General features: G+C 38.9%; 1 protein-coding gene across 1 annotated transcript; it reads left to right on the top strand.

Annotated features, from left to right (window-relative positions):
- The first annotated feature begins 43,633 nt into the window (after positions 1-43,633).
- On the top strand, positions 43,634-47,038 carry GPBAR1 (G protein-coupled bile acid receptor 1). The gene has a single exon (XM_053689805.1). It carries the CDS (start codon positions 43,766-43,768, stop codon positions 44,771-44,773), a length of 1,008 nt encoding a protein of 335 aa, XP_053545780.1. The 5' UTR covers positions 43,634-43,765; the 3' UTR covers positions 44,774-47,038.
- The last annotated feature ends 25,051 nt before the right edge of the window (positions 47,039-72,089 follow it).

Here is a 72,089-nt window from a genome sequence, read left to right as displayed (position 1 = left end):
ACAAGATCACCAAGCTCTTTGTGCAAGATTATGGGGAGGAGCTGTGCAAGTTTTCTTTAGTATAAGTGCCATATTGCCTGTTGGCCATAAAAAATTACCTTACTAGGAACTATGGTACTCACAGCTTCATAAATGTGTTCCTACATTTCTAATACAAATGTATATATCTCTATGTATTTGTTTCCAGGGGCGGACTGACAAGTCCGGCAATTTGGCTTCTTGTTCGAGGGCTGTCCACCGGTGCAGACAGTTGGCAGATGCAGCACTAATTAAGTTTATATATATATATATATATATATATATATATATATATATATAACATCTTTTTATATTATGCTTGACCAGTAACTTTCTGAAGTGGCAGAGGGGGGGGGGGGGTAGGGTTTGATAAGCGCGCATGTTTGTGAAGTGTGGACAGTGGAAGGAGATAAGTCCTGACCAGGCACCTGATACAGCTAGGGTTGCCACCTCAGCCATGTTTTCTTGGACACTTATTATTTATACATGCTGCAGGGTGTGCAGGGAGGAACATGAACAGGGTTGTTCAGTGTAACTATTTGTGTGCTGTCCAGGGTGGAAATTCATGTTTCTACCTGCACACCCAGGAGTATGTATAACTCATAAGTGTCCAGGAAAACATGGCTGAGGTGGCAACCCTAGATACAGCGCAGCGCAGCCCCTGCAATATGTGGACCGGGTGTGGGACTCTGGTTCACATATTAATCACCAGCTCCACCCACCCAAGCGCAGTGCGTGGCATTTCAATTTTGACTGGGATCACTGTGCAGTTCTCTATAATCGGAGGCATGTGGCAGCCAGCAGTATAGTGTGTTGTGGCGTGGTGAAGGCGAGGCAAAGCAGCAGCATCTGATGAAATTACCTATGTTCATTTTTTTGTTTGTAATTTCCAGCAAAACGTAGATGTCACTTGTAGACTACAGGGAGTGCAGAATTATTAGGCAAGTTGTATTTTTGAGGATTAATTTTATTATTGAACAACAACCATGTTCTCAATGAACCCAAAAAACTCATTAATATCAAAGCTGAATAGTTTTGGAAGTAGTTTTTAGTTTGTTTTTAGTTATAGCTATTTTAGGGGGCTATCTGTGTGTGCAGGTGACTATTACTGTGCATAATTATTAGGCAACTTAACAAAAAACAAATATATACCCATTTCAATTATTTATTTTTACCAGTGAAACCAATATAACATCTCAACATTCACAAATATACATTTCTGACATTCAAAAACAAAACAAAAACAAATCAGTGACCAATATAGCCACCTTTCTTTGCAAGGACACTCAAAAGCCTGCCATCCATGGATTCTGTCAGTGTTTTGATCTGTTCACCATCAACATTGCGTGCAGCAGCAACCACAGCCTCCCAGACACTGTTCAGAGAGGTGTACTGTTTTCCCTCCTTGTAAATCTCACATTTGATGATGGACCACAGGTTCTCAATGGGGTTCAGATCAGGTGAACAAGGAGGCCATGTCATTAGATTTTCTTCTTTTATACCCTTTCTTGCCAGCCACGCTGTGGAGTACTTGGACGCGTGTGATGGAGCATTGTCCTGCATGAAAATCATGTTTTTCTTGAAGGATGCAGACTTCTTCCTGTACCACTGCTTGAAGAAGGTGTCTTCCAGAAACTGGCAGTAGGACTGGGAGTTGAGCTTGACTCCATGGGCCCCACAAGCTCATCTTTGATGATACCAGCCCAAACCAGTACTCCACCTCCACCTTGCTGGCGTCTGAGTCGGACTGGAGCTCTCTGCCCTTTACCAATCCAGCCACGGGCCCATCCATCTGGCCCATCAAGACTCACTCTCATTTCATCAGCCCATAAAACCTTAGAAAAATCAGTCTTGAGATATTTCTTGGCCCAGTCTTGACGTTTCAGCTTGTGGGTCTTGTTCAGTGGTGGTCGTCTTTCAGCCTTTCTTACCTTGGCCATGTCTCTGAGTATTGCACACCTTGTGCTTTTGGGCACTCCAGTGATGTTGCAGCTCTGAAATATGGCCAAACTGGTGGCAAGTGGCATCTTGGCAGCTGCACGCTTGACTTTTCTCAGTTCATGGGCAGTTATTTTGCGCCTTGGTTTTTCCACACGCTTCTTGCGACCCTGTTGACTATTTTGAATGAAACGCTTGATTGTTAGATGATCAAGCTTCAGATCTTTGCAATTTTAAGAGTGCTGCATCCCTCTGCAAGATATCTCACTATTTTTGACTTTTCTGAGCCTGTCAAGTCCTTCTTTTGACCCATTTTGCCAAAGGAAAGGAAGTTGCCTAATAATTATGCACACCTGATATAGGGTGTTGATGTCATTAGACCACACCCCTTCTCATTACAGAGATGCACATCACCTAATATGCTTAATTGGTAGTAGGCTTTCGAGCCTATACAGCTTGGAGTAAGACAACATGCATAAAGAGGATGATGTGGTCAAAATACTCATTTGCCTACTAATTCTGCACTCCCTGTATGACATCTCTACCTAAGCGGACTAACCTGTTCATGAATCTAAACCATGCTTAACGTTTATTTGCTGAATGTATGTTTATTTGACATTAATAAAGCTTTTTTGAAAAAAACAAACAAACAAAAAAAAACCGTAGATGTCACCATGGTATGTAAATTTCGAGCCATAACAAATACCTCAGCTGAGGGCTATTATACTTTATTTCAGGTTAGTGTTTTTAATTCTTCAGCTGTTAAAAGTATTCTATTAACACTGATGCGTGTGCAACAATTTATATTACTTTGTCTTTGTGACTTTTTCGCACATAATTTCTATTTCTTATTTTTACTTGAGCTTTGCTTGCCCTTACCTCTGAAATGACATGACACAAATGTTGTCAAATTACATTGGGCATAGTAGCCAACTGTTATGTACTCTTGTGCAGCGGTATAATTGTCACAGAAGTCTGACCAAGAATGTGTTGACGTAGTAGTATGATTGGCAAACTATGGGAATCAGATGTGATGTCTGTTGCTGTTCTGTATATATTTGTTTGAATTTTTTGGCATCTGAGTATCCTAAACTTTATTTCAGAAACCCTGAACAAGAGAATATTTAATATTTTGTGCATACTCTGTGCAATTTACATTGGGTTTTGAGATGGCACACAGTGGATAGAGCACGCAATTAACCTGTTTATATTTAAATTAAATCTCAGTCCTTAGGATTCACTACACAATATTTAATGGGATATTAAATATAGTAGAACCACTATCAATAATTAGAATAAAAATAAATAAAGGCTCTGTGCAGCAACCTTTTCCTGGTTGCTAAATGTAAATGTAAGCATCAGCTGGGGATACTGCTGCTGAAGCAAATAATGTGAATAGACATAAAAAAAAACAACACAGTAAGACCATGGGCATTGGCCCATTAACAGGCCTTTCTCAAGCCATAATTAAAATGAACTAACACTACTAACAAAGCAATGGGATATTTGAATAATGCACCAGCTAATCCATGTTGATTTGTTACGCCTCTTACACACCTCATCCAAAAGCTCAACCAATAGATCTATAAAGTTATTTCACTGTCTTAACACGACACATTTGAATTAGCTTTTTTGTTATGCAGGACTAAACAAGTACATTTTCACATTTTGTGACCTGGTTTAACCCCTTGGCGACCGAGGACGTGTCAGGCACCTCCTACAAAGGGTGTCTGTTTATGACCAAGGACGTGTCTGGCACGTCCTCTGGGGTTTCAAGCTCTGGAAGCGATCCTGAGGCGGGTGGGCGGCCCATCGCTAAAGATTAGTTTTATCTTTATATTTAGTATAGACACATTCTTATATGCACATGCATCTCGTAATTTAAAGGGACATTCCAGTCAAAACTGAAAAGCACATGGGTACATTCCACTTTTGAATAGAATTATTTTTGCAATACACATGTATTAGCAAAAATGCTTGTAATAAAAGTTATTTCTGTTTGCTCCATGCATCCGCATTTTAAACACAGCACTTGCTCAGACAGCCTAAAGTGCTTGTATCATCTGGTAATTACTCAATATGTTAATTGCTGACAAGATACGGCTCCTACTGGAGATTGGAGCAGCTGCAGTATTTAAAATGCTGGTGCACTGAGAATAGCTATGCTTCACATGCACATGCAGAGAAAAATGTTAACATTAAAATAGAGTTAACTTTCACTAGACCCATTTTTGCTAATATATGTATATTGTAAATATGTTTCTGTCCAAAGATGTAGTTTATCTATATGAAATTAAATTTTGACTGGAATATCCCTTTAAAGGAAATATATTATCTTTAAAATGAGAGAAAGTGCCCAGTTAGATAATATCAGACACGTGATACATAAAGGGACCGTAAAATCAAAATGAAACTTTTTATGATACAGAGCGCCGCAATGTCATACAAATTCCCAATTTACTTCTAATATAGATTTTTGCTTTTCCCCATTGATATCTTTAAAATTATACCCAGGAAGGCTCAGGAGCATCAATACATTACTGAGAGCTAGCTGGCAATTAGTGGATACATATATATGACTCTTGTCATTGGCTCACCCAATATGTTCAGCTAGCTCACAGTAGTGCATTGCTTCACCTGAGCCTACCATGGGTTACTATTCAACAAAAGAATACTAACAAAATTAACATATAGGCGCTGATTTACCAATGGCCGAATGTCCCCTAATCACCCTGTTTCTGCACGTCGTCGGAAACAGGAGTTAGCCTCTTAACTCATACGCCTCCTCTGAGGCTGTGGGCATCAATCCGCCCGATCGTATACGATCGGGTTGATTGACACCCCCTGCAAGTGGCCAATTGGCCACAAATCTGCAGGGGGCGGTATTGCACAAGCAGCTCACCAGAACTGCTTGTGCAATGTTAAATGCCGACAGCATATGCTGTCAGCATTCAGCGATGTCTGGCAGACATTGATGAATCTGTCCCATTGTGTAAAATGACATGCACTATCTGTAATATGATAGTTTTCACTTTCCATCCCTTTAAAAGACCATATAACTCCCTTATTTAAAATTTTCTTTTCAACTAAGCTTTACATGCCCAAGGCTAAGTTAAAGGTGCTTTTTATTTTTATCCTCAAAACCAGACTCCAGCTGTCCTCCACCAATATAATGGACAATCTGTGATGGGCACAATGATAGTTGTCCCACACAATGACCCACCTAACAGCACTACCTTAGCCCCAATGTTAATCCCATGATGTATATTTTTGTAGCCGCAAAGTTAATCCCATGATGTATATTTTTGTAGCCCCAATGTTAATCCCATGATGTATATTTTTGTAGCCCCTATGTTAATCCCATGATGTATATTTTTTATAACTAATCAGTAATTTTACCATGACTTCCACAGTAACATACAAATGAATGATTAATGATGGGAGTGGCAAGGGAGGTGGGAGGGGCAAGGGAGGGGGTAGAGGCAATATGGTAGAGGAAGGGCGCAGAAGAGGTAGGTAGGTGGAGCAAAGAGGAGGTGGGGGCCCTGCCACACATTTGCCCGGGGGCCCTGATTGGTCTCAGTCCACCCCTGTTTGTTTCATGCCTTTGTTATCTGCAGCCCCATTCACCTGCCTCTCTTAATAAAGGACTTAATAAAGTGTCTCATTGACAGAAAGTGCACTGTATGTGACCTTTCTAAACAGGTGACCACTATAAGCTTTTTGTCTAAAAATACGAAATTTGGGAAACTTTTAGCTTCAAGTATTTGGCCCAGAATTCCCACAAATTATTGAAATCCTAGGCATTTGAGTGTTCCCAAAATCAGGACAAATAAATGAATTTATTTTGATGTATTTTTCTTTAGCTGCCTAGTTGTTTACAAAATAAAATATAAGCCAACCATGTTTTCCTATTTTTTTCATACTAAGTAAGGTGTTAAAGGGACACTCAAGTCATAATTAAACTTTCATGATTTAGCAATTTTAAACAACTTTCAAATTTACTTCTATTGACAAAATTTGCTCAGTTTTTTATATTTACACTTTTTGAGTCACCAGCTCCTACTGAGCATGTGCAAGATGTCACAGAATAAACGTATATGCATTTGTGATTGGCTGTCACGTGATGCAGGACTCAGGAGGAATGGAAATAGATATAAATATCTACTACTCATTTGAAGTTCAGACTAAGTGCTATTGTAATGTCATGTTATTATCCAAATTTGCTGTATTTAAACATATAAAATATATATATATAAAGCGAAAGGACAGTCAAGTCCAAAAAAAACTTGCATGATTTAAATAGGGCATGTAATTTTAAACAATTTTCCAATTTACTTTTATCACCAATTTTGCTTTGTTCTCTTGGTATTCTTAGTTGAAAGGTAATTCTAGGAGGTTCATATGCTAATTTCTTAAACCTTGAAGACTGCCTCTAATCTGAATGCATTTTGACCACTAGAGGGCATTAGTTCATGTGTTTCATATAGATAACATTGCGCTCATACACGTGAAGTTACCCTGGAATGAGCACTGATTGGCTAAAATGCAAGTGTGTCAAAAGAACTGAAATAAGGGGGCAGTTTGCAGAGGCTTAGATACAAAGTAATTACAGAGGTAAAAAGTGTATTTCTATAACAGTGTTGGTTATGCAAAACTGGGGAATGGGTAATAAAGGGATTATCTTTCTTTTTAAACAACAAAAATTCTGGTGTTGACTGTCCCTTTAAGCTCTGTGGAATAAGTTGGTGCTGTATAAATAATTGTAATTGTAAATTTAATTTGAATTAACACTTCAGTATTAATTGTACTTGCTGCTAACGCTTACTGGCTAAGAAGGACAACTCTGTAGCTCTGGGTTAAGAACAAATGCTGAGCCTTCTGATGCTTTAGTAGCCGTATCCGATATTCCCTCACAATGTTCTGAGGTAGGGATGAGGGATTTGCTGTCTGAGGGAGAGATTTCTGTCCCTCAGACAGATTCAGATATGATGGCATTTAAATTTAAGCTAGAGCACCTCCATTTATTGCTCAGGGAGGTTTTAGCTATTCTGGATGATTGTGACCCTATTGTCGTTCCAGAGAAATTGTGTAAAATGGACAAATATTTAGAGGTTCCTGTTTACACTGATGTTTTTCCGGTCCCTAAGAGGATTTCGGACATTGTTACTAAGGAGTGGGATAGACCAGGTATTCCGTTCGCTCCCCCTCCTGTTTTTAAGAAAATGTTCCCCATTTCTGACACCATAAAGGACTCATGGCAGACGGTCCCTAAGGTGGAGGGAGCTATTTCTACTCTGGCTAAGCGTACAACTATACCTATTGAAGACAGTTGTGCTTTCATTGATCCTATGGATAAAAAGTTAGAGGGTCTCCTAAAGAAAATTTTTGTTCATCAGGGTTTTCTTCTTCAACCTATAGCGTGCATTGTTCCGGTAACCACTGCAGCTGCTTTTGGTTTGAGGCTCTAGAAGAGGCTCTTCAGATGGAGACCCCACTAGATGATTTTTTGGACAGAATTAAGGCCCTTAAGTAGGCTAATTCTTTTATTACAGACGCCGCTTTTCATCTTGCTAAGTTAGCGGCAAAGAATTCAGGTTTTGCTATTTTAGCACGAAGAGCGTTATGGCTTAAGTCCTGGTCAGCTGATATGTCATCTAAATCTAAGCTTTTGACCATCCCTTTCAAAGGTAAGACCCTATTCGGAAAGTTGGGGTTTTCTCACAGCGCCTTCTCTATATCCTACTGGCTCCCCAGGAAAACAAGACACCTAGTATATCTTGGAAGTATTTACAAATGGAAAGAGGGTCTAGGGAGCGCCTCAGAGTGGGCAGAGGATAAAATATTTCAGTTGTGTGATGGTTATTTAACAAATTTATTAACACACAGAAAATAGAGGATCTTATAATGACCAATTAATATTGGTATGTAGTTGTCGCATAAAATATCACACTAAAAATATCATATAGAAAAGTCATAAAAATGTCCTAAAAAATCACATAAAAATCACATAAAAATATACTCATGGATCCATGTTACATAAAATCAGTATATAACTATAATCAACAAAATGGGCTATACCCCGGTTAGGGGGGATAGTTAGCATACAGATAATAGTATTAAAATACAATCCTAAGTGATCCTGTTTAGCCAATCTAAAATAGAATCTGAAAAGTCTGATGGAATAGCTTTGATTTAGCTAGTGGTTAGTTCACAAAGAGTAAGTGATGTTCCAATTCTTCAAGGTTAAAGTAAAAGTCTCTTCTGTGAATAAAAAAGGTGATGTGACAGTGTCCAAAAAGATTATGTCCCAACGGTGATACAAAAAATAGTGGAGAAAACAATGCGCTAAGTTGAAAAATAATGCAAAATAAAATACCAAAAAAGAAAAAAAGAGAAAAAAGTGAAAAAATAGTGAAAAATATATATTAATCCAATTCTGTTAGTTCAATATACAATGCAAAAAGGAAATTTAAAAAGGAAAATATATATTGCTTTTGTCAATATTCAGCCATATCAATATTCAGCCAGTATCACCGTTGGGACATAATTTTTTTGGACACTGTCACATAACCGGGGTATAGCACATTTTGTTGATTATAGTTATATACTGATTTTAATTCTAATTTTTATGTAACATGGATCCATGAGTATATTTTTATGTGATTTTTTTAGGACACTTTTATGACTTTTCTATATGATATTTTTAGTGTGATATTTTATGCGACAACTACATACCAATATTAATTGGTCATTATAAGATCCTCTATTTTCTGTGTGTTAATAAATTTGTTAAATAACCATCACACAACTGAAATATTTTATCCTCTGCCCACTCTGAGGCGCTCCCTAGACCCTCTTTCCATTTGTAAGACCCTATTCGGGCCTGCACTGAAAGAGATCATTTCAGACATCACTGGAAGGAAGGGTCATGCCCTCCCTCAAGATAAGTCAAATAAGACAAGGACCAAACAAAATAATTTTCATTCCTTTCGAAACTTCAAGGGTGGTCCCGCTTCCTCTTCCCCTGCTGCAAAGCAAGAGGGGAACTTTGCTCAATCCAAGCCAGCCTGGAGACCTAACCAGGCTTGGAACAAGGGTAAACAGGCCAAAAAAGCCTGCTGCTGCCACTAAGACAGCATGAAGGGGTAGCCCCCGATCCAGGACCGGATCAAGTAGGGGGCAGACTTTCTCTCTTTGCTCAGGCCTGGGCAAGAGATGTTCAGGACTCTTGCGGGCCGTAGAAATTGTAACCCAGGGGTATCTCCTAGATTTCAAAGATTCTCCTTCAAGGGGGAGGTTCCATCTTTCTCAATTGTCTGTAAACCAGACAAAAAGAGAGGCGTTCTTACGCTCTGTAGAAGACTTTTTTACCATGGGAGTGATCTGCCCATTTCCAAAAACAGAACAGGGGCAAGGTTTCTACTCCAATCTGTTTGTGGTTCCCAAAAAAGAGGGAACCTTCAGACCAATTCTAGATCTCAAGATCCTAAACCAATTCCTAAGAGTTCCATCCTTCTAGATGGAGACCATTCAGACTATTTTACCAAAGATCCAGGAGGGTCAATATATGACTACCGTGGATCTAAAGGATGCGTATCTACACATTTCTATCCACAAAGATCATCACCAGTTCCTCAGGTTTGCCTTTCTGGACAGGCATTACCAGTTTGTGGCTCTTCCCTTCGGGTTGGCCACGGCGCCAAGAATCTTCACAAAGGTGCTAGGGTCCCTTCTGGCGGTCCTAGGCCGAGGGGCATAGCAGTGGCGCCTTATCTAGACGACATCTTAATTCAAGCGTCGACTTTCCAACTTGCCAAGTCTCACACGGACTTAGTGTTGGCCTTTCTAAGATCTCATGGGTGGAAGGTGAACGTGAAAAAGAGTTCTCTTATTCCTCTCACAAGAGTTCCATTCCTGGGAACTCTGATAGATTCGGTGGACATGAAAATATTTCTGACGGAGGTCAGGAAATCAAAGATTTTAACCACCTGCCAAGCTCTTCATTCCATTCCTTGGCCATCAGTGGCTCAGTGTATGGAGGTAATCGGACTTATGGTAGCGGCAATGGACATAGTTCCGTTTGCTCGCTTGCATCTCAGACCACTGCAACCATGCATGCTCAAACAGTGGAATGGGGATTATGCAGATTTATCTTCTCAGATAAATCTGGATCAAGAGACCAGAGACTCTCTTCTTTGGTGGTTGTCACAGGATCACCTGTCCAGGGGAATGTGTTTCCGCAGGCCAGCGTGGGTTATTGTGACGATGGACGCCAGCCTACTTGGCTGGGGTGCAGTCTGGAATTCCCTGAAAGCACAGGGTTTGTGGACTCAGGAGGAGGCCCTCCTACCGATAAATATTCTGGAATTAAGAGTGATATTCAATTTTCTTCAGGCATGGCCTCAGCTGGCTTCGGCCGGATTCATCAGGTTTCAGTCGGACAACATCACGACTGTAGCTTATATCAATCATCAGGGGGGGAACAAGGAGTTCCTTGGCGATGATATAAGTTTCCAGTATAATCCGATGGGCAGAGACTCACTCTTGCCATCTATCAGCGATCTAAGTCGTCAGACTTTTCATCCGGGGGAGTGGGAGCTCCATCCGGTGGTGTTTGCTCAACTGGTTCAGCTATGGGGCACACCAGAATTGGATCTGATGGCGTCTCGTCAGAACGCCAAACTTCCTCGTTACGGATCCAGGTCAAGGGATCCTCAGGCAGTACTGATAGATGCTCTAGCAGTACCCTGGTCGTTCAACCTGGCTTATGTGTTTCCACCATTCCCTCTCCTTCTGTGTCTGATTGCCAGAATCAAACAGGAGAGAGCTTTGGTGATTTTGATAGCACCTGCATGGCCACGCAGGACTTGGTATGCAGACCTGGTGGACATGTCATCTCTGCCACCATGGATTCTGCCACTGAGATGGAACCTTTTGATTCAAGGTCCATTCAAGCATCCAAATCTAATTTCTCTGCAACTGACTGCTTGGAGATTGAACGCTTGATTTTATCAAAGCAGGGTTTCTCTGAGTCGGTCATAGATACCTTGATTCAGGTTCGAAAGCCTGTCACAGGAAGATCTATCATAAGATGTGGCGTAAATATCTTTTTTGGTGTGAATCCAAAGGCTACTCATGGAGTAAGATCAGGATTCCTAGGATTTTGTCTTTTCTCCAAGAAGGATTGGAGAAAGGATTGTCCACTAGTTCCTTAACGGGACAGATATCTGCTTTGTTTATTCTGTTGCACAAGCGTCTGGCAGATGTCCCAAATGTTCGGGCTTTTTGTCAGGCTTTAGTTAGAATTAAGCCTGTGTTTAAACCTGTTGCTCCACCATGGAGTCTCAATTTAGTTCTTAAAGTTCTTCAGGGGGTTAAGTTTGAACCCATGCATTCCATAGATATTAAGCTTCTATCTTGGAAAGTTCTGTTTCTAGTTGCTATCTCTTCAGCTTGAAGAGTTTCTGAACTATCTGCATTACAATGTGACTCGCCTTATCTTGTTTTCCATGCTGATAAGGTGGTTTTGCGTACCAAACCTGGGTTCCTCCCTAAGGTTGTTTCTAACAGGAATATCAATCAAGAAATTGTTGTTCCTTCTCTGTGTCCTAATCCTTCTTCTAAGAAGGACCGTCTGTTGCACAACTTGGACGTGGTTCATGCCTTGAAGTTTTACTTGCAGGCAACTAAAGATTTTCGCCAATCATCTTCTTTGTTTGTTGTCTATGCGGGAAAGCATAGAGGTCAAAAGCCTACAGCTACCTCTCTTTGCTTTTGGCTGAAAAGCATCATCCATTTGGCTTATGAGACTGCTGGACAGCAGCCTCCTGAAAGAATTACAGCTCACTCCACTAGAGCGGTGGCTTCCACATGGGCTTTTAAAAATGATGCTTCTGTTGAACAGATTTGTAAGGCTGCGACTTGGTCTTCGCTTCATACCTTTTCCAAATTTTACAAATTTGATACTTTTGCTTCTTCGGAGGCTATTTTTGGGAGAAAGGTTTTGCAAGCAGTGGTGCCTTCCGTTTAGGTTCCTGTCTTGTCCCTCCCTTCATCCGTGTCCTAAAGCTTTGGTATTGGTATCCCACAAGTTAGGATGAATCCGTGGACATCTTGCAAAAGAAAACAGAATTCATGCTTACCTGATAAATTTCTTTCTTTTGCGATGTACAGAGTCCACGGCCCACCCTGTCTATTCAAGACAGATAGTATTTTTTATGTAAACTTCAGTCACCTCTGCACCTTATAGTTTATCCTTTTCTTCCTTGGCCTTCGGTCGAATGACTGGGGGGTGGAGTTAAGGGGGGAGCTATATAGACAGCTCTGCTGTGGTGCTCTCTTTGCTACTTCCTGTCAGAAAGGACAATATCCCACAAGTTAGGATGAATCCGTGGACTCGGTACATCGCAAAAGAAAGAAATTTATCAGGTAAGCATAAATTCTGTTTTTGATATCTAGACTTTTTTATGGTCATGCTGCAACAATATCTTAAGAAAGACCAACAGAGATTTTCACAAACCCAGATAGATTCCAATGAAGCAAGATGTGCTAATTCAAGAGGAGTTAAGAGCCCAAAGCTTGAGTACTTTAATTGAGGAGGAGCTGGACACTGAAAGCAGCTCTGAACCTACAAGGCCTTCACGATTTAGAATGTGGTAGATCAGAGTAAGAGCCTGCATCTTTTGATGTTCAGTTTGACACCACCAAAACTCCATTTAGTCTTTCTTCTACATTTTCCATTACAGAAAAAAATGCATTTGTGGAAATGCATCCAATCCAATCAAGCAGTACAGATTGTGAAGACCTTCCCTTTAAAGACACAGATTTTTATGTTCGTAGAAATCCAAATGGAGACCTTTTTAAGCGCTCCTGACTTAGTAAATAATAGAAAGCTTGAAGCATTTTTTTGCAGTACATGCATTGCATTTTCTAACTCTACTTCATCATTCATTAGTGGCTGTACTAATTTTAGGCATTGCTTTCAGGCTACTAACAAACATAAGACATCAAAAACTCAGTGTGAAGCTGTTAACACATATTTAACTATAAAAAAGAACAGATATATTGATACAAGAGATACTTCAAAATATAGAAGTAATGAAATGCATCTTTGATGTTGTAAAAAGGCTAGCTATACAAGGATTACCTTTTGTGCCCATGGAACTAATGAATCATTATATAATTTGAACAATTGTGAAATTAACCATGGGGACTTTCTAGAAATGGTTTTATGCCTTTCAAATTATGATGTTCCACTTAATATTCAGAAATGTATTTCTGAAAGTGAAAAAAAGGAAAAAACAGCGAAGACTCATGGGAAAACAGACAGCTGGCCGTGGATTGCTTGTGACATTTTTGTCATATAACACAATAAAGAAAGTAATTATGGCAATAGTCCAGACCATAAAGGCATCAATAGGCCGGACAGATAGCTCATTTTGCTAATGCACTGTTGCAGAGATCTGTGGCAACCCGAGGGTTGCAGGTTTGATCCCGGCGAGGTCCACTTTCATCCTTCCGAGGTCAGTAAAAGGAGTACCGTTGGGTAATAATAACACCTGTTATCAGCGCCGCAAATCAGTTAAGTCTGAGGTTGTGCACTATACAAGTATTTATTATTAGTGTCTGAAAGTAGTGAAAAGAGATTTAGCATCCAAGTAAATTCTACACAAAATGTTGGAGTAGTTGACCAAGCTACTGTGGTAGTTAAATATGTAAAAGAGGAATCTGTTAAGGAATGTATCATCTCTGTCTTACCAGTAAAAGATGCATCTGGAAGAGGACTCAATGAACTGTTAATGTCGAGTTTTCAAGTTCTTGTATTAGATTACAAGAAAATAGCAGGAGAGTCATTTGATGGAGTAGCAAACATGAAAAGTGCTTATGTGGGATTGCATGCTCAGATTGCAAAGGAAGTGTCTAATGCTATCTACATTTGGTGCTATAGTCACATCTTAAACCTGTGTATCTCTGAATGCTGTGATGTTTTAGAGGGAAAACATTTGGGGACGCTCACAAGAGAATGAATGTCAGCTTGAAAAGAGATATAGGCATGAAAAACTGCTGAGGTTGCAAAAAATTGGAGAGACTTGATGGTGAGCTAAAGATAAAACCCTCAACTGGCTTTTTGGACACTTTAGACGTTTTGTGGTTGATTTCACAGTTTACAGAGTCTGATTCAAGGACTGCATCTGAGGCTTCTTCTCTGTCAGAAAACCTTTTTCTGAAGACCATTTTCACCGCACACCTATTTATGTCTAATTTTTATGTTATTGGCCCAGTTTCAAGATATCTTCAAACAAGTGGTATTGACTATGGTGGCATGGAAAATGGTGGAAAGTACAGTTGATCAGCTAAAAAAAATTGAGTTTTCCATTATATAGAAGAAAAGGGCCTTGATTTCCTGGAAATCCAAGCGTGAAGAATTGGGAGAAAAAAGCGTATGCCTGGAGAATCAGAAACCCAACGTTTTCGAGTTGATGTTTTCAGGCCAATTCTAGACTAGATCATAGAAAGTCTGACTGAGCGATTTTCTGAAAACAAACAACTAGTTCTGGACTTCCATTTCTTATATCCTCGTTCCTTTGACACAATCCAAAAAATGTAGTTACTGAGTTTTGCCAACTTGTTTTTACATCTTACAGAAGATGAGAGCAGCAAGGAAGACATAGTATCTATTAGTTCTGAGGAAGATGATGATGTCCAGGATGATAATCAGGTTAATACAGATGTTGCTGCTGATTATAACTGGAGGTCCTATAAAGATGATAGTGTAGAACAAAAAACAAAATGCAAGTCATGTAACAAATGTTTTCTTTGCTGTCACAGATTTCTTTTAACGTATAATCTTTTCTCAACTGCTTATGAAAAGCTCTCTGTTGTGTATGAATACCTGCTACCTCTATCGTTTGCTCAAGTGGCATGTGAAAGAGCGTTGATGCACGTCCTTTTAATTTATGTTTGCTTCTATATATCAGATTAAAGAGTTCTATAATTAATTATTTTAAACAGTCTTAAAATGTGATTTATTGTTTCATTTTCTTTCCCATCTTTGTTTTTATTTACATGGGGGCAGGAAAGAGGTGGGCGGAAGCGGGAAGGAGGGGTGCAGGGGGTCAAGTTGCTGCCCCACGGGCCTCTGGCTTGTACTTGCCCCCTTGGCCAAAAGTTGCCAGTCAGCCCCTGGTTTAGTCCCGCAAGAGTTTAAATAACTAGTCAAAGTTGTTATTGTGTTGCACTCCAGATGAGGGTAAAATAAGAAGCTTTCATACACCGCTGGCCCACATGTTACGAATAAACGGATGTGCTCGAGCACAAACAAAATCAACAGATTAGCGGGCCAGAAGACCTAGCGTAAAGTGTAAGGGTTAAAAAAAATGTTGCACCAAACACAACATAAATACATTAAAATAAAATATATGGCAAGGTATTTGACTGGAAAGGGCTGTAATGCATATATATATATGTTACGGGTAAAGTCCGAAATCCGGGTAATCCTAGGATTACACAGGATTACCTGGGTAAAGCTGACATTACCCAATCGGCTCTGGGTAAAACCCGAAGTAATGTAATTCCCCATCTACACTAATTTTTATTTTTGCCTCTGCCTAGGGAGTTGAAGGAAGGCACCCCGCCGATCCTCTGGCATCCACCCCAGAGGGTCGGTGGGGCACCTTCCTTTAACTCCCTAGACAGAGGCAAATAAAATAAATAGTGTAGATGGAGGAATTACATTACTTCAGGCTTTACCCAGAGCCGCTTGGGTAATATCACATTTACCTGGGTAATCCTAGGATTATCCGGATTTCGGACTTTACCCATAATATATATATATATATATATACATATATATGTGTGTGTGTTAATATATACATATGTACATATGTACATATATATATGTATATACATGTGTATTTATGTGTTTATATGTGTTCATATGTATACACATACATATATACACATGTAAACACACAGACACACACACACACACATATATATATGTGTTTGTGTATATATATATATATGTGTTAATATATACATATGTACATATATATATATATATATATATATATATATATATATATTCTTGTGAACTGCTGGTTGAAATGCCGCCCCCTGAAGATTTGCGGCCACTAGCAGTGGGTGTCAATCAACCCGATCGTATAGGATCGGGTTGATTTCTGTCCGCGGCTTAAGAGCAGGCGGACAAGTTATAGAGCAGCGGTCTTTAGATCGCTGCTTTATAACTTCTGTTTCTGGTGAGTCTGAAGGCTCGCCGGAAACAAGGGCATCAAGCTCCAACGGAGCTTGATAAATTGGCCCCTTGGTGTTTAAATCTTGATCCTCTAGTCAGACTTAGCATATGTGCATAGGCTTCTGAAACAGTAATAACATTTACTTGAAGTATTTTTGCTAATTGTGAGAACAAAGCATGTTCAGGCAGAGCCTATAAAATATAAATTCTTTATTATAATTCAAAGTAAAATGTGGACAAGCCAATCCAAGTAAAAGCAAATGGCAGCCCTAAGCTCTGACGTGTTTCAGTGTTAGCTGAATGCTAATTGCAAGTCCTTTTATTTAAAATTAAAATGCATTCATGCACATTTCAATGTTGACTTTTCTTTCCCTTTAAGACATTCTTTCTTTAAAATCTATCTGTGACATTAAGTAAGGTGACATAATGCACAAGGGAGGAAGGAAGCAAAATAATTGGGGACATCTATAAAATGTGGTTCTGTGCACTTGTAAAGTAATTAAAAGGGTGTTCTCTAATACATAACTATCGCTTTTAATTTTGCCATGTTTGTTGCTTATAATTTAATAGTTTTAAGAGTTATCTTACTGATGTGCTAAATGTTTTTTTCACAGGTTGCATTTAATGGTACCTCAATATACATAATCTATACATAAAGGGACAGTTTACTAAAAAAATGTCTCCCTTTTAATTTGTTCCCAATGATCCACTTTATCTGCTGGAGTGTAATAAATTGTTTACAAGTATTTCAATTACCCTTATATTGGCATTTTAAATAGTTTATTTAGCCTGTGGTATCCCCACCCATCCTGAAAGTTTTTGGCCTCGAGGTCAAACTGTGTTAACACAGCCAGTAGAAGAAATTACACTCCCAGTGGGGTATAGAATAGATAAGGTAATAAAATGTTAATTTTCCATTGTTCTCTCCAAGTATTGGTTGTTGGTTGAAGGACAGATACAGTATCCCACAAAAGTGAGTACACCCCTCACATTTTTGTAAATATTTTATTATATTATTATTATTATTATTATTCTTTATTTATAAAGCGCCAACAGATTCCGCAGCGCTGTCCATGGGTACAAAGATAAAAGTACAGTACAAATACAATATAGAAGACACCAAAGTTTAACAAAACAAATACAGGGGGAATTGAGGGCCCTGTTCCCGTGGGAACTTACAATCTAGATGGTAGGAGGGTGAGAAAACAGGAGGTGGGGACTGCAAAGGTGAGAATGATGTTAGTGTGGAGTTAGATGGGGCAGCAGTTAGGCAGGTAGAATTCATTTTTTACTGATTTAGAGATAGGCTTCCATGAACAGAAAGGTCTTTAGGGAGCATTTAAAGGAGGAAAGGTTAGGGGAAAGTCTAACAGCTCTGGGAAGTGCATTCCAGATGGTTGGTGCTGCACGAGAGAAGTCCTGTAGCCTGGCATGGGAGGAAGGTGATGGTAGAAGATGCAAGGAGCAGGTCATTGTTGGATCTTAGGGGGCGGGCTGGAGTATATTTCTTGATGAGTGAGGACAGGTAGGGGGGGCTACGTTGGTAAGGGCTTTGTAGGTCAGGATCGAGAATTTTGAAATTTATTTCTGCTGTGGATGGGTAGCCAGTGAAGGGACTGCAGAGAGGTGCAGCAGATACAGAGCGTCGGGAGAGGTGGATTAGCTAGCAGAGGCATTTAGGATGGATTGAAGAGGGGAGAGGCGGGAGAGAGGGAGGCCAGTTAGTAGGTTATTACAGTAGTCAAGTCGGGAGATTACCAGGGAGTGGATTAGCTGTTTAGTAGTTTCAGCACTCAGAAATGGACGGATTTTGGAGATATTGCTTAGAATGGTTGCGACAGGAGGAAGAGAGCAATTGGATGTGGGGAATGAAGGACAGATTGGAGTCAAGTGTAACTCCTAGGACACGGACTTGGGTGTGGATGGGAGATAGTGGTATCACTAACAGTGATTGAAAAGTTAGGAACCGGGTAGAATTAGAGGGGGGGATTAGAAGGAGCTCGGTCTTGGGACATATTGATTTTTAGGTGGTGAGAGGCCATCCAAGAAGAAATGCCAAGATAAGCAGACACGATGTGGAGCAAGGACAGAAGGAGAGAGTGAAGGGGCGGATAGGTAGATCTGGGTATCATCAGCATAGAGGTGGTAGTTGAAGCATAGCTACCTGATAAGTTTTCCCAGTGAGGATGTATAAATAGAGAAGAGTAGGAGACCCAGAACAGAGCCTTGAGGTACTCCAACAGACAGAGGCAATGGGAGAGGAGTCGCCCACCAACAGCAAAGGAGACAGAAAAAGGACCTATTAGAGAGATAAGAGTGGATCCAGGAAAGGGCAGTGTCAGAGAGCCCAAAGGAGCTGAGAGTCCGTAGGAGAAGGGGATGGTCAACTGTTGTCAAAGGCAGCAGACAGATCAAGTAACATAAGTATTGAGTAGTGGCCATTTTTTTTAGCAGAAAGAAGATCATTAGTAACTTTTGTGAGGGCAGTCTCAGTGAGTGTTGGGAACGGAAGCCAGATTGTAAGGGTCAAGCAGTGAGTTGGAGGACAAGAAGTGGGTTAAGCGATCGAAGACTAGTTTTTCCAGGACTTTGAAGCTAGCGGAAGCGAGTGATATGGGGCGGTAGTTTGCAGGAGAATTGGGGTCAAGGGAGGGTTTTTTGAGGATGGGGGTGACCTTTGCATGTTTGAAGGAAGAAGGGAATGAACCGGTAGTAAGGGATAGGTTAAATATGTGAGTAAGAGCTGGAGTGAGGGTAAGAAGACAGAGACGGTATTAGATGTGAAGGGATAGGGTCAAGTGGGCAGGTAGTGAGGTGTGAGGAAGACAATAGGGAACTCACTTCATTCTCAGAAGTAGGGGGGAAGGTGCTGAGAGTGGTGGAGGGGGTTGCCGGGGGGCGGAGATGGAAGGTTGCAGACTTGTGTTGGGATATTACTTCGGATGGTAATTGTTTTGTTGAAAAAGTAGTCTGCCAGGTCTTGATCACTAAAGGCAGATGAAGGGGGTGGTGAAGGTGGGTAAAGGAGAGAGTTGAAAATGGAGAAGAGACGTTTAGGGTTTGTGGAGTGAGTAGATATAAGAGAAGAGAAGTAGGTTTGCTTGGCTAAGTGAAGGGCAGAGGAGTAAGAATAAAGAATGAACTTATAGTGAAGGAAATCTGAATCAGAGCAGGATTTCCTCCAGCAGCACGGGAGCATTTTTGCAGGTAGCGTGTTTGGTTAGAGTGCCAGGGTTGGAGCTGACGACGTGGGGTTTTGCGTATTTGGGGAGGAGCGAAAGTGTCCAGTGCCGAGGAGAGAGTATTGTTATAGTGTGTTGTAGCAAGGTCAGGGCAGAATATTGTGGAAGTGTGGGGGAGGTGTTTTTGAATAAGGTTGGAGAGTTGTAGAGGATCCACAGTGTGCAGGTTTCTACAGGTGCGGGGGTGAGGGGGAGAAGTAGGTTTAGCCTGTATATTAAGCTTAAAGGTGAGCAGATGGTGGTCTGAGATGGGAAATGGGAGACAGGTGGCGTCAGAGGGAGAGCAGAGGTAGGAGAATACTAGATCAATAGAGTGTCCGTCGCGGTGAGTAGGGAATATGGTTGATTGTGAGAGACCAAAGGAGTTTGTGAGTGAGAGAAGTTTAGAGGCAGCAGGGCAGATGGGTTATCAATGGGGATGTTGAAGTCCCCAGGATGTTGAAGTCCCCCCAGGATTAAATCAGGTGTATTTGTAGAGAGAAAGTGAGGAAAGAGACAACACTACAGACATGACACTTTTGCTACAATGTGGCATGTATGTATATTATATATATAATAATATATATATATAACACGCACACACACACACACATATATATATATATGTATATACACATACATATATACACATGTTAACACACAGACACACATATATATATATTATATATATATATATATATAATATATATATACAGGGAGTGCAGAATTATTAGGCAAATGAGTATTTTGACCACATCATCCTCTTTATGCATGTTGTCTTACTCCAAGCTGTATAGGCTCCAAAGCCTACTACCAATTAAGCATATTAGGTGATGTGCATCTCTGTAATGAGAAGGGGTGTGGTCTAATGACATCAACACCCTATATCAGGTGTGCATAATTATTAGGCAACTTCCTTTCCCTTTGGCAAAATGGGTCAAAAGAAGGACTTGACAGGCTCAGAAAAGTCAAAAATAGTGAGATATCTTGCAGAGGGATGCAGCACTCTTAAAATTGCAAAGCTTCTGAAGCGTGATCATCGAACAATCAAGCGTTTCATTCAAAATAGTCAACAGGGTCGCAAGAAGCGTGTGGAAAAACCGAGGCGCAAAATAACTGCCCATGAACTGAGAAAAGTCAAGCGTGCAGCTGCCAAGATGCCACTTGCCACCAGTTTGACCATATTTCAGAGCTCCAACATCACTGGAGTGCCCAAAAGCACAAGGTGTGCAATACTCAGAGACATGGCCAAGGTAAGAAAGGCTGAAAGACGACCACCACTGAACAAGACACACAAGCTGAAACGTCAAGACTGGGCCAAGAAATATCTCAAGACTGATTTTTCTAAGGTTTTATGGACTGATGAAATGAGAGTGAGTCTTGATGGGCCAGATGGATGGGCCCGTGGCTGGATTGGTAAAGGGCAAGAGAGCTCCAGTCCAACTCAGACGCCAGCAAGGTGGAGGTGGAGTACTGGTTTGGGCTGGTATCATCAAAGATGAGCTTGTGGGGCCTTTTCGGGTTGAGGATGGAGTCAAGCTCAACTCCCAGTCCTACTGCCAGTTTCTGGAAGACACCAGTGGTACAGGAAGAAGTCTGCATCCTTCAAGAAAAACATGATTTTCATGCAGGACAATGCTCCATCACATGCGTCCAAGTACTCCACAGCGTGGCTGGCAAGAAAGGGTATAAAAGAAGAAAATCTAATGACATGGCCTCCTTAATCACCTGATCTGAACCCCATTGAGAACCTGTGGTCCATCATCAAATGTGAGATTTACAATGAGGGAAAACAGTACACCTCTCTGAACAGTGTCCTGGGAGGCTGTGGTTGCTGCTGCACGCAATGTTGATGGTGAACAGATCAAAAACACTGACAGAATCCATGGATGGCAGGCTTTTGAGTGTCCTTGCAAAGAAAGGTGGCTATATTGGTCACTGATTTGTTTTTGTTTTGTTTTTGAATGTTAGAAATGTATATTTGTGAATGTTGAGATGTTATATTGGTTTCACTGGTAAAAATAAATAATTGAAATGGGTATATATTTGTTTTTTGTTAAGTTGCCTAATAATTATGCACAGTAATAGTCACCTGCACACACAGATATCCCCCTAAAATAGCTATAACTAAAACAAACTAAAAACTACTTCCAAAACTATTCAGCTTTGATAATAAATGAGTTTTTTGGGTTCATTGAGAACATGGTTGTTGTTCAATAATAAAAATTAATCCTTAAAAATACAACTTGCTTAATAATCTGCACTCCCTGTATATATATATTATATATATATATACACTTTGAAGCCCTTTTCACTTAAATACATTTAAACATGAAAAATCATTTTTAATCAATTTTTACTATAAATATTTTACATTCCTATTGTCTTCACGTAAAAGAAAATGTTCTTTTTGTTTTTAAACATATATTTCTGAATAATATATTTGCCTGTATACAGGGAGTGCAGAATTATTAGGCAAATGAGTATTTTGACCACATCATCCTCTTTATGCATGTTTTCTTACTCCAAGCTGTATAGGCTCGAAAGCCTACTACCAATTAAGCATATTAGGTGATGTGCATTTCTGTAATGAGAAGGGGTGTGGTCTAATGACATCAACACCCTATATCAGGTGTGCATAATTATTAGGCAACTTCCTTTCCTTTGGCAAAATGGGTCAAAAGAAGGACTTGACAGGCTCAGAAAAGTCAAAAATAGTGAGATATCTTGCAGAGGGATGCAGCACTCTTAAAATTGCAAAGCTTCTGAAGCGTGATCATCGAACAATCAAGCGTTTCATTCAAAATAGTCAACAGGGTCGCAAGAAGCGTGTGGAAAAACCAAGGCGCAAAATAACTGCCCATGAACTGAGAAAAGTCAAGCGTGCAGCTGCCAAGATGCCACCAGTTTGGCCATATTTCAGAGCTGCAACATCACTGTTGTGCCCAAAAGCACAAGGTGTGCAATACTCAGAGACATGGCCAAGGTAAGAAAGGTTGAAAGACGACCACCACTGAACAAGACACACAAGCTGAAACGTCAAGACTGGGCCAAGAAATATCTCAAGACTGATTTTTCTAAGGTTTTATGGACTGATGAAATGAGAGTGAGTCTTGATGGGCCAGATAAATGGGCCCGTGGCTGGATTGATAAAGGGCAGAGAGCTCCAGTCCGACTCAGACGCCAGCAAGGTGGAGGTGGAGAACTGGTTTGGGCTGGTATCATCAAAGATGAGCTTGTGGGGCCTTTTCGAGTTGAGGATGGAGTCAAGCTCAACTCCCAGTCCTACTGCCAGTTTCTGGAAGACACCTTCTTCAAGCAGTGGTACAGGAAGAAGTCTGCATCCTTCAAGAAAAACATGATTTTCATGCAGGACAATGCTCCATCACACGCGTCCAAGTACTCCACAGCGTGGCTGGCAAGAAAGGGTATAAAAGAAGAAAATCTAATGACATGGCCTCCTTGTTCACCTGATCTGAACCCCATTGAGAACCTGTGGTCCATCATCAAATGTGAGATTTACAAGGAGGGAAAACAGTACACCTCTCTGAACAGTGTCTGGGAGGCTGTGGTTGCTGCTGCACGCAATCTTGATGGTGAACAGATCAAAACACTGACAGAATCCATGGATGGCAGGCTTTTGAGTGTCCTTGCAAAGAAAGGTGGCTATATTGGTCACTGATTTGTTTTTGTTTTGTTTTTGAATGTCAGAAATGTATATTTGTGAATTTTGAGATGTTATATTGGTTTCACTGGTAAAAATAAATAATTGAAATGGGTATATATTTGTTTTTTTTGTTAAGTTGCCTAATAATTATGCACAGTAATAGTCACCTGCACACACAGATATCCCCCTAAAATAGCTATAACTAAAAACAAACTAAAAACTACTTCCAAAACTATTCAGCTTTGATATTAATGAGTTTTTTGGGTTCATTGAGAACATGGTTGTTGTTCAATAATAAAATTAATCCTCAAAAATACAACTTGCCTAATAATTCTGCACTCCCTGTAGATTCATATAGATACATAGGTATAGATATATACAGCTTTGGAAAAAAATAAGAGACCACTGCAAAATGATCAGTTTCTCTGGGTTTACTATTTATAGGTATTTGTTTATGTAAAATAAACATTTTTGTTTTATTCTATAAACTACTGACAACATTTCTCCCAAATACCAAATAAAAATATTGTCATTTAGACCATTTTTTGCAGAAAATTACAACAGGTTAAAATAACAAAAAAAATGCAATGTTTTCAGACCTCGAATAATGCAAAGAAAACAAGTTCATATTGATTTTTAAACAACATACTACTAATGTTTTAACTTAGCAAGAGTTAAGAAATCAATATTTGGTGGAATAACCCTGATTTCCAATCACACCTTTCATGCGACTTGGCATGCTTTCTACCAGTTTTTCGCCTTGGTGTTGGGTGACTTTGTGTTGCAAAACATTCAAGCAGCTCGGCTTCGTGACAGGGTCTTTATCTGGTGGTTCTCCATCCATACCTTGATTGACCTGGCTGAGTGGCATAGATCATTGTCCTGCTGGAAAAAAACTATCCTCAGAGTTGGGGAACAATGTCAGAGCAGAAGGAAGCAAGTTTTCTTCCAGGATAACCTTGTACATGGCTTGATTCATGCATCCTTCACAAAGTTAAATCTGGAAAATTCCATCCTTGCCGAAGCACCCCCCAGATCATCACCCATCCTCCACCAAATTTCACTGTGGATAAGAGACACTCCAGGTCTTTGTCTAACCATTAGATGGCTAATGAAAATTGCACTGATCAAAGAAGATGACCTTACTCCAGTCTTCTACGTTCCAGTCCTTATGGTCTTTTGCAAACCCCAGCCTGGCTGTTCTTTGCTTCTCATTGATGAAGGACTTTTTTTCTAGCTATGCACGGTTTCAGCCCTGCCCCTAGGAGTCTGATTCGAACCGCCCTTGCCATGCACTTCACACCAGCTGCCATTTGCCATTCTTTTTGTAGGTCACTTGATGCCATTCTGCAGTTGTTGAGGGATATTCTTATGAGTTGGCGATCATCTTAGGCAGTGGAGAGTCGTTTTCGCCCTTGGGTGGTCTATAGCTTGACATTTTTCTTATGAACGCCGTCTATGAAATTTTAAGGATGGAAGGAACCTAACGCTCTTTGTATCCCTCTGGCAGTAAAGCCAGAATTAAATAAACCCTTGTTTTCCTCTCTCAAAACTATGGCATGGTCAATAGTTATTTTTTTTTAAATTACAATTACTTTTGAGGTACTACTAGCTCTGTTTTTTTCCATCCAGCTGGTCCTATTGCAAGAGAATAGTGATTACCACAACAGTGGTATATTATATAATATAACATAATAAATGCTCTAAATGAGAATATTTCTATTTGGAATTTGGGATAAATGTCAGTAGTTTATAGAATAAAACTAAAATGTTCATTTTATTCAAACACATACATATAAATCGTAAAACCAGAGAAACTGATTATTTTGCAGTGGTCTAATTTTTCAAGAGCTGTAGTAAAAAAAAAAAAAATATATATATATATATAATTATATATATATACATATATATAAGAGCACTGGAATGTAAAATATGTATAACTACCTTTCGGCTAGATTTGGAGTTTTGTCGGTAACGACCCGAAAAACTAACGCCGGCTTTTTTCTGGCCGCACCATAAAAATAACTCTGGTATTGAGAGTCCACATAAAGGCTGCGTTAGGCTCCAAAAAAGGAGTGTAGAGCATTTTTAACGCAGCTTCAACTCTCGATACCAGAGTTGCTTACGCAAGCGGCCAGCCTCAAAAACGTGCTCGTGCACGATTCTCCCATAGGAAACAATGGGGCTGTTTGAGCTGAAAAAAAACCTAACACCTGCAAAAAAGCCGCGTTCAGCTCCTAACGCAGCCCCATTGTTTGCTATGGGGAAACACTTCCTACGTCTGCACCTAACACTCTAACATGTACCCCGAGTCTAAACACCCCTAACCTTACACTTATTAACCCCTAATCTGCCGCCCCCGCTATCGCTGACCCCTGCAATATATTATTAACCCCTAATCTGCCGCTCCGTAAACCGCCGCTACTTACATTATCCCTATGTACCCCTAATCTGCTGCCCTAACATCGCCGACCCCTATATTATATTTATTAACCCCTAATCTGCCGCCCACAACGTCGCCTCCACCTAACTACACTTATTAACCCCTAATCTACTGAGCGGACCTGAGCGCTACTATAATAAAGTTATTAACCCCTAATCTGCCTCACTAACCCTATAATAAATAGTATTAACCCCTAATCTGCCCTCCCTAACATCGCCGACACCTAACTTCAATTATTAACCCCTAATCTGCCGACCGGAGCTCACCGCTATTCTAATAAATGTATTAACCCCTAAAGCTAAGTCTAACCCTAACACTAACACCCCCCCTAAGTTAAATATAATTTACATCTAACGAAATTAATTAACTCTTATTAAATAAATTATTCCTATTTAAAGATAAATACTTACCTGTAAAATAAATCCTAATATAGCTACAATATAAATTATAATTATATTATAGCTATTTTAGGATTTATATTTATTTTACAGGTAACTTTGTATTTATTTTAACCAGGTACAATAGCTATTAAATAGTTAAGAACTATTTAATAGCTAAAATAGTTAAAATAATTACAAATTTACCTGTAAAATAAATCCTAACCTAAGTTACAATTAAACCTAACACTACCCTTTCAATAAATTAATTAAATAAACTACCTACAATTACCTACAATTAACCTAACACTACACTATCAATAAATTAATTAAACTAAGTTACAAAAAATAAAAAAAATATTTACAAACATAAGAAAAATATTACAACAATTTTAAACTAATTAGACCTACTCTAAGCCCCCTAATAAAATAACAAAGACCCCCAAAATAACTTTAAGGGACGTCATCCAAGATGGCGTCCCTCGAATTCCGATTGGCTGATAGGATTCTATCAGCCAATCGGAATTAAGGTAGGAATATTCTGATTGGCTGATGGAATCAGCCAATCAGAATCAAGTTCAATCCGATTGGCTGATTCGATCAGCCAATCAGATTGAGCTTGCATTCTATTGGCTGTTCCGATCAGCCAATAGAATGCGAGCTCAATCTGATTGGCTGATTGGATCAGCCAATCGGATTGATCTTGATTCTGATTGGCTAATTCCATCAGCCAATCAGAATATTCCTACCTTAATTCCGATTGGCTGATAGAATCCTATCAGCCAATCAAATTCGAGGGACGCCATCTTGGATGACGTCCCTTAAAGGAACCGTCATTCGGCTAGTAGGCGTCGGGAGAAGAGGATGTTCCGCGTCGGAGGTCTGCAAGATGGATCCGGAAGAAAGACGATTGAAGATGCCGTTGATAGAAGACTTCATCCGGATCATGGACCTCTTCAGCTCCCGCTTGGATGAAGACTTCAGCCGGATCATGGACCTCTTCAGCTCCCGCTTGGATGAAGACTTCAGCCGGATCATGGACCTCTTCAGCCCCCCGCTTGGGCTTGGATTAGGACATCGGAGGAGCTCTTCAGGACGGATCGGTGAACCTGGTAGGGTGAAGACAAGGTAGGAAGATCTTCAGGGGCTTAGTGTTAGGTTTATTTAAGGGGGGTTTGGGTTAGATTAGGGGTATGTGGGTGGTGGGTTGTAATGTTGGGGGGGGTATTGTATGTTTTTTTTTACAGGCAAAAGAGCTGAATTTCTTGGGGCATGCCCCGCAAAGGGCCCTGTTCAGGGCTGGTAAGGTAAAAGAGCTTTGAAATGTAGTAATTTAGAATAGGGTAGGGCATTTTGTTATTTTGGGGGTATTTGTTATTTTATTAGGGGGTTAGAGTAGGTCTAATTTAGTTTAAAATTGTTGTAATAATTTTTCTTATGTTTGTAAATATTTTTTTATTTTTTGTAACTTAGTTCTTTTTTATTTTTTGTACTTTAGCTAGTTTATTTAATTGTATTTATTTGTAGGAATTGTATTTAATTAATTTATTGATAGTGTAGTGTTAGGTTAATTGTAGGTAATTGTAGGTAGTTTATTTAATTAATTTATTGATAGTGTAGTGTTAGGTTTAATTGTAACTTAGGTTAGGATTTATTTTACAGGTAAATTTGTAATTATTTTAACTATTTTAGCTATTAAATAGTTCTTAACTATTTAATAGCTATTGTACCTGGTTAAAATAAATACAAAGTTACCTGTAAAATAAATATAAATCCTAAAATAGCTATAATATAATATAATTTATATTGTAGCTATATTAGGATTTATTTTACAGGTAAGTATTTAGCTTTAAATAGGAATAATTTATTTAATAAGAGTTAATTAATTTCGTTAGATGTAAATTATATTTAACTTAGGGGGGTGTTAGTGTTAGGGTTAGACTTAGCTTTAGGGGTTAATACATTTATTAGAATAGCGGTGAGCTCCGGTCGGCAGATTAGGGGTTAATAATTGAAGTTAGGTGTCGGCGATGTTAGGAAGGGCAGATTAGGGGTTAATACTATTTATTATAGGGTTAGTGAGGCGGATTAGGGGTTAATAACTTTATTATAGTAGCGGTGCGGTCCGCTCGGCAGATTAGGGGTTAATAAGTGTAGGCAGGTGGAGGCGACGTTGAGGGGGCAGATTAGGGGTTAATAAATATAATATAGGGGTCGGCGGTGTTAGGGGCAGCAGATTAGGGGTACATAGCTATAATGTAGGTGGCGGCGCTTTGCGGTCGGCAGATTAGGGTTAATTATTGTAGGTAGCTGGCGGCGACGTTGTGGGGGGCAGATTAGGGGTTAATAAATATAATACAGGGGTCGGCGGTGTTAGGGGCAGCAGATTAGGGGTACATAAGTATAACGTAGGTGGCGGTCGGCAGATTAGGGGTTAAAAAAAAATTATTCGAGTGTCGGCGATGTGGGGGACCTCTGTTTAGGGGTACATAGGTAGTTTATGGGTGTTAGTGTACTTTAGAGTACAGTAGTTAAGAGCTTTATAAACCGGCGTTAGCCCAGAAAGCTCTTAACTACTGACTTTTTTCCTGCGGCTGGAGTTTTGTCATTAGATGTCTAACGCTCACTTCAGAAACGACTCTAAATACCGGAGTTAGAAAGATCCCATTGAAAAGATGAGATACGTAATTGACGTAAGGGGATCTGCGGTATGGAAAAGTCGTGGATTAAAAGTGAGCGTTAGACCCTATTTTGAGTGACTCCAAATACCGGCGGTAGCCTAAAACCAGCGTTAGGAGCCTCTAACGCTGGTTTTCACGGCTAACGCCAAACTCCAAATCTAGGTCTTTGGGTTTAGTGTAGTCGATCTAATGGTTATGAGGTTAGCACGTAAGCGATAAGTGTTTTTTTTGTTTTTGTTTTTTAAGAGTGTGCTCTATTGAAGTCTATAGGGAGAAGAAGTAAACACAGTCTTGATATCCGAAGTCCTGAAGTTAGCGCGCATTGAGTTTCGCTTGCGTGATAACTTTTTACTTTCAACTTGTAATAACCCATCCACATCGGGGGTTTTTCAGCACAGTGCGTGAGCGAAAAAAAATCTGCCACTTGTAATCTGGCACAAAATGCTGTAATAAAATATACATTTTAAAGGGACATAAAAGTCAATTTTATATATGCAGAGTGAGAGTCTATATCAGTAATTGCGTTATACATTTGTTTACATAATGTCTTGTAAAGCATTTACAAATGACATTCTGTAAGAAAACAAATTTCAGAGCTTTGCTATTTCAGTGCAGTCTAGGGACACACTTTCTGAACAGCCTGGTGATATTTATGGCAAGTACAGTAGTCTGGTTTTATTTTCTTTTAAAAGTAATTACAGTAGTCGGGTTTTATTGTCTTCTAAAAGTAATACATAAATGCAGCATAATACAATTTGTTCAGGGGGTACATTAAAAAAAGGAAACAAGTCAGCAGTAGCTTGTATGGCACAAAATAAAGTCTTTAATAACAATATACACACCACCGCCAGCAATCTGAGCAGACATGGGGGGGTATATTTATTAATGTGCGGGCAGACATGATACGACGTATCGTATCATGGTCTGCCGCACATCGTAAATGCTGACAGGCATTCGCTGTCGGCATTTATCATTGCAACCAGCAATTCTTGTTAATTGCTGGTTGAAATGACGCCCCCTAAGGATTTGCGGCAATCGGCTGCTAGCTGTGGGTGTCAATCAACCCGATCGTATAGGATTTGGGTTGATTTTTGTCCACGGCTTAAGAGCAGGCGGACAAGTTATGGGAGCAGCGGTCTTTAGACCGCTGCTTTATAACTTCTGTTTCTGGTGAGTCTGAAGGCTCGCCGGAAACAAGGGGCATCAAGCTCCAAACGGAGCTTGATAAATTGGCCCCTTGGTGTTTAAATCTTGATCCTCTAGTCAGACTTAGCATATGTGCATAGGCTTCTGAAACAGTAATAACATTTACTTGAAGTATTTTTGCTAATTTGTGAGAACAAAGCATGTTCAGGCAGAGCCTATAAAATATAAATTCTTTATTATAATTCAAAGTAAAATGTGGACAAGCCAATCCAAGTAAAAGCAAATGGCACATTTCAATGTGACTTTTCTTTCCCTTTAAGACATTCTTTCTTTAAAATCTATCTGTGACATTAAGTAAGGTGACATATGCACAAGGGAGAAGGAAGCAAAATAATTGGGGACATCTATAAAATGTGGTTCTGTGCACTTGTAAAATAATTAAAAGGGTGTTCTCTAATACATAACTATTGCTTTTAATTTTGCCATGTTTGTTGCTTATAATTTAATAGTTTAAGAGTTATCTTAACTGATGTGCTAAATGTTTTTTTCACAGGTTGCATTTAATGGTACCTCAATATACATAATCTATACATAAAGGGACAGTTTACTAAAAAAATGTCTCCCTTTTAATTTGTTCCCAATGATCCACTTTACCTGCTGGAGTGTAATAAATTGTTTACAAGTATTTCAATTATCCTTATATTGGCATTTTAAATTGTTTATTTAGCCCTGTGGTATCCCCACCCATCCTGAAAGTTTTTGGCCTTGAGGCCAACTGTGTTAACACAGCCAGTAGAAGAAATTACACTCCCAGTGGGGTATAGAATAGATAAAGTAATAAAATGTTAATTTTCCATTGTTCTCTCCAAGTATTGGTTGTTGGTTTTAAGGACAGATACAGTATCCCACAAAAGTGAGTACACCCCTCACATTTTTGTAAATATTTTATTATACTTTTTCATGTGACAACACTACAGACATGACACTTTGCTACAATGTAAAGTAGTGAGTGTACACCCTGTATAACACTGTAATTTTGCTGTCCCCTCAAAATAACTCAACACACAGCCATTAATGTCTAAACCATTGGCAACAAAAATGAGTACAACCCCTAAGTGGAAATGTCCAAATTGGGCCCAAAGTGTCAATATTTTGTGTGGCCACCATTATTTTCCAGCACTGTCTTAACCTCTTGGGCATTGAGTTCACCAGAGCTTCACAGGTTGCCACTGGAGTCCTCTTCCACTCCTCCATGACGACATCACGGAGCTGGTGGATGTTAGAGACCTTGCGCTCCCTCACCTTCCGTTTGATGATGCCCCACAGATGCTCAATAGGGTTTAGGTCTGGAAACATGCTTGGCCAGTCCATCACCTTTACTCTCAGCTTCTTTAGCAAGGCAGTGGTCATCTTGGTGGTGTGTTTGGAGTCGTTATCATGTTGGAATACTGCCCTGCGACCCAGTCTCCAAAGGGAGGGGATCATGCTCTGCTTCAGTATGTCACAGTACATGTTGGCATTTATGGTTCATCAATGAACTGTAGCTCCCCAGTGCCGCCAGCACTCATGCAGGCCCAGACCATGACACTCCCACCACCATTCTTGACTGTAGGCAAGACACACTTGTCTTTGTACTCCTCATCTGGATGCCGCTAAACACACTTCACACCATCTGAACCAAATAAGTTTATCTTAGTCTCATCGGACCACAGGACATGGTCCCAGTAATCGAAAAAAAATGGTTCAATGTATGAAGCCATAAAATAAAAAGTCATTTATGAGAAACAATTAAAAATAGAAGTCATGCAGACATCATAACCACATATCAGCAGAAAAATGGGGGTCTTACGCGTTTCGGCTACAGACTGCCGTAATCATAGACCATAATGCACAGATGCTATGCACTATTTAAAAGGTTAATACATATATCATTGATTCAGACATGAACACCCCTACCTCCTGATACAAGTGGTAAGAACAACTTTAACCCTTGCAGTGTATATTAACGAATTTCTAAGCAATTGATGTCAATCCATACCAAAGATAATGAAAAAACAAAGAAACAGATACATGAGTTTCAAACTTTCACAACACACTTCAATAATTTTCCAAAATATGTTTTTTAAGTGACACGTATTAGTAAGTACACTCAATAAATTCATTAATTGGTAATGTAAATGATGCCTAGATAGTTCAAATAAATATGCATGAATGAATCAAAATATATATAGTATATAATATATATATATATATATATATATATACAGCAGGTATTGGCAGGTTGCACTCTCACTAACACTTTAGTTCCAAATGCTAGGGTGCTAGAATATGGTGTAGAATATGGAAATCAGGAGACAGCACTCACTGGTCTTGACAATACTGGATTTATTCAGTGACGTTTCGGGAATAAACCCCTTCATCAGACGGTCTGATGAAGGGGTGTATTCCCCGAAACGTCACTGAATAAATCCAGTATTGTCAAGACAGTGAAGTGCTGTCTCCTGATTTCCATATATATATATATATATATATATATATATATATATATATATAAAAACAAAAGCAACAATGGGATTCCACTTAAACACTACACCCCAGCAAGTGCTGTAACTGTTCATCAAAAGGGAGGATATCAGTGTGTATTCAAATATGATTTTCTCTTTTATGCACTGTGCAGTATAGTGCAAGACGTCAAACACCCCCTCTTAGTCCATACCAAATGGTTACTGCATGTGATTTCTCAGTATCCCATACTATCACATAGTCGCCATATTGATGGATCTCATACCAAACATACACTCGATGCACGCTTAGCATATATACACAAAGGAGTGGGAGCAAGCATCTATCTATCAGACGCAAACCTCCGGTGGACTGCCGCTTGTAGCTTGCAGTACTCACCACCTCCTAGTGTGATCGCCTTCTTGTGTATGTCCCTTCGCGGGATCCTCAAAGTCTGTAAAATCTCATAGCGTGCTGCACTAGAGACAGTCTTTTCTGGTCTTTTCCTTCTTTCACTGTAAGCCGCCGCGCAGCGTGGATTCAACCGCCTGTGATGTCCGGGTCGGGGGTGTGTCGCGTAACAGCCAATCAGCAATGTTCCTCCTCAGTCAGTGATCGTAGATTCACTTTGTGAACAGCCGGGGAGCCCAGTCAGCTTTGCGAGTTCCTGGTAAATAGATAATGAGGGCAATAGACGAAAAAGTTCTCGCAAGCTGATTAAATAAAAACAGTATCTTTTTAGTTCCAAAATTGATGGATAAAAAAGACCCGGAGGGTCTACAGCAGATATAGGTTTATACAGTTATACACACTCAGTAGTGAGCATTGAATGCTGACATGTTTCAGCCAGGAGGCCGTAATCGTAGCTGTTCAATGCTCCGCTGTAAAACAATTAAGAGCAGTGCACACTTCCTATTGGTCACCAGAGGACCAATCAGCTGATCTAGTTAGTAGGTGTGTGTGGATAGTACCTTGTAGGATAGTTAACCTATTAGTCACCCTAGTGGGTGTATTACTAAACTTTTACAATATATATATGCCATGGGATAAATGTGACAGATATCATTGTAACCCATATATGATACATAACATATGTCTAAGTGCCCCCCAGAGAATGACTCAGTCTATATTTATAACAATAATCACTGTTTTAATTTTAAGGATCTTATATCCTCACAGTGTCTCTTGGATAAATTTTAATATACCTATATTGGCACAGGACACTTCTATGGTTCAAATATATGGGATAATAACATTAATCTCAAAGGTTATTAGGGAGTCTCAATGTTCCTATATAAGTGAACATAGCCCTAAACCGGAAATAACATCATAGAATGTTGTGTTTATTTATTTGTTTTACAGTATAACCTTAGTGGCTGGTCCCAAAACAAGACCTTGAAGTTTTAAACCCCTATATATTTGTAAATGTGATAAATGGTTTACCCAGCTTGCCCGTGTAAGGGGATAGTGAAGGCAACTAAAATCTCTGTTACTTCCAGAATGTGGTAAATTATTTTATGTGAGTACACACTACTTAGTTGTGATATTTAAACATAAATATACTCCATCACACTATTACAGGTATATACAAGTATCCCAGTGCACGAGCGGTAGATTGCACCATTTTACCAGTGAGTGAGTTCATGTTGGTGTGCTTACTAAAACATATAATTGTCTGGTGTAATATCAGTATAGATAAAGTCGTCAAATATAGAAGGGAAGGGGATGCTCTGGATCTTCTATTTCCAATGGTTGATTAGATCGTATTCTGAATTCAGACCATTTGGAACTCTAGTTTTTAATTTGAAGATCCAGAACATCTCCCTCTTACTTAAGATTTTGTCTTTGTCTCCACCCCTAGGTGGCGTAGTGATCTGTTCAATTATTTGCCATCTAAAAGTGTCTAACTTCTTTTGATGTTTCTTGTTGAAATGTCTGACTAGAGGCGTGCTTGCTTCCCCTTTAGTAATGGTGGATAAGTGATTCCTTATCCTTGTATTAGCATCATTTGTGGTTAAACCTACATATTGTAGGTCACATTGGATGCAGGTTATTACATAAATGATGTATGTTGTTGTACAGTTAACACATTTGTCAATTTTATAAATGTCGCCAGTGACCGCTGAGATAAAATTATCTGAAATTATTGCATTTCCTTTGTGTTCCAACCAGGAACCAGTACTAGATGGAATGACTTTGGGGAGCTCAGATGGAGATAGTATGTTCCCTAGTGTTTTGCATTTGCGCAATCCTTTTTCTACACATTGGTCAAGCTTTGGGTCTGCTGCCAGTAGTCTAAAATGTTTTTTGATAATATTGGAAATGGCTGCATAATCAGTGCTGTAGTCTGTTACAAAAGTAACTTTAGGGGACTTCACTTCCTTATCTATGTATTTGATGTTATCAGTTAAAAAGTGTATTTCTGGGGATCCATTCTACTTCCCTCTGTGCCCTATTCACTGTATCTGTAGAGTATCTCTTTGTTTTTAAACGCATTCTCAGAGCCTTGCTCTGTACTTCACAGGCTGTATCCAATGTACAGTTCCTCTTTACCCTTATCATCTGTCCCTTCGCAACTGCGAAAGGGACATGTTTAGGGTGGCAGCTTGTAGCATGCAAAAGCGAGTTCTTGGTAATGGGTTTCCGGTAAATATCACAGATTATATTCCCTTTATCTCCAACACCTAGAGTGAGATCCAGGAAATTAATGTGTTCAGAATTTATCTCCCATGTGAATCTCAATCCCACACAATTGTTATTGAGATTGTATAGGAACTTTTGAAGATCCTGATTAGTTCCTTGCCATATGATGATCAAGTCATCAATAAACCTCTTATAGAGGGTTATACTGTCTTTGAAGGGGTTCTCATCTCCATAGATGTGGGACAGCTCCCACCAACCCATGAAAAGGTTGGCGTAGGAGGGGGCAAATTTTGCCCCCATAGCTGTCCCACATCTCTGGAGATAGAACTGCCCCTCAAATTTGAAGTAATTGCGTGTGAGCATAAACCTCATTGCTCTCAATACATACTCCCTGAATTCTTTGCTGTAGTTAGAGTATCCCATAAGGAAGATTTCAACTGCATTCAATCCCTCCTCATGGGAAATTGAGGAGTATAGAGCAACGACATCCACCGTAACCCACATATTTTTCCCCCCTTTCCCAAGGCACATTTTCCATAAGTTTGATCACATGTTTTGTATCTCTTAAATAGCTAAATAGAGATCAACAAATTGGTTCAGTATTGCATCTACCCATTGTGACAGGTGTTCAAACATAGAGCCTATGCCGCTGACAATTGGGCGGCCCTGTACATTATCCAGGGATTTATGTACCTTGGGAAAAAGGTGAAAAATAGGGACTACAGGAAATTCAATGAGTAAATATTCATATGTTTCACGGTCAAAAAAATCCATATTCTAAACCATCATCCAGGAGAGATCTAATCTCTCTCTGGAATTGTCTAGTGGGGTCTATAGTAAGGAGAGAGTAATTATCTTCATTAGTCAGTTGTCTTAAGGCTTCTTTAACATAGGTATCCCTATCTAAGACAACAGTGGAACCTCCTTTATCCGCTTTGCGGATTACTATGTTCTTATTTTCTTTCAATTCTCGAATAGCCTGTTTCTCTCTATATGTGAGGTTGTGTTTGCTGTCACTAGTAGTTGCCAATTTAGTTAAATCAGTTTCAACCTTCTCATAAAATGTCTCTAGGATTTGACCCCTACTCTGTATGGGGTAAAATTCCGAGGCATTTTTAAAACCACTAAAACAGTTGACTGTTTTATATTGATCGTCCTGTGTGGATATACAGGGAGTGCAGAATTATTAGGCAAATGAGTATTTTGACCACATCATCCTCTTTATGCATGTTGTCTTACTCCAAGCTGTATAGGCTCGAAAGCCTACTATCAATTAAGCATATTAGGTGATGTGCATCTCTGTAATGAGAAGGGGTGTGGTCTAATGACATCAACACCCTATATCAGGTGTGCATAATTATTAGGCAACTTCCTTTCCTTTGGCAAAATGGGTCAAAAGAAGGACTTGACAGGCTCAGAAAAGTCAAAAATAGTGAGATATCTTGCAGAGGGATGCAGCACTCTTAAAATTGCAAAGCTTCTGAAGCGTGATCATCGAACAATCAAGCGTTTCATTCAAAATAGTCAACAGGGTCACAAGAAGCGTGTGGAAAAACCAAGGCGCAAAAAAAACTGCCCATGAACTGAGAAAAGTCAAGCGTGCAGCTGCCAAGATGCCACTTGCCACCAGTTTGGCCATATTTCAGAGCTGCAACATCACTGGAGTGCCCAAAAGCACAAGGTGTGCAATACTCAGAGACATGGCCAAGGTAAGAAAGGCTGAAAGACGACCACCACTGAACAAGACACACAAGCTGAAACGTCAAGACTGGGCCAAGAAATATCTCAAGACTGATTTTTCTAAGGTTTTATGGACTGATGAAATGAGAGTGAGTCTTGATGGGCCAGATGGATGGGCCCGTGGCTGGATTGGTAAAGGGCAGAGAGCTCCAGTCCGACTCAGACGCCAGCAAGGTGGAGGTGGAGTACTGGTTTGGGCTGGTATCATCAAAGATGAGCTTGTGGGGCCTTTTCGGGTTGAGGATGGAGTCAAGCTCAACTCCCAGTCCTACTGCCAGTTTCTGGAAGACACCTTCTTCAAGCAGTGGTACAGGAAGAAGTCTGCATCCTTCAAGAAAAACATGATTTTCATGCAGGACAATGCTCCATCACACGCGTCCAAGTACTCCACAGCGTGGCTGGCAAGAAAGGGTATAAAAGAAGAAAATCTAATGACATGGCCTCCTTGTTCACCTGATCTGAACCCCATTGAGAACCTGTGGTCCATCATCAAATGTGAGATTTACAAGGAGGGAAAACAGTACACCTCTCTGAACAGTGTCTGGGAGGCTGTGGTTGCTGCTGCACGCAATGTTGATGGTGAACAGATCAAAACACTGACAGAATCCATGGATGGCAGGCTTTTGAGTGTCCTTGCAAAGAAAGGTGGCTATATTGGTCACTGATTTGTTTTTGTTTTGTTTTTGAATGTCAGAAATGTATATTTGTGAATGTTGAGATGTTATATTGGTTTCACTGGTAAAAATAAATAATTGAAATGGGTATATATTTGTTTTTTTGTTAAGTTGCCTAATAATTATGCACAGTAATAGTCACCTGCACACACAGATATCCCCCTAAAATAGCTATAACTAAAAACAAACTAAAAACTACTTCCAAAACTATTCAGCTTTGATATTAATGAGTTTTTTGGGTTCATTGAGAACATGGTTGTTGTTCAATAATAAAATTAATCCTCAAAAATACAACTTGCCTAATAATTCTGCACTCCCTGTATTTGTCATGGAATTTAGAGTTTGTATGTCACAGGATTCTTTAAAGTCAGTAGGAGTGTCCTTTTCCAACATTCTGTGAATTATGGAATTGTCTGTGATACTACTCTGTTGGTCAGTCACTGTGTAAAAATGCTTTTGTAGGGTTATATTTCTGATCAATTTATTGATGTCTAACATTGTATTAAATAAATTGAATCTGCAATTGGGTGCAAAGTTTAAACCTAGGTTTAATACTTTATATTGCGTAGCTGTTAACTCTACATGAGATAAATTAATCACATTATCACCTATTGGTATTTGGAGGACGTTTTCTGTCCTCTCAGGGGGTACCTGTTTTGTTTCTCTACTCCAATACCGGTTTTCACAGGTGCTTTGTAAAAAACCTTCTCAAATGCATTCATATCCTCTACAGTGTTAGTTATATTTGTGATGGTATTAGTATTCATTGGTGGTTGGGTGGGACTGCTCTCAATGTACTTGGATCCTTGTTTGTTTTTTTGTGTGTTCATGTGTGACAGTAGATTTTCTTTGGATCTAACCTCCTGTACATCTAGAGTAGTGTTAAGTGTGACCTGTTTGACTGGTTTCAGGATACCTGTTGTTTGGGTAGGATTATCAGTGGAATTTGATGTATTAGATGTATTGATATCTCCTGAGTTATTACTTTGTGATCTCCTATTCCCCCCTCTCCTCCTGTTGCGACTATGTGATCTCCCTCTAGAGTTAGGATTCCATCTGTTAGTGTTTCCCTGTGTGTGGTTCCAAATGTATACTACTTTATTGTGGCTTGGTCCCTTATGTACTTTGTATGTTTAATATTCAAGGTAATGTTTTTAGACTCTGTGAGTGATTTTTTTCAACATGTCATCAAATCTAGGGTAATCTAGCTCATTTTGACGTGTATTAAGTTCACTCTGGAAGTAACAGAGATTTTAGTTGCTTCACTATCCCCTTACACGGGCAAGCTTGGAAAACCATTTATCACATTTACAAATATATAGGGGTTTAAAACTTCAAGGTCTTGTTTTGGACCAGCCACTAAGGTTTATACTGTAAACAAATAAATAAACACAACATTCTATTATGTTATTTCCGTTTTAGGGCTATGTTCACTTATATAGGAACATTGAGACTCCCTAATAACCTTTGAGATTAATGTTATTATCCCATATATTTGAACCATAGAAGTGTCCTGTGCCAATATAGGTATATTAAATTTATCCAAGAGACACTGTGAGGATATAAGATCCTTAAAATTAAAACAGTGATTATTGTTATAAATATAGACTGAGTCATTCTCTGGGGGGCACTTAGACATATGTTATGTATCATATATGGGTTACAATGATATCTGTCACATTTATCCCATGGCATATATATATTGTAAAAGTTTAGTAATACACCCACTAGGGTGACTAATAGGTTAACTATCCTACAAGGTACTATACACACACACCTACTAACTAGATCAGCTGATTGGTCCTCTGGTGACCAGTAGGAAGTGGGCACTGCTCTTAAATTGTTTTACAGCCGGAGCATTGAACAGCTACGATTACGGCCTCCTGGCCGAAACATGTCAGCATTCAATGCTCACTGCTGAGTGTGTATAACCTATACCTGCTGTAGACCCTCCGGGTCTTTTTTATCCATCAATTTTGGAACTAATAAAGATACTGTTTTTATTTAATCAGCTTGCGAGAACTTTTTCGTCTATTGCCCTCATTATATATATATATATATATATATATATATATATATATATATATATATATATATATATATAGGCATAAAATAAGCTATATAAAATTCGCTAGATGACAGAACACATTATATAGTACAAAGTGTATAAACGTGATATACGTATTATTCAGCTTGTAATAAGGATACAATACCATAAATAAAAGTAATTCCCAGAAATGTATTATATCGTTCTCAGCATTAAACCCATTCGGTTCTAAAGTGCATAATTTGTGGATCCAAAAGACCTCTTGTCTCGCCAGAACATTTCACTTGTCACCACCTCTCATTGGATTTCTGATAATCTCAATGGCCTTCCATTTAAAGGAGCCAACATTGCCCTCGTGAATATCAAAGAAATGTCTGGCGAGTTCTGAACATCTTTTATTATTTGTGATATACCCCAAGTGCTCATGAATTCTAGTACGAACATCACGGGTAGTCATACCTACGTACTGTTTTAAGTGTTGTGTACACTGAATGAGGTAGACAACAAATTTGGATGATCAATTGATGCACCCTTTTGTATTAAAGGTTTGTCCTGTGACATAAGGCGATAAACTTGGACCGGTACTTGGACCCGTACAAATTTTTGTAATATTGTGAGGAATATTTGGTTACAAATGTAGGTACCATGTGAACCTGAGTAGATTGTTTAGTGGTTGGTTTAGCAGATTTTAAAAGGTTTTCTCTGGGTATTTGTGACACATCTTTCAAAACATTGCTAATCACTTTTTCTGAATACCCTCTATCTCTAAACCTTTGTTGTAATGAAATATTGTCCAAAGTATATGTTTCTGTTTTGGAATTAATACGTTTTGTTCTAAGGAACAGGCCCTTAGCAATGCCTCATGTTTTGGATGTGAACTAGAGGCGTGTAATAGTGAATTTACTGAGATGGGCTTGCAAATTAATTTTGTGTCAATACATTTGTAAGTGTGATCAAATTTAAAGGACCAGTCAACACAGTAGATTTGCATAATCAACACATGCAAGATAACAAGACAATGCAATAGCACTGAGTCTGAACTTCAAATGAGTAGCAGATTTTTTTTCTGACAATTTTAAAAGTTATGTATTTTTCCACTCCCCCTGTACCATGTGACGACCATCATCCAATCACAAATGCATACACGTACCATGTGACAGCCATCAGCCATTCACAAATGCATACACACTTATTCTTGCACATGCTCAGTAGGAGCTGGTGACTCAAAAAGTTTTGTTAATGGAAGTAAATTGGAAAGTTGTTTAAAATGGCATTCTCTATCTGAATAATGAAGTTTAATTTTGATTGAGTGTCCCTTTAAGACAGATATTAAGGAAATTAATCTCCAATTCTTGCCACTCATAAGTAAATTGGATTTCTGGAATCCCTTGATTAAGGAACTCCACAAAAGAACTAGCCTCTGATATATTAAATGTGCCGATGAATATGAGATCATCAATAAATCTCATGTAATAGTTTACCCGATGCCTTTAGGGGTTATTATCTCTGAAGAGGAAGACTGACTCCCACCAACCCATGAACAGGTTGGCGTATGAGGGGGCAATTTTGCCCCCATCGCAGTCCCCCTCTTCTGGAGATAGTAAGTACCTTCAAACAAAAAGTAGTTGTGCTCAAGTAAGAACTAGATAACCCTAAGAATGTAAGTAATGGTCTCATCATTATAATTAGTCATCCTATTCAAAAAATACTTGACGGCTCCAAGACCTAGAGTGTGGGGAATAGAAGTATAGAGTGCCGTAGCATCAACTTTTAACCACTGCTTATCTTTCACCACCTGCAAAAGCTCTACAAGGGTCAATAAATGAGTGGTATCCTTCAAATAACTTGGGAGTGACGTCACCAAAGGTTGTAAGATGCTGCCAATCCATTCAGACAGTTCATATAGAGAACCAATCCCTGCCACAATGGGACGTCCTCTAATGTTGTCTAGCCCCTTGTGAACCTTAGGCAGGTGGTGAAAGATAGGAACAACTGGATTAGTTACATACAAATAATCAAAGGTATGTTTATCCAGAAACCCTTCATATAGACCATCATCCAATAAAGATTTTAATTTATGTTGAAAGTGTCTAGTTGGGTTACTACCTAGGGTGCAGTATGATGTCCTTTCCATCAGTTGTCTCAATGCTTCATCTATATATGTTTGTCTGTCCATCACTACTATATTTCCACCTTTGTCCCCTTGCTTGATCACAATGGACCGAGTTTTTGCCTTAGTAAATTTTGACTTTTCTGTGGTTTTTTTCTATGGCTCCAGTAATCCATGTCCTTAGTCTGCTTGTCTTCAGCAAACTGTTTGCAGGCTTTCTTGTGCATCATCTGTAGAAGAGGCTTCCTTCTGGGATGACAGCCATGCAGACCAAATTGATGCAGTGTGCGGCGTATGGTCTGAGCACTGACAGGCTGACCCCCACCCCTTCAACCTCTGCAGCAATGCTGGCAGCACTGATACGTCTGTTTCCCAAAGACAGCCTCTGGATATGATGCTGAGCATGTGCACTCAACTCCTTTGGTCGACCATGGTGAGGCCTGTTCTGAGTGGAACCTGTCCTGTGAAATCGCTGTATGGTCTTGCCCACCGTAACGCAGCTCAGTTTCAGAGTCTTGGCAATCTTCTTATAGCCTAGGCCATCTTAATGTAGAGGAGCAATTCTTTTTTTCAGATCCTCAGAGAGTTCTTTGCCATGAGGTGCCATGTTGAACTTCCAGTGACCAATATGAGAGAGTGTGAGAGCGATAACACCAAATTTAACACACCTGCTCCCCATTCACACCTGAGACCTTGTAACACTAACGAGTCACATGACACTGGGGAGGAAAAATGGCTAATTGGGCCCAATTTGGACATTTCCACTTATGGGTGTACTCCTTTTGTTGCCAACGGTTTAGACATTAATGGCTGTGTTGAGTTATTTTGAGGGGACAGCAAATTTACACTGTTATACAGGTTGTACACTCACTACTTTACATTGTACCAAAGTGTCATTTCTTCAGTGTTGTCACATGAAAAGATATATTAAAATATTTACAAAAATGTGAGAGGTCTACTCACTTTTGTGGGATACTGTCTAAGATAAAGAAACATGTATATGTACACAATGTGATAAAGTAATGAGATCTGATTATACCTACAAGCTCAACCCATTTTATTAGGTTGTGGTTTCAAAACACAAAATCAGCTAATTCATATACACAAATAAACCTTAAAAAAGCACATCTCATACATTTTATACTCTGCCGCTGGTAAAAAAAGTAATTGGAAACCCATTAGGGGAAAACAATTGTATAGTATACGGTCCCTTTAAGGTATAAATGTAGTTCTATAGCAGTGCAAGCACAATTTACACAAGGAGGTAATCCTGTTTTTAAAGGGACATGAAACCCCCCAATGATTCAGACAGAGCATGTATGTTTTTTTTGTTGTTGTTTTTTTAAAGGAAGTGTCAAATTTGCTTCTATTATCAGATTTACTATTCTGTTGGTATCCTTTGTTGAAAACCAGGCAGGTAGGTTTAGGAAACTGCACATACAGGCCCCTATTTATAAAAGGTCTTGCGGACCTGATCCGACAGTGTGGATCAGGTCCACAAGACCTCGCTAAATGCGGAGAGCAATACGCTCTCCGCATTTAACATTGCACCAGCAGCTCACAAGAGCTGCTGGTGCAACGCCGCCCCCTGCTGACTCGCGGCCAATCGGCCGCCAGCAGGGAGGTGTCAATCAACCCGATCGTACTCGATCGGGTTGATTTCCGGCGATTCCTGTCCGCCTGCTCAGAGCAGGCGGACAGGGTTATCATAACTTGTGTTTCTGGCGAGTCTGAAGACTCGCCAGAAACACGGCCTTTCAAGCTCCGTACGGAGCTTGATAAATATGGGCCACAGTACCTTAGGACTATATGGCAGTATAGTTTACCTATAATTTTTTTATTTTTTTTTATTTGCAAGAGCACGATGGCATGTATGATAATGAAACAATTATAAAATAAGGAAACATTTGGAAACTTTTTAAAATTGCTCTGTCTGAATCACGAAAGAAAAAAATCGGGTTCATGTCCCTTTATAATGACCTAGTTAATGAGGGTACCTTTTTTTGAAGCAGTTTTGTCTCAAGTATACTTCAGATGCATCAAATCAAGAAAGTAGAAATATTTAATTTTACCCTTACCAAATGATTTTCTATATTTAATTATGATCTCCTTATCTGAATTAGGTACAACAATAAAATCAATATCATTTTTGTTTTTGCCTATAGGTTCTTCTCTGTGGAAACGAGTAACCTTCTACCGCTAATGCTACTAAATATCCTTCGCTCGAGCATCATTTTCCAGAAGGAGAATGCTTCCACAATTCTCCATAAAAACTTGTTCTAACCAGTGAGCTGCTGAGGGATGGCAGACGTTTATTCAGAGGATCAGCGGAACCTTATCATCCTCCTCTCCAGTCCACTCTCTGCCTTCATCATCCTCACAAACCTTTTCATCATTGTGGGCATTCTGTGCAACCGTAAGCTTCATAACACAGCTAACTACTTCTTCCTTAGCTTGCTGTTTGCTGACTTCTTCACTGGAGTGGCACTACCTTGTATCCCACGTATGAGGTTCAGCAAGGATTTGAGTTACTTTCAGTGTTTAGCTGCCTTTATATCCCCCAATTTCTTTTTCCTCTCCTTTTTGTCCAATTTACTTATGGTTCATTATGAAAAATACCTGTGCATCATGTATCCTTTACACTATCGCAACCTCTGGGTACACCGTTTTGTGCCCTTTGCCTTGCTCCTTGTGTGGATACTGCCACTAGTGTTTGCCTGCCTTCCCCTACTGGGCTGGAACTCCTGGGAAATGAATAACACATGCTCCTATGAATTTGTCTTCCCCCGTCCCTACATTTACCTAGAGACCTATGGTGTTGTGATTCCCTCTATCCTAGCTATTATTTTTATTACGATCAAAATGCTTTCTGTAGCCAGGAAGCAGCTAATGGATATAAAAAAACTTCATCGTTCAGTGCAGAGGGAAGCAGCCACCGTTCTGGAACGCCAGATGAACCTTAGGTATGCCAAGTGCATTTCCATCGTATCCCTGACTTTCCTAGTATGCTGGGTCCCTTACATTGCTTTTCTCCAAGTCTCTGTACTTGCCATGGCGCAGTACAAGATCAGTTGGTGGATTGTCCTTATCACAACTTGTGTTGGGAGCGGCAGTGCTGCTGTTATACCAGTCATTCTTGGACTTACTAATCGACAATACACTGAACTTTATAGGAATATCTGCCAAAAGTACTGTAGTCACTGCAGCAAATCGCCAAAGATACCATGCAGACGTAATGAATTGACAAGGAAGGAGCACACTTTAGACGATGGTTTAACAACTTTGCAGCAATGTGATTTCCAGTCTTAAGAATAAACAGACTGCTAATATGCTGGAAAGGTAATGGTGGTTTCTCTAGCAAGCAGCAGCGGAATAGTCATGTCTTGCACTGCTGCCCCAGACTTAAGAAAGAGTAAAATACAGCTGGAAAGAACAGAGATGTGTTTGTCTTTATTGCAGCAGACTTTGATACAGAACTCATTCTGGTTTCTTTGGCAGCATTCCCATCCCACCATGACTACAGAACATTAGAATGTAATTTAATAGAGGCACCAGTGCACTTCCGCTTTTTGTTTACAAGATCAGGCAGACTGCAGGAATGGTACATGGGAGCAAGCTATTTGTCAAGTGCATTGCTGGCTTATCCCATATTTGTTTACAGTTTTGTCTTAAATATAGTTGCCAATATGATCTATAGACGAGTAATAGCTCTGCTAATCTATAACATGACTCATTGTTACAGGAGAAACTGCTTCAAATACTGAAGGATTTAATGAGTGTACAGTAAATATACTAAGAGGTTGTCTGATGCATCAGCACAGGGATCCGGGAAAGGACTAAAAATGGGACTGTAGCTGAATATCCAGAACTGGTTGCAACTGTACATAAAGCAATTTTTTATTATTATTTTTTTTCTTTTAATGGGGCATTCACTAGTTACTCTAATTATGTTATACAACATGTTGTAAAGATTACATACACTTTCCATTAGAAGTGAGTGTCCCCAAACAAATTATTTTTATTTCTTGCCTCAGTTTCTGCTATAATGCAGTTAGGACGTTTACACTGTGGTTAAGGACTGATGACAAAATGTTTTCTTTTATTAAATGGGTTTAAAACCCAAAATGTTTCCTTCATGATTCAGATACAGCATACAATTTAAACAACTTTCCAATTTAGTTCTGTTATCTTGTTCACAAACACCTAGATTATGAGTTTTGCGCTAAACAGGGTGCGAAACTAATACCAAAAAGTTGTGTTATTTCACTCTCTATAGTACTGCCATTACGAGTTACTGAAAAGCCTCCTTGTGCATGCGATATGGTGGCATTAAGCTCCATACCGCACAAAATGCAAGGGCTGCTTTGATGTGCTCATGCACGCTTTCCCCCATAGACATCAATGAGAGAGTGTTAGAAAAAAAACTAACACCTGAAGTGCAGAATAAAACATCTTCGTAACGCAGCCCCATTGATATCTATGGGGAAAAAGTTACGTTTAAACCTAACACCCTAACATAAACCCAAAGTCTAAACATCCCTAATCTGCCGCTCCCGACATCGCCGACACTAATAAAAGTTATTAACACCTATTCTGCCGCTCCCCGACATCGCCGACACTATAATAAAGTTATTAACCCCTATTCCACCGCTCCCCAACATTGCCGACACTACAATAAAGTTATTAACCCCTATTCCGCTGCTCCCCGACATCGCTGACACTAATAAAAGCTATTAACCCCTAATCCGCTGCTCCCCGACATCACTACCACTATAAAAAAATAAATAACCCCTAAACCTCCAGCCTCCCACATCGCTGCCACTAAATAAACCTATTAACACCTAAACCGCCGGACCCCACATTGCAAAACACTACATTTAACTATTAACCTCTAAACCTAACACCCCCCTAACTTTAAATTAAAATTACAATATAACTATATTTAAATAAATAAAAACTTACCTGTGAAATAAAAATAAACCTAACATTAAACTATACATTAACCTAACATAACTATTCCAATAAAATAAAAAAATACTACCAATTAAAAAATCGAAATTACAAATTTCAAAAAACTTAACACAACGTAAAAAATAAAAAAATCTAAAATTACAAAAATAATAATTACTAAATTATAAAAAATAAAAATCACTAAGCTTACAAAAAATAATAAACAAAATGATCAAAAATAAAAACAATTACACCTAATCTAATAGCCCTATAAAAATAAAAAAGCCCCCCAAAATTAAAACACCCCCTAGCCTACAATAAATTACCAAAAGCCCTTAAAAGGGCCTTTTGTAGGGCATTGCCCTAAGTTAAACAGCTCTTTTACCTGTAAAAAAATACAAAGTCCCCCCAACAGTAAAACCCACCACCCAACCAACCCCCCAAAATAAAAAACCTAACTAAAAAAACCTAAGCTACCCATTGCCCCTAAAGGGGCATTTGTATGGGCATTGCCCTTAAAAGGGCATTCAGCTCTTTTTCACTGCCCTTAAAAGGGCATTCAGCTCTTTTACAAAAGCCCAAAGCCCTTATCTAGAAAAAAAACCCACCCAAAAAAAAACTAACACTAACCCCAGAATATCTACTCACGGTTCCTGAAGTCCGGACATCCAACTTCATCCAGGAGGCGACACCTTCATTCATCTCGGTGACGTCTTCTATCTTTATCCCGGTGGCGCGGAGCGGAGCCATCCTGGAAGCCGATCCCATCCTGTACGGCGTTGACTGCATGAAAAGGACGCTCCGTGCAGGATGGGATCGGCTTCCAGGATAACTCCGCTCCGCTCCACTGGGATAAAGATAGAAGATGTCCCTGAGATGGATGAAAGTGTCGCCGCCTGGATGAAGATTTCTCGTCACCTGGATGAAGGTGGATGTCCGGACTTCAGGAACTGTGAGTAGATTGGAGTTAGTGTTAGGTTTTTTTTTTTCGATTAGAGCTTTGGGCTTTTGTAAAAGAGCTGAATGAATTTTATTTTTCATAATTTAGTCTTTATTATTTTTTGTAATTTAGTTATTTTAATTGGTAGTATTTTTTATTTTATTAGAATAGTTATATTAGGTTAATTTATAGTTTAATGTTAGGTTTATTTTATTTCACAGGTAAGTTTTTATTTATTTAAATATAGTTATATTGTAATTTTAATTTAAAGTTAGGTGGGTGTTAGGTTTAGGTGTTAATAGTTTAATTTAGTGTTTTGCGATGTGGGGGGACGGCGGTTTAGGGGTTAATAGGTTTATTTAGTGGCGGCGATGTGGGAGGCCGGTGGTTTAGGGGTTAATAACTTTATTATAGTGGGGGCGATGTGGGAGACCGGAGGTTTAGGGGTTAATATATTTAAATAGTGTTGGCAATGTGGGTGGGCAGCAGATTTGGGGGTTTTTGTTTCGCAAAATCCATAACTACTGTTCTCAGATGGCGGTATGGATCGTGTTGGTATAGGCTGTAACACAAGCATTTTAGCCGGACTGCACAACCTGTAATACCGGTGCTATGAAAATCCCACACAAAAACGTAATTTATTTGAGTGCGGAATGGACGTTGTGTTACAGGCTAAAATGCTTGCGGTATAGCTATACCGCCGCGACTTGTAATATGCGATCCTGGCTATTACGCTGGAATGGCCATTTTTTCAGTGTTAAAAGCTGTACCACAACATTTGTAATCTAGCCGTTAGTCCTCTAAGTATCCTTTGATGAATTGCATAACTAGGTAGGTTCAGGAGGTGGGAGCTAGCTGCGGATTGCTGGCTGCATATACTGTATATGCCTCTTGTCATTGGCTTACTAATGTGTTCATCTAGCTCCCAGTAGTGCATTGCCGCTTCTTTCAACAAAGAATACCAAGAGAATGAAGCACAACTGATAATAGAAGTAAATTGGAAAGTTGTTTTAAAATGTTTGCTATGATCCATGAAAGAAAATTTTTAGGTTTCCTGTCACTTTAAGTAGTGAAAATGTGGATAATTGAACCTTAGCATGTCCTGCTGTTACTAGTTTATATTTTGTGCATATCAAAATGAAATCTTATTATATTTCTGATTAAGTTCTCATGAAAAAAATGTATATCTTTTATTTAATACTTGCTATCTAAAATGAATGGAAATGTGTGTTTTTCCCCTTTCTTCTTATGTTATTCTAAAACATTATTTTGTTGTGTGACTCTAGGTATATTGTTACAAAAAAGGAAGTTCGTTCCAGTAAAATTTAAAGAGACATTAAACATTTCTTTCATGAATACAAAAGAGCACTATTTATAAAAAATATTTTTTGGCATAAAAAAAGGTTAAGCTAAAGCTGTTTATTTTGATTTTGAAACAGGAAGTGCATACCTGTGTACAATCTAATCCTAGGGACTGAATGCTCACTGGTTGATAAGCAGGATTCTCACTGCTCTCATTACAGGAACATCATTATTAAACAAATCAACAATAATTTACTGCAATGCCATAATGTTTCTGAAGATTCACTGCTGAAGCTTCCTTTGGTATAGATGCTGTAAGTGCCTTAGATGAAAAATAAATGCACATATACAGGGAGTGCAGAATTATTAGGCAAATTAGTATTTTGACCACATCATCCTCTTTATGCATATTGTCTTACTCCAAGCTGTATAGGCTCGAAAGCCTACTACCAATTAAGCATATTAGGTGATGTGCATCTCTGTAATGAGAAGGGGTGTGGTCTAATGACATCAACACCCTATATCAGGTGTGCATAATTATTAGGCAACTTCCTTTCCTTTGGCAAAATGGTTCAAAAGAAGGACTTGACAGGCTCAGAAAAGTCAAAAATAGTGAGATATCTTGCAGAGGGATGCAGCACTCTTAAAATTGCAAAGCTTCTGAAGCGTGATCATCGAACAATCAAGCGTTTCATTCAAAATAGTCAACAGGGTCGCAAGAAGCGTGTGGAAAAACCAAGGCGCAAAATAACTGCACATGAACTGAGAAAAGTCAAGCGTGCAGCTGCCAAGATGCCACTTGCCACCAGTTTGGCCATATTTCAGAGCTGCAACATCACTGGAGTGCCCAAAAGCACAAGGTGTGCAATACTCAGAGACATGGCCAAGGTAAGAAAGGCTGAAAGACGACCACCACTGAACAAGACACACAAGCTAAAACATCAAGACTGGGCCAAGAAATATCTCAAGACTGATTTTTCTAAGGTTTTATGGATTGATGAAATGAGAGTGAGTCTTGATGGGCCATATGGATGGGCCCGTGGCTGGATTGGTAAAGGGCAGAGAGCTCCAGTCCGACTCAGACGCCAGCAAGGTGGAGGTGGAGTACTGGTTTGGGCTGGTATCATCAAAGATGAGCTTGTGGGGCCTTTTCGGGTTGAGGATGGAGTCAAGCTCAACTCCCAGTCCTACTGCCAGTTTCTGGAAGACACCTTCTTCAAGCAGTGGTACAGGAAGAAGTCTGCATCCTTCAAGAAAAACATAATTTTCATGCAGGACAATGCTCCATCACACGCGTCCAAGTACTCCACAGCGTGGCTGGCAAGAAAGGGTATAAAAGAAGAAAATCTAATGACATGGCCTCCTTGTTCACCTGATCTGAACCCCATTGAGAACCTGTGGTCCATCATCAAATGTGAGATTTACAAGGAGGGAAAACAGTACACCTCTCTGAACAGTGTCTGGGAGGCTGTGGTTGCTGCTGCACGCAATGTTGATGGTGAACAGATCAAAACACTGACAGAATCCATGGATGGCAGGCTTTTGAGTGTCCTTGCAAAGAAAGGTGGCTATATTGGTCACTGATTTGTTTTTGTTTTGTTTTTGAATGTCAGAAATGTATATTTGTGAATGTTGAGATGTTATATTGGTTTCACTGGTAAAAATAAATAATTGAAATGGGTATATATTTGTTTTTTGTTAAGTTGCCTAATAATTATGCACAGTAATAGTCACCTGCAGACACAGATATCCCCTAAAATAGCTATAACTAAAAACAAACTAAAAACTACTTCCAAAACTATTCAACTTTGATATTAATGAGTTGTTTGGGTTCATTGAGAACATGGTTGTTGTTCAATAATAAAATTAATCCTCAAAAATACAACTTGCCTAATAATTCTACACTCCCTGTATGTGTGCATTGGAGCCCTTTGCAGTCAAATACCTGAAAACATGAACATTTTATTCAGTATTAATATTCCATAATGGTTTTGAATATGTATTTACTTTAAATATTTCACATTCCAATGCTCTTCACATAGGGGAATATGTTCTAGGTATTATAGACATATATTTTAACAAAAAATCATCAGCTATATATATAGAAAAATGTATTGAAGAATAAATAGGACATATTCTTCTATGTGAAGAATATTGGAATGTGAAATATTCATATTTCATGCCAGGTTTAGCGCTCTTGAATAAACGCAGTCGGGTTAGTGCGTGAGTATGGGTTTTGGTTTTGTTTGCAGTTTGCACGCTTTATTGAAGTCTATAGGAGAATATGTTAACGCGGTCACGATATTCGAAGTTCAACTTTTGCACTCATCAGGTTTTTGCTCGCAAGCTAACTTTTTGCTTTCAACTTGTAATACAAGTGCAACCCGACGCGTGCAAAGTATTTGAATAGCAAAGTTTACGTGCGAGTGGGAGCTCAAAAAAGTGCGCCACTTGTAATCTAGCCCTATATATGATAATCTTTCTATTCTATACCCATCACCTGAAGTGGGTGAGACTCTGCGACAGAGAAGTCTGGAGTTGCTGTCAGACACGGAAATCTCAGCCCACCCTGGAAAGTAAGGAGGGGGAAGAAGGAGGGTGTGAGGAACTGAAGCTAAACTGGCTGTGTACCATGTGAGTTAAAAATAAAGTAGTATGGACACCTTGGATCTTGACATTAAACAACAAGCGTTAATGTGTGTCTAGTTTAGTTATTTTAAAGTTGTTTTAAAAAAAAAATCAGAAATAAATTGCTGATCAAACAGGGAAGAGTCATGTCCTTCCAGCTTCTTGCTTTCTCTCTGATTGGAATTCCTTTTAGTTCTTCCAGAAATAGCTGGGATGAGGTTTGCAAGGGAAATTCATGTGTACACACAAAGGAAATCAGTCCTTGCAATTATAGGTGTTTGTGAAAAATCTTGTAGTAGGATAATCCCAATTACTTTTTTTATTCACCAATAGTATGTGCAGTTGGTTTATCTTGTTGGTGTCTGTATGTCTATCAATTTATAGTTTCAAATAATACTCGATAGGTTCAGCATCCAACAGTAATAAGAAAGGTGCAGGCTAATAGGAGCCACTGGCCAACTCCTTAGTAATAATATCAGTCCAAGAAATAGCAGCACCTTATTTCATAACATTTATTTTATTGCTAGAGACAAAATTGCAACGTTTCAGGGGGTCAGCCCCTTAATCATGCATATGTACATCACATCCTGTATGCCTTAAATAGCCAACAGATTAGCCCTAAGGACACACCCATTTACCTGTGCACCACCTAGTGGCTATTTCTATTCATTACATATCAATAAAAACAAACAAAAATAAATACAAAGATAAAGTAACATGTTGGAGCAGCTTTGCAATTCTTATATATTAATCAAATATAATGTATTATCTACACAACCCATCAGAAGATGCAAACATGTCACACCATCTAACTAGTTATACATAATTAAATCAAAATGTAGTGGATCTATTTTAATAAAATACTGACCAATCGATCTCTTTATTCATACCATTTGGTGTCAATGTATCTAATTTAAAGATCCAGAAAGCTTCTTTTTGTTTAAGTCTTAGTTCCCTATCCCCACCCCTCCGGGGTCTCTCAATGTGGTCAATAATTTGAAAACGCAACTGACTAATTGTATGTCCTGCTTCCAAAAAATGGCTAATAACTGGAGATGTTACTACTTTGCGTCTAATATTACTTTTGTGTTCTACTATCCTTTCTCTGACCATCCTTGTGGTCTCGCCAACATAGCCCCGCCCACATGGGCATTTAATGATATATATAACGTATTTCAAATTACATGTATAATACCCTCTTATATTTAATTTTTTCTTATTACTGTTGAATGCCGGACCTATTGAGTATTATTTGATACTGTTGTCACTGACCATGAACCAGGCAATCATATTGGAGGAATCTCCAGTTCTTGAAGCAAGTGGAGCACAAGTTTTTATGTACTCAGAAATGGAAGCAGCAAGGATAACCACTTTAGTCTCTGGCTCGAGAGACTTTCTGCATACCTCTCATACTGAGACCTCTACTACCCAGTATTCACGAATATGTAAGAAAAAGTTGTCATATGACTTGCATGCAACAACTTTAGCCGAGTACCATCGGGTTAAACGCATCCCCAGAGGTTTACGGATGCATGTAAGGCTAACCCTTCTTAAAGAAAATAATGAGTATTGTCGAAAATTTTAAAAGATCTTAAATAAATGCTCATTAGACATATTGGTACTGACAGTTGAGTACCTACAGAAGGATATAGAGACAGTAAAGCTTACTATTGAAGATTTGGAAAAAGATCTGAAGGTACAGCTTTCCCCTGCCAATCTGGATAAAATCCTGAAAGAGAATGCAGCACATATAGCTGAATTGAGGAAATCGATAGAGATGAGCAAGATTACCAGTCTGGGAGGGTTTACCGATGGATCTATGACCCCAATGGCCGCGACCGACCCCACTCCCCCAAACAGAGGAGACGTCAGAAGCAAGCAACTCAGCAAGAGCAGTCAGCTGCGAGTAGCAGTTCTGAGTCGTCTGATTTTTCTCATGGAGAATCGGACGGAGGCGGACGCAGGCACCGCAAGCGGATTCAATACATCGTCACGGCCCAGAAAGGAGGTACAGTTTGCATCTCGGACTCGGTCAACTCATCAGAAGAAATAGTGGTCAACATATCGTCCCATGTTCTTCCGGTTGATGAACAGAAAGTTTTGGGTAAAGGTCTTTCGTTTTGTCCTCAATCAGACTGTGACTTTTTCCTATTACAGCAGGACTTACACTGCTTTTTTAGAAATATTAAATTAAAAGTGTGGGCACATGAATTCCACAATGTAAGTAATGTAACTAATGAGAGTAACGATCTGTTGAATATCAAAACATTGGGTCTTCGGAATAAGAGTAACTTTTGCCCCTCTAATATTAATGCGAGTGTAAATACATTTGAAAAACTAGTACTTGCTGATATATTAAAGTTGCAGTCGAAAGTGTGTAAAGGTACGAAGCCTGTGGGTAGACAGGATGTTAATTTTACTAGAAGGGATGGTGAGGCATTGAAAAACTTAGTAGCTAGACCTGGTTTGATTTTGAAACAGGCAGATAAGGGCGGAGCGGCGGTGATTCTGAATAAGGATTACTACAAAGATGAGATAATTGAACAGCTGTCCGACCCTAGTGTGTATAGGAAAGTGAATTGTAACCTATTATTTAACATTCTTAAAGAGGTTAACAAGATTCTAATGTTTGCCAAATCCCGGGGTATAATAGATGCTAATACAGCTAAATTTCTGTAGATAGAGGATAGTGTAATTCCAGTTTTTTACACTTTACCTAAAATACACAAGTCCCTTTATTCACCCCCGGGACTCCCTATTGTGGCTAGTACCAACTCTGTAGTCTCTAATATTGCTGTAACATAGTAACATAGTAGATAAGGTTGAAAAAAGACTGAAGTCCATCGAGATCAACCTATACAAATCTAAAATACTTACAAAAAGCTCCAGTTAAGCTTAAATAACCCCATTAAAATGTGACCCATTTAATACTAGCAATCATATCCATGAATTTTGTTTATATACAGAAATGTATCCAGACTATTTTTAAATGTATCTATGGTATTGGCATTCACTACCTCCTTTGGTAATGAGTTCCACAATTTTATTGCTCTTACAGTGAAAAAACGTTTCCGTTGCAGGAGATTAAATCTCCTTTCCTCCAACCTTAAATTATGACCTCTTGTCAGAAACAATTTTCTTGGAATAAACAGAGCTTCTGCCATCTCTGTATATGGGCCTTGAATATATTTATATAAAGTAATCATGTCACCTCTCAAGCGCCTTTTTTCTAAAGAAAACAGACCCAGTTTGAATAGCCTCTCCACATAGGCTGTGTATTTAGATAAAATTTTACGACCTTTGGTGGTACTTTCAAGCAGTTATCTTAAAGACACAGGGGACTTTCTATCCAAACTAATGGGTTTACAATTTCAAAATTATAAATATGTATTGTTAAGCCTTGATGTGATAAGCCTATACACCTCTATAACACACTAAAGTGGTCTGGCTGCGATCAAATCTGTTTTGTACTCAGATGACAAATTGAATATGCCTCAAATCCATTTTGTATTGCAACTGTTGGAATTAATTTTATATAATAATTTCTTCTTGTTTGAAGACTCCTTCTATGTACAATTACAGGGTACTGCCATGGTTTCCAATGTCGCCCCCAATTATACGAACCTATACATGAGTGTTTTTGAAGAAAAATTTGTGTTTGAACACCCATTGTATCTTCGGTATGGCGCCACCTGGTGGCGCTATATCAACGATTTTTTTGGTATTTGGCTGGGCGGCATTGGAACCCTGACAGACTTTGTGACAGACCTGAATAGAATGACTAACCATATACAATTCACTTTAACCTTGAGTGAGCATAAGATTAATTTCTTAGATACTACGGTCCTCAAAAATGGGAATGTATTGACCACTGATCTATATAGCAAAGACACAGATAGGAACAATCTGTTACACTATACTAGTGCCCTTAACCCCACATTGATTAAGTCCCTTCCAAGGAGTCAATTTTTACGTGTTAGACGCATAGTCACTGACAAAAATAGAGCTAAGTCTAGATTACTTGAGATGAGTCAGAAATTTATTGAGAGGGGTTACCCTAGGGAATTTATATTAGCTGAGATGGAGAAAGTATTAATGACCCCAAGGAGTGGCCTCTTTATACAGCATGATAAGTCAAAAAAGAAAAATGATAGAATTATCTTTATATCATAATACTCTAAACAGAGTTTGGAAATACAAAAAATTGTACGTAGGCATTGGCAGGTTTTAAAGACATGTAATCCAGAGATTGCGGAATTTGTTAACATGCCCATGCCTGCATACAAGCGGAACAGCAATTTACGTGATAAGCTTATCAGAGCAGATATTGGTTCCTCAATTGTTTCGATACAAACTTATATTTCAGAGGCACAAAGAGGATGTTTTCCTTGTCTACAGTTCTCGAATTGTAATTCTATGATTAAGGGATCCCAATTTTCTCATCCCCTTACCGGGAAAAAATTCAATATAAAAGGGTATTATACATGTAATTTGAAATACACTATATATATGATTAAATGCCCATGTGGGCGGGGCTACGTTGGCGAGACCACAAGGATGGTCAGAGAAAGGATAGTAGAACACAAAAGTAATATTAGACGCAAAGTAGTAACATCTCCAGTTGTTAGCCATTTTTTAGAAGCAGGACATACAATTAGTTGTGTTTTCAAATTATTGACCACATTGAGAGACCCCGGAGGGGTGGGGATAGGGAACTAAGACTTAAACAAAAAGAAGCTTTCTGGATCTTTAAATTAGATACATTGACACCAAATGGTATGAATAAAGAGATCAATTGGTCAGTATTTTATTAAAATAGATCCACTACATTTTGCTTTAATGATGTATAACTAGTTAGATGGTGTGGCATGTTTGCATCTTCTGATGGGTTGTGTAGATAATACATTGTATTTGATTAATATATGCAAAGCTGCTCCAACATGTTACTTCATCTTTGTATTTATTTTTGTTTGTTTTTATTGATATGTAATGAATAGAAATAGCCACTAGGTCGTAGCATACTCAGGTGTGCACAGGTAAATGGGTTAATCTGTTGGCTATTTAAGGCATACAGGATGTGATGCACATATGCATGATTAAGGGGCTGACCCCCCGAAACGTTGCAATTTTGTCTCTTGCAATAAAATAAATGTTATAAAATAAGGTGCTGCTATTTCTTGGACTAATGTATTTGCTGCAGATTCAACCTTACCAGTTTCATCCCAAAGTTAAAGTTGACCTGTTTTGCTTTCAATGTTTCTATGCCTTCATGCCTCCTGCTTCCTTTGCTAGTGTTACTTGCTTCACATTTACTTGGTATACGTGTTAATGGTAAAAGAAAATGACACTCGGACGCTGAGTTCAGAAACCTATCAAATCAATGGCATGGAGAAAAGCACAATATGGGTAATTACCCCCATTGCAGTGTGTAACACAAGTAAAAAAATATCCCACAGCAATTCCTCTCTTTGGCTATTAAGTCTCCACAAGGGAGCAAAAGGGATAGGCAATCTACTCACACATTCGATCCTTTCCGCTACAGTCCCTTTTGTGCTTTGTGTGTATGGGAAGCGGAATTGGAATAAACCACTGGGCATAGGCTGGAAGGGGTGCACGCTGAAACGACCAAACGGCAAAGCAAAGCACAAAAAAAAGTAATCTACTGCTTTCTCATGTTGCCCCACTGCAATTATTTAAAAATGGCTGGGTATTACAGTGCTATTCCTATCAAAAATACAATTCCATCAAACAAATATATCTATAATTGAATCCATGAAGTGGCCCTGACAGACACTGAACTCACCAGAAATGCCTGATGCGCATTTTGCAACACAGTTTTATCAAAGGTAAAGTACTTTTTTTTATTAACATAATTTGGGTGTTGTTAGAGTATTGAAGTATTATATTGATGCTACTAAGGATTTCAAACAAACTTCTGGTTTGTTTTTTAACTTTTCTGGTTAAGGGCAGAAAGTTTCAGAAGTTTATTTGGCCTCTTGGTTGAAACGTTTGATTCTTAAGGCTTACTTTGAGGCAGGTCAGCCTCCATCTAAACAGATTACTGCTCATTCTACAAGCTCAGTTGCCACCTTTTGGGCTTTCTAGTATGATGCTTCTGTTGGCCAATTTTGCAAGGCAGCTACTTGGTCTTCTTTGCACACTTTTGCTAAATTTTACAATTTTTATGTTTTTGCTTCTTTTGTTCTTCATAGGCAGCCTTGGTAGGAACGTCCATCAGGCAGTTGTCTCAGCTTGATTTATTTTTTGCCTGATGATTAATTGTAAGTGCATTGAAAAAAATGCCCCTTTGGGGTTGTGGATTTAGTTTTTCAGTGAAAAAAGATGTTTTTTAAATCCCACCCTTTGTGTCTCATTACTCGGATACTCCACAGCTTGGGTATTGGTTCCCAGGAGTAATGGATCATGGACTCTCACCACCTGTATAAAAGAAAACATAATTTATGCTTTAAAGATACATTCATTTATTTCATGGTGGTGAGAGTCCACGAGACACCCTGTGGTTTTTTTTCTTTCTTGTGCACATCTTTTTCCCCTCTTCCTTTTATTTTGCTCTTATTTCTTTTCCTACCTCATTTTGGTTGGCTATACGTTAGACTGAGGTACCTGTGAGGTGGGAAGGGTTTTATAGAGATCTTGGGGTTTTGGAATCTTTGCCTACTCCTAGTGGTTGGGGTGTTTAATTCCCGGGAGTAATGGATCGTCGACTCTCACCACCATGAAAGAAATGAATTTATCAGGTAAGCATAAATTATGTTTTTCAGCTGATTGTAAATGAGTTGTAAGCAGATGACAAAATTGATGCAGAATCTTTTGGCGCTCTACAAATAACTGATAATAATAATCATGTGCAAGCTGGTACTTACCACTGTATAAATGTATAAAAAAATAACCACTACCAATGCATAAAAGAGTGTTGTTTACATATGTGCATGTGGTTGCTAGATTTTATCGTGAAAAACAAGGTTGATTCCCACCCACTTCGCTGTGCACGAATATCAACCAAATAGAAAAATATCTAATACGCATGCTTCTTGCATCCCTTTGGTGTAACATATAGCAATATCTTCTTCAGCTTCATATCTACTTTCCCAGTTTTTATTTTCTAATTAAAGGGACAGTCTACACCAGAATATTTATTGTTTTAAAAGATATATAATCCCTTTATTACCCATTCCCTAGTTTTGCATAACCAACACAGTTATATTAATACACTTTTTACCTCTGTGATTATCTTTTATCTAAGCCTTTGCAAACTGCCCCTTATTTCAGTTCTTTTGACAAACTTGCATTTTAACCAATCATTGCTAGCTCCTAGGAACTCCACGTGCATGAGCACAGTGTTATCTATATGAAACACATGAACTAACACCCTCTAGTGGTGAAAAACTGTCAAAATGCCCTGAACTAAGAGGTGGCCTTCAATGGCTTAGAAATTGGCATATGAAACTCCTAGATTTAGCTTTCAAATAAGAATACCAAGAGAACAAAGCAAAATTGGAAAATTGTTTCAAATTACATGCCCTATCTGAATAATGAAAGTTTGTTTTGGACTAGACTGTCCCTTTAATTATGACCAATCTTGCTCATTGCAGCTTATTTCAAAACTTTGTTCTCTACTCACAATTCTCTCTCTTTAAGGGACATTCTCATGAAAACATGACATGTTTTTATTTGTTAGAGCATTCTTGTATTATTACCTAGCTCTTGGTCCTGATAATCTAAAATTCCTCATCATGGAGAAATATCATTCTGACCCTCACATGGGAGACCTCATGGAATTACCTAAGAAAAAGGGCTGAACTAGGAATGTCAAGTGAGTTGTGAGCTTATTTCCATAGAAAGTATTGAGGCCCACACTAGATTGCAGAGTTTTGCAGGGCAAAGCAAATGTAACAGGAAGCTCCTGGCCCTGAAAGCAATCAAAAGTCCAGTATAGTTTACCTTGCTTTTGTTTATAGTTTCACAAGTGTAGAGTTTCTTTTTTTTGCACTTTAATATGCAATGAACATATTTTGAGATTGCCTTGCCAGCCCACATTTGGCAAGACGAAACCATGTGACCTACAGTTGTAGAATGCATAGACAATTCTGATACCAATTAAGAGGATACATCATATATGCTCAAGGAATGCCCCTGTTCAGCCTACTTGTTAATCTTGTGAGCCTCATTTTACAACAGAAGTATAAGACAATTTGGTTATGATTTCAACTTTGTTTTGTAAACTACCATGTACATTAAATATAAGTTTTAACGTAGTCTTTCAATATAATTTTTTTGTATCACTTAAGGATTATTTCTATAATACATAATTCACATTTTGCATAAAAATATTTAACAGAAAACTAATAATCAGTATTGTAGATTGATAGCTTTCAGGAATAGGGCTTCTATTAATTCTGGAATTAGCATTACTTATGGCTAATGTAAACCAGTTAAGATGTATGTGAGATGGTATTTCCGCTAATAACCTTGTTAACTTGTGACAACAAACATTCTAGAAAATATGTTTTATATCATAAAGTTACAAATTTTTGGATGATCATTTTATTGACTCTTGATTATAAGATTTCCGAAAAAGAGTCCATTTGTACATTACATAGTATTTAAAACCCTCTTCCCAGCTAGTAAGTAGATTCTGCTGGCTCTACATTATCTATTCTATTTCATTTCTGGATCTTATTTCACTATGTTCTGTTTTCCACATGAATGAAACACAAAATGATGACACCATGGATCTGATGTTGTTTGCGGTTTACGATGTTTGAGACATGAGTGTGTAGATGTGACAACCATGATCTTCAGCTTGTAAATTTCTAGTCTGCAAACACAAAGCGGATCTTACATTGACACTGCAGTTGATTAATGTGTTTGCAGAAAGACCTTATTCAAACAGGTAAATAGCAGTGTTAAGTGATGCCCTAATTACCTATTCCACGGTGACAGTACATCAAGAATGACCGCGTGTTGGTTTCTTTGGCTAAATGAAGGAGGATATATTATTAATACAGTAACCATGCAATTAGAGCTATGTCCAGACAAAGGAGTACCATAGTTGCTTTTTAAAAATTAGTTAAGTATTTAACTGTAAAATAGTGAAAATATAAAGTGTTAACACTGGCGGAACAATTCATTTAAGGATTACTTGTATGGTATAATGTCAATTCACATTTTGCAGCAATAAAATAATGTGAGAATTAGTACTGTAGATTGCAACCTGCCAGATAGCATTACTTATGGCGAAACCAGTTAAAGTGAAGCTAAATTTAGATGATAAAGTGCCCGGTTTTTAAAAGGGGCACTTTAATTCATCAAATTTACATTTCACTCGTGTTGTGAAAATACTTACCTTTTAATCTTGACAGCCGCTCCAGCTATTTCCCAGGTCGTCGCAAGCCTCTTCATACGTCAGACATGACGGATCGGTCATCCTCCAATCACGGCTTCCCACCTAGGGGAATAAGTGTCTGATTCAACGCCGTGATTGAAGGAAGCCGGATTCCCCACGACGGGCGGGGGAAGTTATACAGCGGCTGTCAAGATTAAAAGGTAAGTATTTTCACAACACAAGTGAAATGTAAATTTTGATGAATTAAAGTGCCCAGGGCACTTTATCATCTAAATGTACCTTCATTTTAAGGCACATGAGAAATAGTATTGCTGCTAATAAGCTTATAACAACAATCGTTCCAGAGAACATATTTCAATGTCTTATTGATTACAGATAATAGCTATGAGTTTTACATTAGCTTTTCTATGTTCTTGTTAAAAATAAGCTAAAGGGACATTCCGGTCAAACTTTAAATGCACATAGATGAATTACATCTTTGAATAGAAACAAATTTGCAATTTACATGTATTGGCAGAAATGCTTTTAGTAAACGTTATTTACTGTTTTAGTAATGTTTTTCTCTGCACGTGCATGTGAAGCATAGCTGGATATTCTCAGTGCACCAGCATTTTAAATACTGCAGCCGCTCATAGTTACAGTGGGGCTTGTATCATGTCAGCAATTAACAAATTCAGAGTCATTACCAGATAGTACAAGCACCTTAGGCTCTCTGAACAACTGCACAGCGCATACTTAAATACACTTTGAAGCTATAGGTTTTATTAGGAGCATTTTTGCTAATACATGTATATTACAAAAATGCTTCTATTCAAAACTGAAATGCATCAATGTGGGTTCCAGCTTTGGCTGCAATGTCCCTTTTATTAAAAAAAAAAAAAAAAAAATAGAGTTTTAACACTGGTGAAAATATATAGAAGTATAGACCTTTAACATGTGAGGGGCAATGGTGAACCATTAACTCAACTATAACCCAGTCATCTGCATAATATCAGAAAAGATTAGGATCTCTTTCAGTTTTTAAACAGTATTATGCTATGCCCTCTCCCTCTTTTTCTTCTTTTTTGATACAACCTGCAATTTTAAGATTTAAAGTGAAGACTGGACATTTTTTTGCATTATTCCATTTAGAGACACTATTGTACACTACAGTGGCGCACAGTGTTGTTAAATAATGTTTGTTTTTAAAATATGACAGAGCTGAACACACAAAGTATACACAATCAATATGCAAGCTCTGTTGTTTTTATGCAGTTTTAGTTTGTACCCATCTATAAACCCGTGATCATGAATGTAACAGTGATTTATGTTTCTCGATACAAAGTGTATGTTCATAACTGTATTATTCAAGTTGGATGGTCCGCTCCATGATCTTTCCTTACAGCACCCTCTCATAGGTCAGTGTCATTTACCTGCACACATCATATAGTACAATCCATATCAAACTCCTTCTTTCTACATCTTACATGACATTTAGGGCCCAATGATCAAAGTATCGCTATGTCCAACGAGAAATGTTAATTTCTGTGTTGCCAATGTTCACGCCAGATGAAATGTTCTAAAAACGTGAGCTTATTCCATAGAGATGTGGGATAGGGAACTGGGTAGAATTATCCTTCCACAAACGGCAGCTACTATTTTCCTAAACACTAAAAAATCCTCTATCTCAGCATCCATACTAGAAACCAATTATAAAATTCTACACTGTTGGTACTTAACTCCACGAAAAATACACCGGCTATACCCAAACACTAACAATAAATGTTGGAGATGTGGACACGTGGGCAGTGGTATGGGCCACATGTGGTGGTGGTGCTCAAGATTGAACCATTTTTGGTATGAAGTTATAGCAGAGGTTGAGAAGATACTACACATACAAATCCCACCTGATCCCCTCATATGGCTACTAAATAAGCCTGTCAGACTGCCGATTAAATCCCTTCTCCCTCTATTTAGGATATTCACAAATAGTGTTAAAGCATTGATAGCAAGAAACTGTTACGAGACATAAGGGACTCTTACTATTGGCTATTGGGGCTTGTGAGAACTCTCTATAGGGGTTTGGGATGGGTAGCACCCCCGAGACTGGACACTCCACATTGTTACAATTCTTGATTTATTGTGTCTTCATCCCCCTCCTTCTTTCTTTTACCCCTTTTTGAGTACACCTAGTTATTACCTGTTCTTATTGAAAATTGGAAATTGTGTCGATGTACTGATACTGTTAATGCAACCTTTATGTTATTACCTTTCATGTGGAATTGATGTGGATCGCTCACAGTTTCTGTGTTAATAAAAAGAATTTGACTAAAAACGTGAGCTTAGTCTTATCATCAGATTATTTGCAAAGCTGTTTCCATTGGAAAGTATAGGCCTCTCTACCTTAGAACATTCCAAGGTAATAAAATATTGGTCTTTGGTTTACGGACATTTTATTAGGTTGTGGCTTCAAAACACAAATTTATCTATTTCATATATACAAATAAACCTAAAAAAGGTAATTTTCATACATTTTATACTTTGCAGTTGGTAAAAAAGTAATTGGAAACACATTAAGGGACAAACTATTTTACAGTATACTGTCCATTTAAGTTCATTCATGTAAGTTGATATAGTCATTACCTATTAATATTGTCCAAAGGGATCCTTTACACTTTAACCCTCACTGCACATGGGAGGTTGCAGTACTGAACATTCTGTGCATGGCAGAGACCCTCACATCACACAGTGAAGTGTACTAAAACAATGATTCCATTTCACATGCACTTTTAATTTGCAATGCCAATACCTTCACAGCATTGTGATATTATTAGAATCCTTTGATCATCAGGCCCTTAGTAGTGCATCTTGATATGAAGCCCAAAATGCTTATTTTTCTTTCATGATTACGATAGAACATACAATTTCAACCAACTTTCAAAATGATTTCTATTATTAAATTTGCTTTATTCTCTTGTTATCCTTTGTTGAAGGAACAGCAATGCAAGTCTGGGCTTTTTTCAAAGAGCTGAATGCCCTTTTAAGGGCAATGAAAATTAGCTGAATGCCCTTTACAAGTGGAGCGCTAATTGATCATGTGCCCGCAAACGGGCAAATTTGCCCGTTTGCAGGTGAGCGATAAATAACCAGCCATTACAAGTCGCCGGTTATTGCTACTGCAATCTCAATTATTCTTCATTCTCTTGGTATCTTTATTTGAAAAAGCAGGAATGAAAGTTTAGAAGCAGGACCATTTTTGCTTCAGCACCCTGGATAGCACTTGCTGATTGGTGGCTGCATTGAGCCACCAATCAGCAAACAGTACCCAGGTGCTGAACCTAAAATGGGCCGTCTCATAAGCTTTCATTCTTGCTTTTCAAATAAAGATACCAAGAGAACAAAGAAAATTGATAATAGGAATACATTAAAAAGTTGCTTAAAATGACATGCTCTATCTGAATCATGAAAGAAACAAATTGGGTTTAGTATCCCTTTAACCTTGCTACATGACTCCTGTGTGCTGCGTTGCTTACTGCACTTAGAATTTCTGCATCACATCAATGCATTGTTTAACAGGCTCAGTGACATTATCTGCAATCTAAACTCATACCATATTGCCTTGTATTGATTCATTTTTCACTTTCCTACACTCATAATTCACAACAAAGAGATTTATCTTTTCTTTTCATCTTATAAGGATGACACGTGATGTCCTTTTTCCGTCACCATCAATCCCTTTGCTTATGATCTTTACAACACATTTCCTCCTTCACAAGCTACCACATAAAACTCTTTCTCTTGCATACCTCACACCTCTTCTGTATCTCTCCTCTTTCTTTATAACTTGACATACTTTACCCTTTTAAACTAAAACAAAACTCCAGCAATCCAGCGGACTCATACTGCAATTCAGTATTATGCACACGCTACCTTTAAATACTTTTACAATCATTTGCAGTTTGCTGTTTGTATATTGTTTAACTTTTATCATATTAAAATGGCTAACATTGGCCTATTGTAGCTTTGTTCATCCTAAGGCCCTGTGCTTTTCTCTGCCATCCCACTTCTCCATTACACTCTATCCCAATAAATCTTCTCATTTGCTTGACCACAAGTGCTTCTATAGATAGACGGATATGTATATATAAACAAGTGTTAGAAACACAAATTTGAATTTGAAAGATATTTATCTTACGATGCAGGGTTCAAATTCCAAAGATTTTGCATTATTTCTCTCCATGCTGGTGAGCTTTTGAATATCAAGCCCATAGACAGAGGATGCATGATACTGATGAGCAGACTAATGCCTACACTAGTGTCCATATGTACATGAGTTTATACTACTCTATTAAATACCCATCACATTATAGCTTCTATTTTAACTATCTACCTCGGCTTAGCTGTGTTCCCTCAGCTGTATCCACCCACTGGTCTGTATTGCTCCTTACTCCATATCACCTCCTTCCTCTAACAGGATCTAGTTAAATAAACACTGTAGTGCAAAATTTGCTTTGCCTTAATGTGCTCCGTTACTTGTTATACTAGGTGCAGAATATTAAATGTATGAGAATTTTTTTTTTTTATTATTTTTGTATATGAAATAGATAGTTTTGCATATTCAAACCACAAACTATTTAAATGGGCTGAACGTGCAGGAGAACAAACCTAATTATCTAATCTTTCTCTTTATAGACAAAAGCCTCCTTATCTTATCTATAAACAAACACCAATAATTAGACCAACTGAAAATGACCATTTTAATACCTATATCTTCATTAGCTATTTCAGATGAAAAATAAATGTAAAAGATATATTGGTAAACTATTTTATACGCTACTACAGGTAAACAGGGACAGATTTACAGTCCAGGAATCTGAAGCACTCCCATTTCACCGCACTGTGCTCCCAGTTCACCGATGTCCCAGAAACTTTAACTAAGATGGTCTTGGCAGTGAAATAACAGCACCACATGTGTGAGGCAACAATCTTTGTGATGGCTGCCACAAGCATTGTCCATGTGCAGGGGAAGCCAGATGCTGCGCTTGAGTAATATTTACAAAACATTGCTGCTGAACATGTGCAGTGCTTTTATTTTACTGCTGGCAGCCATCTTAGTTAAGGTCACTGGCTGATTGGTATTTATAATAGGCAGAGACAGGTGCCCCTGTATGGAGGACGCCTGTAGGCACATGCCTATGCTGCCTTATTATAAATCTGTCCCTGCAAGTAAAAGGGATTATCGGAAACACATTAAAGGGGAGAAAATGTTACAGTACAATGACCTTTTAAATCCATAACAGAAGTGCTGTCATTCTACATGCTACAAAACAATATATCCATATACTGATGTTTATAGAGGGCAGAGAAAATAATGGCACTCCCTGGGAGTAGTCCCCTATAGAGTATATAGTAAAAAAGTATTATAAGGTACTTTTAGTAGTTCAATATTCCTAAGGGGAGAGGTGCTGTACACAGAAAAGACAAGAATTGGGATAGTAGTGAGAATTACACACTACAAAAAGAGTGTACATAAATAGCACTCAGCAACTCACAATCATCAATTTAGGATAATCTTCATATATGAAGTATGTGAAAGTGACAAGAAGGTAGGTACAAATTAACTTTTATTGAGTTACAATTTAAAAACATTTACCCATTAAAAATACAATACAAACAAATACAGCTAATAATGAAAGTGAATACCAATGAAAGTGCGTAAAGAAGTGAACCCTGAAATATAACTGGTAATCAGTAAGCACTCATAAATCTAAGAAATTCCTACTAGACCTTAAAGGGACACTAAACCCAGTAAAAACTTATCTTCAATCGAAATATCAATATATTTTCAACAATTTTCTAATTAGCATTGTTTAGCAAAGTATTACTGTTTATTAGTAATCTGGTATCGAAAATAGATTTATTTCCAAACCCACCGATGGCTATTATTTTCCATCCTCAAATCCTGAACGATAACCCAGGTTATCAAAATGGCGATTTTTTGATGCTATGCGCATGTGCGATATCCCGACACGTCATACTCAACGTCACTTACAGCAAGTGTGGTATCAGGGATACGATATGCGCATGCGTGAGACACGTCACTCACAGCAAGTGTGGTATCAGGGATACAATATGCGCATGCACGAGACAACGGATCGCACTGCGCATGCGCCTGGTGATGACATTGTCACATAATGATATGCACGAAATAGGAAGACGATTGGAAATTGAGTTTGGTCGTGCACGGCCCATATTAGAGGGTTGGCTATAATGACGTCATCTACGAAAATATAATTTAATGTTATAGTGTTTCTATAGATCGTTGGATTATAAAATTAGGTAAGTGATGCAATATAAACGTAATTGATTGGAAATTGTTGTTCAGGTTGTGGCCAAAAACTGAAAGTTTTGGAATCCTTTAAAGTAACCAAGGCCCATGAATAAGGTGCTAAAATTAGCAGAAAAATAAATTATCACAACTACCCCGTAATCAAGGAGAATGGACAGGTGACCCACAGTGACGATTTATAAATTATTCAAAATAGAATATCAGCACTGGTAAGTGCCCAACGCTAATGGTGGGTATGGATATATAACATAAAGTGTGGTACCGCGAGCGTTACTAAAACACTGTCCACAGTGAAAGCTCAAAGTCAAATCAAATTATAAAAAATGATGGGGCCAGTAGTGTGCTAATAAAGTAAGTCACTCGGATAATTGGTAAGGTGAACTTCAATGCACAGAAAAATGTGGAATAGCAACTTCATTAATCCCATATAGATAGACTTTACACAGCTGACGTATCGTGAGTAGTATCCCTAGAGACATAAGACAACATGAATGTGGGTCGAATAGATGTGAAAATAAGCTTCTCTATTGTAGGAGTGGATCATTGGTAAGTATTAAATCCGTAGATTACTCAAATGTCCATAATGATGGGGTGCTGGAGGTATAGTGATTTGCAGTAATTATATAAGGATAAAGCTAGCAAATAGCATACATATCCACAGTTTACTTAAGTATCCAATTAGGCACAACCCCTATTCAGAGTAATATCGTCCCGTAACTTTATAACTAAAAATTCCTTGCTAGTAAGTATCAGTGCAGTTATTAGCACCATGACTGAGTGGAAACTCCTGTAAAATAAGTAGTTAGAGGAATATTGACACTGATACTAATTTGAATAGGTATTGCTATATCTAAGCCTAAAGTTCACTCTGTGCTTTCAAAGTCATGGAGTTAATAACACATAGTATGGAGCAATGGCCCAATACCCACTAACATTAACGTGATGATTGATGGTTACAAAAGAAACAAGATATAATAGCGGTATTGCGACTAGAGTTTGCTTGTGCTTTCAGAGTCACAGAATTAATACCACATAGTCAATAGTACTAACCACATTTCCACAGGCATTAGCGTAATGGTAAGAGGTTACAAAAAGAGTCGGTATTTAATAGCGGTATTGTGCTAGCGTCTCTAAGACACTGCCCGCATAATAGATAATATATGAGACAACACCAGGTTCACTAAAGTACAACATCAAAAGGCTGCATATGGGTGAATTGCACATTTAAATGAGAATCCCCTGATTCTCACTCCCCCTAACATGTTTCGCTTTTACAGCTTTATTAAAGGCAGAGCCGCCACCTTCTTGTCTGCTATTTATAGGCTATTTGAAGGCAGACGTCACTGAGTACTGGCCACCTTACTGGTGGTGAGCAAAAGGGTTTGAAACAGAGCCCTAATGTCATTGGTTGTAACATGTGAATAGAGAAATTCCACATCCTCCAGGGTGCAGAAAAGACTGCAATTATCAGTATTAGGGGATTATCATATTCCTAAATTTTATGACAAGATAGGAGGCTCCTATTTTGCTTTACTTTCTTTACTTTCTAAACTCCAGTAGTAATACAAGTACAGAAAAAAGAAACATAGTATATCTGGACAACCAATTAGATCACAGTACACGGTAATAAAGCCAGGCTCTGGACAATCCGCTTCCTCTTTCTTTACTACTCCAGCAGCAAGGTGATGTAAACTTGTTCTGATTTAATTTTTTCTACAGCATTGTAATTTCTCTCTTCGGAGATCTATATCTATCTTTCCCTACCACTCATTCATTGAGAGTGGATTCTTTTCCTATATCTTTTCTAACCTAATATTTTTCTTATATCATACCTTAATCCTATACTTTGTTTCACAAAATGTATCTACTGTGTCTTTAACGCTTATCCGTTTTACAAATACCGCTTGTATATTCTATATTATATGTATATAAATAATCGTTGGTAGCATAGTGGAACGTTAGATAAGCTAGGATTACATATCTTCCAGATCGCCATCCGGGCGTATTTTTTACCGCCGAACAGTGCCCCGGTGGACATCTTGGTAGAGGCAATTCTGTATACTTGCTTACACATACGCAACGTCACACCACGTGACCGCTGCCATCTTGGAGCCTATTTTCCACTATACCACCAACGATTAACGCAATTTGCAGCGGTTTATGTGTACCACATGAACAAATAATTTGAAGTAAACGGTACACTTATTTTAAGATGAATAATAATGCAATCGGTACTATTGGGGTAGTAAAATAATTAATACGCAATATCCCTGTGAAGTAGTAACGAGTGAAAACAAAAGAAAAGTATCCTTTTATACATATAAACAGAAGTAACTTTCTGTCATTGGGCGGTACTCCCTGAGCTCCGCAGCAAGCATAATACATGTATTGATTATATTATTTATATATATGCTGAATTATTTATTCCTTAATTTAATAATCAGATATCATGTCCGATGATGATGAACAAGCCCCTGTTACATACAGTCGCTGGTTAATAACTCTGTCACAAGCAGTATCCTCTGCTCTAGCAGACATTTCATCTATGGTGAAAGATAATATACAGAAGACCCTTTAACCTCCGACCTCGTCACAAAACCCCTCTGAATCAGAGACCTCTAAAAAGCATACTTCCAAATCCAAACACCAAGGGGAACCCCCCTTACTAAGAAAAATAAGTCTGCCATAACCACTACCCCGGGGTAACAATAAGGGAAGACAATGACAATAATACTACCTCTGAACCAAATAACCCCACATACTACCCTGACATGTACCTATCAGATCATGAATCAGAGGAAGAATGGCCTCACAAAACACCCTGTCCCCAAGAGGACACTAATACCACCCAAAATCATTATAGACCCCATAGGTCAGCCCATGTTTGACCCTAACCAAATAAGACACCCACGGTCATCTGAATGGTCCTCTTCACCACACATAATGCAATTCTTACGAACATGGCTAAGAAAGCCCCTTCCTAATCCCACGAGGAATAAATTACGGGCAGAATGCCCACGACCCATGCTCCCAGATAGGGAATCTTCCACCCCTGAATTCGACTCCACCATGGTGACCTTCCTCACCAGGGGTGGGAGAGACCCTAGAAGGGGCATAGACAAATCACTTAGGTTGGCCCAAGATAAATTATTAGACATGGTGGGCCCCATCACACAAATTTTACAGCTCGCCGATCAGGCGATGATAACTTCACAACCATAAGACCCTCAACAGGTCAGAGAATGGGCCCAACGTACAATTTGCCTTTTAGGCAACACCAATGTAGCACTCTCTACCGAGAGACGTAGGGCAGCACTTGCCAGGCTAGACCCTAAACTGGCTGACATGGCAAAAACAGAAGGCGGCTCCTCAGCCAAAGGCTTACTCTTTGGGGAATCCTCAGTTCAGCTCCTTGGTGTTTCACCAAGATTATGATACCGGTTCCTTCGGACCAGGGGCATCAGACTCATCCTCTATCTAGACGACATCCGCATTTTAGCTCAAGACAAGAACTTGTTACTCAATCATTTAGAGTTCACAATGAACCTCCTACAACACCTAGGTTTCGTGATCAATCACGTCAAATCTCTCCTCTCCCCTGCCCAAACTCTAGAGTTTCTAGGTTTCACAGTGAATTCTCTAACAGCTACCCTGGCCTTACCACAGGTCAAACTGGTCACTATTCAGAAAGAACTCAGATCAGCTCTGAGAAAACCTCAGTTACCATTACGGCAACTTGCGAGGATCATAGGACTCCTGTCCTCCTCCATTCAGGCAGTTTTCCCAGGTCCCTTATATTACAGGGCCATGCAGAGGTTGAAACACTCTTACCTTGACAAAGACCCTTCCTTTGCTCAACCGGTAACACTCTCCCCAGAGGTCAAACAGGAAATATCCTGGTGGCTTCACAATATGGAAGCCTGGAATGGTAGGGCCATTTTCCATTCCTCACCGGACTTTATAATAGTATCAGATGTCAGCCTGATTGGCTGGGGCACATCCTCAGACTTTCAGGCCACCGGGGGCAATATCAACTGTCTGGAACTCATAGCAGGTTCCTTTGCCATCCAATCCTTCAATAATTCCTTGACCAATTGTTGTGTCCTGCTCCGTATGGACAGCATCTCAGCTGTCCATTATATCAACAAACTTGGCGGCACCAGGTCACCAACCCTAGCGAATTTAACTCTACAATTTGACCAATTTTGCTTTGAGAACAATATATCAGTGATGGCGGAATATCTTCCTGGACAATCCAATGTCGTAGCGGACTGGTTTTCCAGATACTGGAGCGACGCCAGCGACTGGAAAATAAACAGACTTATTTTTCTCAAAATACAGACTCTCAAGGGACCCTTGTCAATAGACCTATTTGCGTCCCACACCAATTACCAGCTCCCGACATACTTCAGTTGGTTACCAGACCCGGGAGCCCTGGCCACAGATGCCTTTCTCCAGAAGTGGCCCCCGTACAGCGCCTATGCCTTTCCCCCGTTCTCCATGATCTCCAGAGTTCTAACCCTCATCCGCAGACTCCAGCTCTCTTTCGTGATAGTCACTCCCCTCTGGCCAGCTCAAGCCTGGTTTCCAGCCCTCTTAGATCTATCTTGTCAGTACCCTCTACTGATATCTCCCTTTCAGGACCTCCTGAGGAACACGGAAGGCGACTATCACCCATGAATTCTAGCCAAATCACTCTTTCTTCTCGTTTGGACAGTTTCAGGGGTTCCTGGGACCCCTTAGGCCTTTCGGACACAGCTCAGGATCACCTCAGAGATTCCTGGGCCCCTGGAACTCGGCAGTCCTATCAATCCGCATGGTCAGTCTGGGTTCGTTGGTGCTTGGCAGAATGTACTGATCCCTTTTCAGCAACTCCAGTGATAATAGCTAATTTCCTTGCTCATCTATATGAACAAGGGAAAGCCTATCGTACAGTTAATCTCTTTCGCTCTGCCATTTCAGCGGCTCACCTACCAGATAATGGCATACCAGTATGCCATCTCTCGCCTCCTGAGAGGTATTCGTCTTAGGATTCCCCCTCAATCTCATTATAAATACCTTTGGGAGGTTTAAAACTTCTGTCCTTACTTAAATCTTGGCTGGATAACTC

This window comes from Bombina bombina, chromosome 1 (assembly GCF_027579735.1).
Source record: "Bombina bombina isolate aBomBom1 chromosome 1, aBomBom1.pri, whole genome shotgun sequence".
NCBI lineage: Eukaryota > Metazoa > Chordata > Amphibia > Anura > Bombinatoridae > Bombina > Bombina bombina.
The sequence above is the reverse complement of the archived record's forward strand: the minus strand, read 5'-3'. Positions and strand labels throughout refer to the sequence as shown.

Bases quoted from the DNA above. Each gene is read 5' to 3' on its own strand.
- GPBAR1 (XM_053689805.1), top strand. From the start codon at position 43,766: ATGGCAGACGTTTATTCAGAGGATCAGCGGAACCTTATCATCCTCCTC.